General features: G+C 64.9%; 2 protein-coding genes across 2 annotated transcripts; one reads left to right on the top strand and one right to left on the bottom strand.

Annotated features, from left to right (window-relative positions):
• The first annotated feature begins 24,831 nt into the window (after window positions 1-24,831).
• On the top strand, window positions 24,832-42,054 carry Rbfox3 (RNA binding fox-1 homolog 3). The gene is given in 12 exon segments (XM_048365664.1): window positions 24,832-24,856; window positions 24,859-25,052; window positions 30,506-30,643; window positions 32,344-32,397; window positions 33,101-33,193; window positions 34,154-34,214; window positions 37,222-37,275; window positions 37,610-37,742; window positions 38,310-38,349; window positions 39,153-39,214; window positions 40,066-40,144; window positions 42,010-42,054. Coding segments are annotated over 12 exon segments (978 nt in total).
• Window positions 42,055-46,071: 4,017 nt separating this feature from the next.
• On the bottom strand, window positions 46,072-55,732 carry Engase (endo-beta-N-acetylglucosaminidase). Its single transcript, XM_048366535.1, is given in 16 exon segments — window positions 46,072-46,360; window positions 46,363-46,630; window positions 46,761-46,881; window positions 47,083-47,191; window positions 47,604-47,749; window positions 48,266-48,456; window positions 48,595-48,703; window positions 48,997-49,100; window positions 49,823-49,988; window positions 50,235-50,383; window positions 51,542-51,699; window positions 52,194-52,342; window positions 53,269-53,470; window positions 53,653-53,732; window positions 55,482-55,579; window positions 55,581-55,732. Coding segments are annotated over 16 exon segments (2,223 nt in total). The 5' UTR covers window positions 55,611-55,732; the 3' UTR covers window positions 46,072-46,217.
• Between the last annotated feature and the right edge of the window lie 12,450 nt (window positions 55,733-68,182).

Genomic DNA, 68,182 nt, shown 5'->3' with positions numbered 1-68,182 from the left:
CCCGGGTCTCCCGGCCCCCGTGCTCCGGCCCTCCTGGTCTCGTCGCCTTTCTTGCACAACATTATCATTTCATAATACTCTGAAATATACATGAAGTTGGCTGAATGCAGACAAAATTGCACCATTTACTGCATGAATATTTCATGCTGGCTTCACTCCGAGGTATCTGTCTGGTGGAGTGGAGCCTGCCGCCCTGGTCCCCCCCCCACCCCCCCACCCCCGCCCAGCAGCAGCCCGGGACCGGCCTTTACGCCGGGCTGGGGCTGCCCCCCCCCCGAGGATGGGGGGAGCAAGCCCTGGGAAGACCAGGTGGCTGTTGGGGGACCTCTGAGGTGTGGAGCCCTCCCTCGCAGCCACGCCCCCTCCTGGAGAGAAGCAGGGGACACCCCACCCCCCCCCCGCCGCCACTGCCTGGCCGCTCTCCCATCAGGCCTGGGCACTGGCTGCTCTAGGACGGTGCACCTGCCCACTGCCACCTGCCCTCCCGATGCGGAGGCCACGCCAGGACCCGCACCAGTGCCGGGGGGTGGGGGAGGGGAGGACGAGGGGGGAAGGCAGGTGCCCACCTGTGCGTGAGCACGCACATACCTGGCGTGGGTGGTGGGGGCGGGGGGGTCCGTGCGTGCGCAGAGGAGGACCTGAACCCCGTGAAGCACAAGGCGAGGACGGGGGAGCATCCTCGGTGTCAGCGCCGAGGCCTGGGGCGCGGCCCTGTCCAGCCTTCCGGCCCCAGGGCGGCGGTGGGAGAGGTCGGGGCCTCCCCGGGCTGGGCTCCGCCTCGTGCGTTCGTCCCCGCGTGTTCTGGGCATCTTCTCTCACGTCTGCCCCAGACCAGACCTGCTCATCCCGGTCCCGAGTGCTTCACCCCCCCCCCCGGTCCCCCACGCAGCCTCCCCCCCCCCCATCCCACGATGTTTCCCTCGTGTATAGAGCACCCGCGAGTGCCAGCCACGGCGATGCGGCAGAGACGGGGTGTGGCCCCTGCCCTTGGGAACGCCCCCCCCCCCCCCCCAGGCACGGGGACAAGCCAGCCGAGAGAATGCTTCCAGGTTGACCTCAATGCAGAGGAAGCAGATGGAGGCAGAGGGCGAGGCCAGCTTTAGACAGGGCGATCGGGGGGGGGGGGAGGGCGTCTCTGAGCAGGTGACTCTCACTTAAGCGGAAGGACTGGGAAGATCTTGGCAAGGAGAGACGGATGGGCACAGCACTATGGGCGCCGGGACAGCGCGCGCCAAGGCCCTGGGGCAGGCGGAGCTGGGTGTGTGCACAGCTGAAACCCGCCCCGGCGTCTGGGGTCGGGGGAGGCGGGCAAACGCTGGAGGAGTCGGGGATGGACTGCATGGAAGGACTGTGGGCTGGGAGGGAAGCTGGGGTCCAGGGGCAAGAGGGGGGCTAGGGGCTGGGAGTGAGGGGACAAGGATAAGAAGGAGCCTTTTCCAAAAAAAAGAGGAGAATCGTGTGGGCTTTCGGTAGCAGAGACCTCCTCCGGTTGTGCAATGGTTTTGCTTTGTTTTGTCTTCTTCCGTGTGGCACTGGGACTTGAACTCGGAGCCTAGGCACTAGCCCTTCGCTCTTTCGCTCAAGGCGGGTGCAGTATTTGAACAACGCCTCCACTGCCTTGTTTTTGGGTGTTTGATTGGAGATCAGAGTCTCGTGGACTTTCCTTCTTGTTCCGGCTTTGAACCTCTCCCCTCGGATCTCAGCCTCCTGAGTAGCTAGGTGCGAGCCCCTGGAATCTGGCTTAATCGTATTAAACGTCCACTCTGCTTGGTGGCGTCCGTGGGACCGGAGCCAGGCAGCCGGGGTCCCCCATTCTGCAGGGTGAGGCTGACGGACGTGCTCAGAGGCCGCAGGGGTGCGGCGGGAGGGGCAGAGTGGCAACAAACCATCCCAGCCACGGTGGGGGGAGGGGAGCCCCGGCCTCTCCCCACACCGCCCTCCCCGGGCGGGGCTCTGGCCTCTCACCGGCTGGGCCAGGGCTCTACCCCTTGAACCGTTCCCTGCGCCCGCTATGAGACCTTATTATTATCGTTAAGGTGTTGTGCGGGGGGCTTACCATTTCCTAAGTCCGGTAATGAGTACGTTTCTTTTTGGACGTCCCCCCTTCCTTCTTTCCCTCAGTTTCCCCTGCCCCCCCGTCGCGTCCCTGCCCAGAAGTTGCTTCGTCTGTTTCCCCACATAGCGCGTACGGATACCATGATTTCATTTGCTCACGCCTTCCTCCCTCCATTTCTTCATTCCCCCTGCCCCCCTCAAGAGACAAAGAGCAACAGCCACAAAAAGCAACGGCACAAGCAAATGACACCTCCACCGCTGTCAGCCATGACAACAGCAACCACCACCACCACCACCGAACGCGTCCCCGTTTCCTAGAACTTGATCCAATAAATAGCACCTTACAAGTTCAGGCAAGTCCCACCTTTGCTTCCCTTCCCCTGAGCGTGCCCTCCTTCAGTCTGACTGTGTGTGACTGCCCGAGTCCTGTGTAGGTTATCATGTCCAGTTGTGTTTTAGATCCGGTTTCCACGCATGAGAGAGAGCAGGCATATTTGGTCTCTCTGGGCTTGGCTTGCCTCACCTAACATGACCTGCTCTAGGTCCATCCATTTCCCTACGAACGGCATCCTATTATTCCTTCTAGTGGGCGAGTAAAATTCCATTGTGTCTATTTGCCACGCTGTCTGGAGCCTCTCATCCGTTGTAGGGCATCTGGGCTTTTTCCATCGCTTGGCTCTTGGGAAGAGTGCGGCAGTGAACATGGACGCGCCAGTGTCTTTCCTGTATCCTGGAGGCTTGGGGTGTTCTGGGTAGATCCTGGGGCCCTTTGTGCGTATGGCTTGTTTGGCAGATAGATTCTTGTGCTAACTTTTCCCAGGCTGGCCTCAAACTCACAGTCCTCCTACCTCCACCTCCTGAATAGCTGGGATTATAGACATGTGTCACCACACCCAGCCCCCACACGCAACTCTTTCTATTCTATTTCTATTCTATTCTTTTCCTGCGTGTATGATGTCTGTGCACCACGTAGGCGTCGAGAGGAAGGAAAAAGACCCAAAGTTGGGTGGGAAACTTGGAGCCTGGCGTTCTTGCTGCCTTGGGATGTGGAGCGAGCCCCTTCGCGCCCCTGTGCTGTTGATGGGGAAGAACCCGTCCGCCATGGTCCTGAAAACCCATCATCAGCTTTAGCCACTGCTGTTCCGGGCGTCCACCCCTCACACACACTCAGCCAGGCTCGCGCCCGCCGCCTCCCCGGCCAGCTCCAGAGACAGGCGAGTCGTGGACGAGACTCTCTGCAGACATGGAGCATCCGAAAACTCCTTCACGTAGGCCTCAGGTTCCCGCCACGTTCTCCACGGCCCTGGCCACGCCCTCCCCGGCGCAAGTCCGGGGAGCATCAGGGCTGGGCCGGCCTCCGGTCCTCGCCTCTCTCTGTACTGGGCGCCGCTGCCTCCCTAGCCTAGGCTCTGCACTCCGAAGGTCTGCACAGCGGGAAGGGATGCCGGCTGGGGCCAGGGCTGTGGAGCCCAGGCCAGCGGGCTCAGGGCGAGGTGAGAGGAGGAGGAGGCTCTTGAGAGTTGGTCTGGGAGAAGCAGGGATGAGGGAGAGCTGCCACACCCTGCCGGGGGACAGTCCCGTGAGGTTGGGATTGACAGAGGGTCACCGTGCCCAAACTCACGCAGGCCTCTTTCTGTTCCACCCCGGGGGGGGGGGGGAAGCGCCTCAGTGGGGTCGCCGGGCCACGGCGGGTCACGGGGCCACAGGTGCGGTGCCGTGGACGGGCGTGGGAGGAGGCAGGGTGCCGTCCTGGCACGGAGGCCGTGGGAGCCCCAGACCTGGTCAGGGACACAGGCCTGCGGTTCCCTGGCCCTGTCTGCACTCCGTCTTGCTCTCTGAACTGGGTGGCTGTTGTTTCAGCTCTGTCCCTGTGACGGGACATTGTCCCTTCTCTTTCTCTGCCCCCCGTCCTCTCAAGTGCAGCCTGCAGACCTGTACAGAAGATCCAGAGCCGTTGTGGGGTATTAGATGGGGTGGGGAGGGAATGAGAGTCCTCTATCCCAAGTTCGGGGTGCCCCCTGGGAAGGCTGCCCTGCTGCCCGCCGCGGCGGGTGGCCAGCCCGGCTCCTGAGCCCTCCCGGCCCCGGCTCCCCTCCACCGCGGCTGGTACAACGCTTTGATTTATCTGGAGGGCCGTGTCCATATTTGCTGAACCGAATCAGCCACTTCTCAGTGCCGCCGTAGCTGAGCTGGACAGCGCTTGAGGCCCTGCAGAGAGAGACGCAGAGCTCTTCCTGCGTCCAGAGGCCCCATGGGGCCGGCTCGATGAGCCAGCAGCTGTCGGGGGCCCTGGATTGGGGCCAGGGTCCTCCAGCCCCCAGGGACCCGTCACCCCGACCCCTACCTCTTTCCGTTCTGCCTAGGGAGTGGGGGCGCGGGAGCCCCCTGGCTCCTTGAGTCCTGCCTCCACCCCAGACTCGTGCGGCCCTGGGCCCGGGCCCTGCCAGGGCGGCGACCCCTGCCCATGTGTCTTGGCCGGGCTTACCGAGAGCTCTCCTGATCCCTGACCCCTTGAGTGGGCCTCAAAGGGAGCTGGGCCCCCTAGAAGCCGGGGCCGAGCGGTGCCGTGGGCAGATGCCAGGCGTGGAGAGGGGTACAAGCCAGAACCGTGCCAAGGAATGTCGTTCTCCTTCCGAGCCTGGGCTCCAGCGGCGCGGAGGACGAGGCCTTGGGAGACGCCACGCCAGGCCCGCCCGGCCCTCGGAGGTGTGCGGAGCCCGCTCCAGGGGGAGGCGCTGGTCATCGCCAAGGTCATCCTGGGGGCGGGCTTCCTCTCCTCTCGGGGTGCCTGCCCCCTCCCCCCTCCCCCCTGCCAGATTGGGGGCAGCCGAGGACGCGGGACAAGTGGGGGGGGGAGTGCTGGGGTGATGGGGACAAGGAGAGGAGGCGACCGGGTGACCCCCCATCTGTGGTTGCGCTAACGGTCCTCATCTTCGGGGGTGGGGGGGCTGGCCTGGCCTCCTCGAGTGGGGCTCAGCTGCCTGCCCGTCTGGAGAAAAGGACTCAAGTACTTCTGAGGCCCCCCAAAGCTGGTCACTCGGGGCTGGGAATATGGCCTAGTGGCAAGAGTGCCTGCCTCGGATACACGAGGCCCTGGGTTCGATTCCCCAGCACCACATATACAGAAAACGGCCAGAAGTGGCGCTGTGGCTCAAGTGGCAGAGTGCTAGCCTTGAGCGGGAAGAAGCCAGGGACAGTGCTCAGGCCCTGAGTCCAAGCCCCAGGACTGGCCAAAAAAAAAAAAAAAATAGGGGGAGCAGGGTTGGCTGCCTGGGGCCCCCCCGTGGGGAAAGCAAGGGGTGCCTGCCCTGGAGGTCCAGGCCCATCCCACCCCCACGCACCCTCCCCCCTCGGCCACCACCAACCTGTCCCCCCCCCCCAGGAGCTGCGTGCTCCACCCCTTCCCTCTGGGCCCCCTCCTCCAGGCTGCGGCCCATGCCCGTCATGGGGGTGCAGCAGCCCCCCGGGGTGACAGGGCCCCTGCCCACGGCAGCTTGGACATCCCAGCCCTGGTGTCCCCAGTGGACACAGAGGCCGGGCGTGGCCGTGGCCCGCTGCCAGCCACCGCGGCTGCTCTGGAGGCACCTCGCTCTCCTCCTGACCGAGGGGTCAGCCCCTCCCCAGGGACACCCCCCCCCGGCAGCCCCCGCCCGACTCCCGTAGGCACTCCCCGCACCGGGCACCTACCCCAAGACTCCAGCCCAGCCCCTACGGCCCGCTTAGGGTGCCTGCCCCTGCGTGGCCCGGCCCCCGGAGACGGGCAGCAGGAGCTCACGGGGACAGATGGGCTCCCCGTCCCCCCTGTTCCTTCGGACGGCGGGGCCCCTCGCCCCACCCCACGCAGCGTCTCAGAGCGGGGACGCGCCCAGCCCTTCGGGGAGGCGAGCGGCGGTCCTCCCGGCGGTCCTCCCGGCTGCCGGGGATGGAGGCCTGCAGCAGGAATTTTCCACGGACGCCCCCAAGTCACGCTTCCCGGTGTCTCACACGCCTCGCTGCCCAGAGCTCCCGCTGCGGCCGGCCCGAGCCCCTCCCACTGCAGACCGAGGCCCCGTCTCCGGCCCGCCCCCCTCCCTCCCCCGAGGCGGGCAGGCCCCCCCCCACGGGGCGTGTGGGACCCGTCCCAAGCCCCCTGCTCCCGGCCCGCCTCCCCCCGCCCCTCCCGCCCCAGCAGCGGTGCAGCCCGGCTCCCCGCAGCCGCACCGAGCCGGGAGGGGCCGGGGAGGCTGCCTCCCACGCTCCACTAATCCCCAGATGGAGGCCCCGCGCCTGCCTTCCGGGGTGCGTGCTAATTTGGAAACTCCATCCATCCCCAGTGGAGCTGCAGCAGTGGTAATGGGGCCAGGCCGCGGGGGGGGGGGGGGGGGGGGAGAGGGGACGGGGAGCCGCCAGCCCCGCCGCCGGCCCCCGACGCGGCCTCTTTGTTGCTGTACCCCTAAGGGTGCCCCGTCGTTGGCTGGGGGCGGCCACCGGGTGAACGCTTGGACCCCACCCCGCCAGGGCCAGGCGTGGCACTGTTAGAGTTTCTGGAAGGAATGTCTTTTCCGGCCATGTGAAGTCCATAGAGAAAGCTCCAGAATGCCCCCCCCCCCACCCACACACCGTCACCCCATGGCCTTACCCACCCAGGAGGTGACTGAACCCACGAGGGTGGTCGCAGCCGTTCCTGTCCTGGGGTGTTTGGCCTGGGGTGGACTCCAGCCAGACCCACGCGGGGAGGCTCTGGGAACCCCGTGGGGGGCGCCTGGGCCCGGGACGCTGCCTCCACGGGGGAATTGTGACGGGCAGCGAGCTGCCTGGCAGGTGGGGCGTCCCACCTCGACATCGGCAACCGGAACGGCGGCTCCCGCCACCAGCCTGGCTGGAGGACGAGGAAGCCTGAGCCCACAGGGGTTTGGATCTGTGGGATTCGGGGGGAGTGATCCAGCCAGGGCAGAGGCAGGATTCGAACTCTAGTCTCAACCATGGGGGGGGGGGCTGTGCTGTCTGAACCGTCCCCTCCCCTGGCCACCTGTGCCACTTCCGGGGACAGGAGAGCAGCACAAGCCCCTAGAATCATCTTGACCTGGCCCCATCAAAGACTAGGGCTCTGCACTGTCAGCTGGAAGTCTCTGGAAGGTGTCCTGGGTGGGAATCTCGGGAGACCATCGGGGGGGTCGCCGGCGTCGGCCATGCCCTAGAGCGTTCCGTGGACGTGCACCTGCCTCTTAGGGGCCTCAGCACCCCCCTGGGCCTCCCCCGGGGGAGGACGACGCGGGGCCGGTGAGAGCAGGGATGTGAAGCACAGAGCACAACGGTTCCCCGTGGAACACCCTGGGCGGCCCGGCGGTGTCCCGTGAGCCCCACGCCTGCCCCACACCTGCGGGCCCCGCACGCCCACCCTCCACCCCGGCCTCCGCCGGAGCTCCCGGGCCGCGCCGCCGCGGTAGCTGCTTTGTATGGATGGTGCAGCATTTTGGGTAATGAAATATTCACAGGTCAGTGATTCCCTGAGAAATGACGGGGATCAGTCAATTCCTTCTCAGGGAGTAATTTTCCTCCCCTTCGCAGCCTCTGTTTCATGTTGACAGCCATTAGCATGAGATGGAGGCTGGATCGAAGGCGCCTGTCAGAGCCGCAGCCGGCTGGGCCGGGTGGCAGGGGGTGGGGCGTGGACACCCGCGTCGATGGCAGGCCCGGAGCCGGGGCGCGGACGGCTGGCCGGTGGCCCCACGCACCCCGCCCTCCCGATTGGCCAGCCAACCCGCGCCGGTGCTTGTCGTCTGAGAAGCGGGGCCCCGCCTCGCCGGCGAGGCTCCTCCGGACCGCGGGACTCGGGGTGGCCCGGAGGGCCGGCGTGGGGACGGGCGCTCCCGACGGGAGGAGCCCGGTGGGCTGGGGGGCCGGGCAGCGCCTGGGCGGCCACACGCTAGGGCGAGGACTGTCACTGGGGCGTTCGCTTTCTGCTCTGCCTCACCTTGAAGCGCAGAAGGGTGTGGCCCTGCTGTGCCCGGGAGTCGGCAGCCGGAAGCCCCTGTGGGTGGTGCTGTGCCCCGCCCGGTAGCTGGCCGCAGGTGTTCCCCGCTCTCCCGGGCCTTCACCCACTTATCTCCTTTCCCAAGGTGGAGCTGAGGCCAAAGTGAGGGGCGGCCACCTCCCCGACACAGCTCCGGCATAAGACCGTGGGCCGGCAGCCCCCAGGGCCCTGTGCAAGGGCAGAGCCTGCGTTGTTGGGCCTCCTGGGACCCACGTCCGCCCTGGAGCTCGGGGGACTGCGGTCTCTGGGGCGGGCGGAGTCAAGGACGACAGCCGCGCGGGGCCCCGTCCGCGTGCCGAGGGCCCCCGAGTCCCACGCAAGCCCCCCGGGAGTCGGCTGGGTGAGTGACTGAAGGCAGGACCCCCTGCCAGGCCTAGGAGCCGGACCCGGAGCCACGAGCGTTCAGAGATGGGAGGAAGGGAGGCTGAGCCCCAGGAGGCCCATGTCCCCGAAGCACCCACCCAGGGTCCCGTCACGCTCCCCACTCGGTGCAGCTGGGAAAGGGGGGCCTGCCCCTGCCCCTCCTGGATGTCTTGCCTCTCTGTGGCTGTCATGGAGTAAACCTAGAAGAAGCCACTGGACAGCCGTGTGGTCCACGGTGAGCATGGACCGCGGGACTCAGCTGCTGGCCGTCCCAGGGGACGCTTGGGGACAGTGCAGGTTGTCACGACGTGGGGGGGGGGGTGATCCGGGCATCTGGCGGCTGCTCAGCCTTCCGCCGGGCTCAGCCCGTCCCCGCCGTAGATGGCCAAAGCCTGTCTGTGAACGGTGCCCCAAACGCAGTGACCAGCGCGGGGGCTGCCCCCAGCAGGCCTGGCCTGGCCTTCCAGAACCGTCCTAAGAGCAGGGGTGGACGGTGCGTGCCGAGCGTGCAGCGCCCGGGGGACCCTCCCAGCCCCTGGGCCGTGGCTCGCGGGGCCGGGCCAGGCAGGGAGGCCCGCGTCCCCTCCGTGGAAGCCACCGCCGTGGTCTCCCACCGCGAGCGTGATTCCCGTCTCCTGGGAGAGTTCCGTGGGTGAGATCTTCCAGGGCCGAGTCCCCGCGGCCCTGTGTGATGATGCGCGGTGCACGTGCTCAGACCGTCCCACGCTGCATGAGGCCCCGGGGGGGGGGGGGCAGGAGGGGCACCGCAGCCCCGTGGGAGGGCACAGCTCTGGGACAGCGTGGGAGGCCCCCTGAGCGGAGTCCTTGGTTGAGATCTGGTCGATATGGTTGGCATCCCGCCTCGGCATGGGCAGCGGCAGGAGACCCCAGACGTTCTTGGGGTTCTCATCACTGGCCTCCGGCAGAGAACGAGGTGGGGGTGGGGCGGGGGTCTGCCTTGGCCGGGGGGGGGGAGGGGGAGGGGACACAGCGGTGCTCCGAGCCGGCTCAGGGCTCTGCCTTCCACCCACCAGGGGAAGGGCACTTGGGAGTCCACAGGGCCTGGAGAGGCCGGGAGATGGGGGGAGGTGGCACCCGCACCTGCCCACCTGCCCAGGCCATCCCAGCATGCCCCGCACACCCAGCGGCTCGAGGCCTCCCCTTGGCCTGCAGGGCCTGCACTTAGATGGCATCTCCTCTGCAGGAGAGAGCTGCCCACCGGGTGCCTACTGACCTTCTAGGCACAGCCGGTCCCGGGGTGTCCCCTGTAGGCTGTCCTGGCATCTGTCTGGGCAGGGACCAGTGAACAGGAGCAGGGCAGCCACCATGTCGCTCCGTGGTTGCGCCAGGGTGAGCGAGGCACTGGGGGCCTCGAGTCTGGGTGGGGGGCGCGGGGCTCTGTGTGAGCGAGGGCTCTCGGTAGGTAGCAGAGCTCCACAGGTGTTTTCCACCACCTTTCCGCCCGCCTGGCTCTCCGGTGCAGGGGCGGGGCTGGGGCGGCGGGGTGGCTCTTCGCGCATCCCCCTTGTTGAGCCTGTCCCGGGGAGAGTGGCTCATTGGCACCGCAGCAGAGGTGTCCTTGCAGAGAAGGACCCCTGGCCCCGCCGCCGGGGCCCAGCCCGCGCCGGGCAGCGGTGCTGCATCCCTGAAGGTCGTACGTAGTGCCGGGCCCTGTACGCAGGTGGAGGACGCAGGGGCTGTGCAGCCCTGGCAAGCGCAGCAGAGAGGCCCGGCACAGAGGCCTCGGGGGAGGCCGGGGAGACGGCCCTGATGGGCAGGGCCTCCCTCTGTGGCTGGATTCCCCAGGATGGGCCCGCTGCTCCCCCAGGCGACCCACGCACAAGGGGGACCTGGGTGGCGGAGAGCAGGTAGAGCTGCCCCCGCTAAGGTCTGGCTCTGGCCCCGATGTGAGGCTGAACCCCCCCCCCCCCCCGCCGCAGCGCCTTCCCAGCGAAGATGGGCAACCAAGGAAGGGCTGGTCCTTGCTGCGGCCAGCCCAGACCGGGCAGGGGGGCTGGGCCCACTCGCTCAACGGGGGGGGGGGGGGGTGAGGGAGCAGGGAGGCCAGGACCGAGTTTCTCCCCGCAGCAGCTCCCCGGCTCCGCGACCACCCTGCGTGGGGAGGAGTCTTCAGTTCTCTGCCCCGTGTGGTCTGGACATTCAGCCCGTGGTGTCCATCGGCCAGCCCCCCTGCTGCCTGCACGCCTTGCTCTGGGAAGCCCCCCGGAGGGTCTGTCCACCGGCCCGGGCCGTCCTGCGTGGGTCAGCCGACGGGGAAGGCTTGCGTGAGGAGCAGGGACGCCGAGAATGGAAATTCCATCCGTGTTCAGCCATGGGCAGCAGGGCCTGTTCAAAGAATACATTCAATTAAAAATTGATTTTTCAGTTTAATCTCAACCATAATGAACCACATTCCTGCCCCGCTGGCCTCTCCGGACAAGGCTGCGCTCCCCAGCCGGGCCGCCCACCCCGGGAGGCATGATGAAGCGCGGAGCCCCTGGCCAGACTGGGCCACGCTGGGCGCCGAGGGGCCCGGGCCCATTCTTTAGCGCGTGTGGGGAGCATTCCAAGCGAGGCGCCCTGGGAGTTGTGTTAAATGAAGGTGTCACAGTGGTAAATCGTATTTTTATTTACTGCGAGGGTGTGTTTGCTGTGTGGCTGCAGTATTTAATTTCCCTTGATCCAGACAGTATTTCAAAAGCATCAGCAAGTGAGAACTGTTCAACTTTTCCCTGTCCCTTCCCGCACGCTCAGAGTGGGGGGTGGGGGGGGAAGCCGCCTAGCGGGGTCCCCCCCCCAGCCTGGGCCCTGGTTCCCAGGGTCTCTGCTGGCCACGCCCTCTCCCCTCCGCCCCGTGAGGCCCCTCTGGTGACCAGGTGGGCAGCCGAGTTGTTACAAATCCATCTTCAGGATCGCTGCCAGGGCTCTTCCGGCGTGGGGTACCAACACGGTGTGATCTGCCCACCCAGCCGTCCTTCTAGGCTTCATTGGGCTGCAGGGGACTTCACTGCGGTCCCTGCTTTCCTTGGTAAGCTCGTACCAAGGGTCCCCCCAACCACCCAGGACACAAGCAGCATTCGGACCACAGGATGCCCGGCCCCCGCCGGGCCACCTGACCCTCAGGCCGACTTGCTGCGGGACCGCAGGGCCACTTCCCGGCCTCTGGGCACTTCTCTACGGTGTACGCTTCTTCTCATGGTGGAGCTGCCATTTCGGCGTCAGCTGCCTGGGCAGGGCTTGCCCAGAGCCCCGGGCAGGTGCCTCGCCTTCCTCCCCGGCCCGCTCTGTGGCCTCCCCTGACCCCCACGTTTCTCTAAGCACCGGACGGGGTCCCCGCCAGCCCCCAGCGGGGCCCCTCACCTCAGTATTCTAGCGCAACACCGGCTCCCCAGATTTGGGTTATCGTTCTCCTTGCTCCTTATGAAAAGGGTGGAGTCCCGACCCGTCCCAGGGCTGCTCCGGCCACAGTGACACCCCCACGCACACTTGGGGTGCTCCCTCCTGGCCTCACACCTCCCTCTGCCTCTGTTCACGGCCAACAGGAGTCACGATCATTAGCAGTCACCCCCCCTGGGGTTCTGGTCCCCCCAACACCTTGCCCAACAGATCTTCAGGGCCTGGTTACTGGGGTCGGTGTCCGGGACCTGCCCTCCAGGAAGCTGGCCATGCACCCCTGCCCGGTCACTGCGCCTGCCCCTCACTGGGCCTCTCGGTCTCGATGGGGGGAGGGGACCTGGGCCCCTGCATCATTGCACATCACCTAAAAGGGTGCCCAGCCTCAGCCCGGCATGGCGACCAGCTGCCTCCCAGAGGCCGTGTTACAAAGGCAGTTCCGGGTGGCGCGGTGTGGGCAGGCCAGCTCGGCGCGGCTCGCCAGGTCCCTGGGTGGCACGGTTCTCGGGCCCTTTCTAGGGACAGCTCGGTGTGTTCCCCTAGGGAGTCGGGCCAGGAGCACTGCGGTCACATTCCGGGCGGCTGGAGTTTGCCGGGGCGGGAGGCCCCGGGCCGCAGGGGAACCGGCGTCTGCCGCGCGCACGGGGCTCCTGTGAGCCGCGGGACCTCCGCGTCAGCCTCTGCCTTTGAGCCTCGGCTTCCCCAGCTTCAACGCCACACTGCCACCGTCCCGGGCCGCCATGCGCCCTGCGGCCGCGGGAGCCACCAGCACGCAGTAGGGGCCCAGTGCTGATTGCGTCTGGTCCACGGGGGGCATCCGGGGACACGGGTGCCGCTGTCACGGGGCGGGGGGCACCCTGGGCCTGAGGCTGTGTCGTGCTCTCTCCTCCATGCGGTTCCATGCGCCACTGTGCAGGATTTGCCAGGCCCAGAGCCTGTGTGGGGCCAACTTGGGCTCAGGGTGGAGGGAGGGCAGTAGGGACAGGTTCTGATCTGTCGTGCCTGAGCCACGCAGCCCGTCTCCTCCCCTGGCAAGTGGAGGAGTAAGCGGGAAGGTTCTGGTAACAATAGATTTCCTGAGGAGCAGCCTAGAAGGGGCACAGAACGAGGGATCACAGTGCTCAGAGCCAAGTCCCCTGCCACTTATGGGCCGAGGGGTCCTTGAGACTAACTTGGCTTCTCTTGCCCTCAGTTTCCCCAGTGCCCTGTGGGGACCGCAAGGTCATCCTGGCCAGGTGCAAGCCGCTGGGGGTGGGGGTCCCGCCTGGCCGCAGCCCCTCGGGACTGGCTCCCGGCGTTGCTTGAGGAGTTCTGCTTTCTCAGTTGTTGCGGGCTGATTCAGCCCCGGAAACCGCCCCAGCCCGTGTCTTCCTGTGTCACCCGTGGGGCAGCCCGTGGCCGCACACACACCCTCTGCTGGGCCTGAACCCGGGGCCCCTGACCGCCCCGCCTCTGGCCAGCCTGGGGAGGCAGGAGGGAGCCCGGCAGCCTAGTCAGCGGGGGAAGATAGATGCCTTCAGTCCAGAGAGTTCTTTGTGACCAGTGAAAAGGCCTCGAGACCAGAGCTGGCGCCCGGTCACAGCAGGGGTCAGCCCGACGGGCAGCCAGGCAGGGCCGTGGGGCAGCAGCGGGGCCCACGGTCGCGGCCCCCTGAGGCTGGGCGGTCCCCGGCGGGTGCCGTCCCCAGTGGGGTGGGCCCGTGGACCCCTCCCGGCCGGGGGGGGGGGGTGGAGATGCAGGTGTGTGTGACTGTCCTGGTGGGGGAGGGGGGATAGGCTGGAGTGTGAACTCTGGCGTGGGCAGGCTGAGCGCGTGTGCTGGGGGGAGGGGGAGGGGACGCACACGCGGCCTGCTGAGGTTGTGCACAGGCTCAGGAGTGTGGACCATGGGGGCCCGTGTGCACCCGTGTGTGTGTGTTCAACACGGTGTGTGTACACGCTGAGGAGTGAGTGCATCGGGCGCGTGTTGAGCCTATCCACCCCGCCTGTGTAAGTGCAGGGGTGTGCGCGAGTGTGCCTGCTTGCACGCGCACGCAAGCAGGAGCCCGTCTTGCACACCGGAGCGCGTCGGTGCCGGGCCGTGTGCCTCTCCGGGGGCCTGGGGGCGGACGTGGATGTCCGCGTGCCCGCCTTGGCGGAGGTGGCGTGCCAGGAGGCCCTCCCGGGCCGGCTCTCGTGTGCGCACACGCACACGCACACGCACACATGCACACGCCTGTGCACTGGGCTGCTGGAAAAGAAAACGTTTAAAAATGGAGTTGTCAGCCCGGAGTTGACAGACGCAATCAGCGAAGTGCCGAGTCGGCAGGAACGGGCGCGGCTCCCTCAATTACCCGGGAGGAAATGGCCCCGCTTTGTGCTGAGGAGGCAGAGTGTGGCTGGAATAAAGCAAGTGGAGCAGACCCAAAAACTTCATTAATTAAAGAAACTCATTAATGAGGGACGTTTAATCAGCTGAAGATTAGATCCACGCTCTCCTCTTCCACGAGCCAGGCGCCTACCGGGAAAAGACCGGTGGAGCCCCCCCCCCCGCCCCCACCCCCACCCCCGACGCCTCCTTTGCGGCCCGGCGCCACCGCCTGGCGTGGGGGGGGGGGGAGCCTGCGTGGCAGGTGTCTGCTGGAGCCGCGCACGCCGGGCAGGTGGCAGTTGTGCGTGCGGGTGGTGGCACCGGAGTGGGCACGGGCAGGGAGGCGTGTGTGTGTGTGCGTGTGCGTGCGTGTGTGTGCGTGTGCGCAGTTCGGGATTGCCCCGCCCCGTGCCTGGGGACCTGTGGTCAAAGCTGCAGACGTCTGGAGTTGTCGTGACGGGGGGGGGGGGGGGGGGGAGGGGGAGGGCGTTTACTCGCATCTAGTGTGTGACCCCGCGACCTGTGGACGCAGGGAGCGCACGCGGGCGTGCCCAGGGAATTGGTGTGGGAGAGGCCTTGCGCGTGTCTCGCCTCTGGCGAGCTGAGGGACGGTGGAGGGTGGGTCGTGGCCTGACCGGTTGGATCTTGGGGGGGGGAGGGGGCGGCCAGGGTCCTAGTGTTGGGGGAGGGGGCCAGGGCGTCCCCAGGAAGGACGTAGGGGGGTGTTGTTGGGAGGGGCGGGGATCTGGATGAGCGAGAGCGGATGTCAGCTCTCCGTCGCTGTGGTAGAACGCCTGCGATGACCGGCCTTAAGGGGGGACTTTGCCTTTCGCCCTGAGACGTCTGCGATCGCGGAGGTTCTGGTCCACGGTGGCCGGCTCTGTGGCTTCTGGGCTGTGGCAAGGCCAGACGTCGTAGTGGTGCGGGGGGTGGGGAGGGGGGCTGCCGCCGGGTGGTAAGGTGGAAGGAGGAGTATGGGTGCTGACAGCTGTTTCAGGGGTGCTCCCCAATATCCTAACTGATCCTGAGCCCCCTCCCCGAAGTATCCACCGCCTCCCGCAGTTGCAGCCTTTAGCGGGCGCTCTAGACCCAGGGGTTCTGGGGGAGGGGGTGGACTCCCCAACTCAGAGCCCCTCCCGTGCTGTGCCAGGCACACCCTCTGCCCTCCCAGGCTCCAGCCGCTCCCGGCACCAGGCTGAGTCGGTGTCAGGACCAATCCAAGCTGGGCTGGGCCCCATGGCTCTCCGCCCACAGGGCCCCGGCTGCCCTCACCTGCTGAGGCCTTGGGCATGGGCCAGGCCAGGGAGCCAGCATTGCTGAGTGTCCCTGTGTGTGTGTGTGTGTGTGTGTGTGTGTGCACCGCGGGGACTGTCAGGTCCCCTCGTCCCCTGGGTCCCGCGGAAGCCCTCAGCGGGCTGGGTCCCTGGGAGCTGCCTGTCGTCAGCTCTGGGCCTGGCTGGATTTGCACGCGAGTGGCTCACAGTCCACCTGGGCTGGAAGGAAGCAAAGCCTAACAGGGGGGACCCGGCTCTGGCTTGGGACGGGGGTGTGGAGGGGCCGCCAGCCGGGGCTGGTCCTCTCCCCCCCGCAGGGGGAGCGCCCTGCATGGCCGGCCCACAGCGCCGGGGCAGAGGTGCAGCTGTCCGGAGGCAGAGGTGACTCCAGCCGTGGCTGGGCCCCACGCTTGGGGAGGCCTGAGCTCCTTCCCCTTGGGCCCTACCACCCCCCTCCCGCTCTCCCAGCTCCCGCTCTGTGGCTGGCCAGTGGGTAGAGCAGGTACAGAGGTGAAGGAACGAGGCCCTGCTGCCCCCTGCTGGGAGCCGGGTTCTAATCCAGGTGGCACCAGTAACCCCGTGGTGGGCGGGGCCAGGTGGAGCCCCCTCATTGCGTTTCTCAGGGCGCTCGGGACCCCTGGCTCCGCAGGCAGACTGCCCACGGACAGCGACGCGGCCCCTGCGCGCTGCCTCGACCTCCCCTCCGTTCTGGCTCTGCTGTGGCGTGCCCTTGCCCACCACGGCTTCCGTCTCCTGGTCCTCCCGGGCGAGTGCGCACCAGGTCGGGGGCAACGGCCTCCTCTCCACTTCTCCCGTGAAGAAGACCCTCCCTGCTCCGACCCCAGGGAGGCCCAGGTCACGGGCGGGGACCGTGTCCGCCAGTCGGGGTGTGGCCTGAGAACCTGCATTTCTGGGGGCTCCCCGGTGGCTGGGGCCCAGAATCCGTGCTCCCCGGAGCCCAGGTGATGATGATGGGGAACTTCCTGCGCTCCCACCACAGGACTGAGTAGCACAAAATCAACACTTACCGTGTTGCAGACACACGTGGCCAAGCACAAGCACCCCGGGGCTCTGCCCCCCGAAAGTCTCCCCTCCCAGAGACACCCTCAGACCACCAGTTCCCCCACGTCGAACACCAGAGGCCGGCAAATAGCCCACGGTCCTCCAACCCGATGCGGCAGGTGGGGGTTGGCTGTGGGGCGCGTTAAGTAATCGCCGTGGCTGGGAAATGTACCCTTTAAATTACCTTCTGCAAATTCCCGTCTGACGGAGCCCCCCGCGTCCGGCCCCCCCCCCCCCGGCTCACTGTCCCCCAGGAGGTGGTTTCTAGGAGCCCCGGGGCACCGCGGGAGGGAGAAGGGAATGTCTGGGGTGCGGGGCTGCTGGGCACGGGCCCATGGGTGGCACCCGAGGTGGACCCTGCCTGCCCAGCCTCCCACCGCCCCCCCCACCCATTCACCAGCCCTACCCCGCCGGCCCACGTCACGTCCTGGAGACTGTGCTTAATATCCTGTTCCACTTGCTAAGTGAAGACCACGGGCCATTAATAATGCTAATATTCCTTAATGAATGTGCAGGAAACAGCTGTGGGGACGCCACGGTGGCTAGCAGAACCCTCGCCCCGGGGTGCAGAGCGAGCTGCCGGGGACCCTGGGGAGCGGCCGGGGGGCGAGGCGGGTTCTCTGCGGCCCTGGGCCGTGAGCCAGCCCCCTCCGCGGCCGACCCTGGCCAGGCCACCCTGGGGGGGGGAGGGGGGAGGGCGCTGGCGCTGAGCCGGGTCTCCAGTCTCCAGGGTGCGCACGGGAAGGCTCTGTGTGCTCCCTACTGGCCGGTCATGGCGGCAGCCCGGAGGAGGCGGCTGGCGTGGTCTCTCCACGCGTGGGGCAGGGGAAGGAGGAGGCCCGGGATCTGTGCACAGAGACTGCAATTGCTCCGTGGAGCCCCGAGCCCGGTGCTCAGCAAACGGAGTAGGTGCCCAGCACACAGTTCTTGGCTGAAGGGGTGGAAAGGTTCAGGCACGGTGCAGGATGAGCGGCAGGAACGGGGTTGGTGATTCCCCCCTCTGGTATCCCGTTCCTCTCCTTCTGCCTGACTCCTGCCAGCCCTGCCTTAGCAGCCCACGGTGTCTCGCGACCTTGGCCCTCACCCCCACCCCCACCACCAGCTCAGGGACTCGGCCTCCATGGCGGCTGGTGAGACCTGGGCCACGGGCTGACCACAGGCCCTGCCTAGCCCTCCTCATCCTGGAGGCAGAAAGGCTGCGCTGGGGGCACGAGGCCTTCGGTAGCCCACATTTTGGGGGCCAAGGCTCCCCTTCTGCCTGCCTGCCTGCCTGGCCCAGGCCAGATGTCCCACGCCTCAGTTTCTGGGCCACTTTGGGAGACGGGGATGGTGGAGGCATGCGGTGAGCAGAGCAGCGCTCCGCGCCTTCCGGGGCGAGCCAGTGCCCACCCCAGCAAAGGCTTCGCGTTCTGAAGGACCTCCCTCCTTACTTACCGGAGTTGGGGTGCTCTTTCCCCAGTGCTCTGCCCTCCCTCGTGTTCCCACAAGCCGCCTCCTCTATCTCTTCTTCCTCCTTCTCTTCCTCTGTTGTCCCTTTCCTGAGTGAGTTGATCACCTGGCAGGCCAGGGGGGCAGTGATGGCAGGGCACCCCCTGGGGACAGGCTCTCCAGCCCCACCCTCAATTCTCCCCCGCAGCTGTGCTGTCCTGCAAGGGCGGTCTCCCCAGTCTGACCAGCCACAGGCACCATGTCTTTGCTGCTGAACCCCAGTTCCTAGAGAGGAGCTGTCCCATGTCCAGTGCTGATTCTGGAGGGCCCTACCCAGGTCAGATCACGGCAGAGCTGATGCACCCCGCTGTCTGGGCTAGGTGCCTACAGCAGCCCCTTCCTGGCTGTCTCAGCTGGGAGACCCTCCCAGCCTCAGGGTCCTGGAGGTGAGACCTGTCACGGTGTCCCCAGGGGAGGCCGCGTCCCCAGCTCCTTGCTGACTTCCCTGGGCACCAAGGCTGGTGAGAGAAGAGGATTTGTGAAGCCGGGTAATTTATCATTGGTATGCAGTGCGCTCGGAGGGAATTACCGCCTAATCGTGTGAAAATCCATCCCCTCGCCTGGGGCTTTACAGCTGCCATCCGAGCCCACCCTCTCAGGAAGGGGCAGAGCCGGGCCCGGGCTGCTGGAGCCGAGGGGGCAGGCTGTGTTCCCGCCGGTCTCTGTGGTTCCGTCGGGGAGACCCCTGGGACCCACTAGGCCCAGGGCTGCTACTGCGTCTCACGCCTTAAACCTCCCTTGGTCTGCGGCGAATGAAGCACAGGGACCCACAGTCCAAATAATGGTGGAAATGCCTAGAATAAGAGGCCCAGAATAGGAAGGAAGCCACCCCTCTCCAAATACAGTTATCCGAGGAGTGGGGTGGGGGTGGGGTCTGCCCTGCCGGCGTGAGGCAGCAGGTGCGGTGCTGCTGTGGGATCACCCCAGGTTTGCAGCTGGGGAGCGCAGTGCCGGGGTAACCCCAACACGGATGGCCACTTGCGAGTGGTGCTCATGCCCAGGGCTTGTGGGCAGATAGGTGGGCGGAGAGCTGCCAGGCCATGCTGGGGCATGGAGAGCACGGATGTCCCGAGTCCCCTTCCCCCACAATGCATCGCCACACATCAGCACACGTGAGGGCGCGGCGCCGAGAAGGCCCCTCCTGCAGGGAGGGGGGCCGCGGGGCAGGGCCGAGGGGCGGGGCACGGGGCAGGAGTGGACTTAGGACGGCCAGGCCGGTCCCCAGAGGCCGGCCACCATCCCCCACTGGCCTCGTGTGACCCTGGCAGCCGCCACACCGGGCCGCTGACCCTCAACGCCTCCGAGGACCTCCAGGAAATGGGGCCAAGAGCGGGGACGGGACCCCGAAAGGTCGTAGCAGGGGCTGAAGGCCGCAGCCTGTGCCTGCCAGGGCTCCGTGGATTGCAAAGCCCAGGGGCCCTGGGCTCCGTGGCCCGGCTCACACGCGCGGGGCTCCGCCCTGACCAGCCCTGAAGAGTTCCCAGAGGGGAGCGGTGCCCATCGGACGCAGGCCCGGGAGCCCGGGTCACGCGGACAGCAGAGCTTCCGTGGGGACGGCGGGAGGGAAGGAGAGAGGCCGCAGAGCCCGGCCCCCGGCACGGGGACCTAATGGCCCCCGAATGAAGTCATGTGCGGCGTGACGGGCCGTCCCACGGCCCTGATGAATGGAGGATGTTGGACTGGCTGTCGGGTGGAGTGGACGGGAGGGACGGGAGGAGCAGGGCTCTCCGGTGGATCTGCCCCACCCCTCCAGCGGGCAGCTCTCCCCTCCCCGCCCCTACCCTGCCCCTATGGCTCCCCCCTCCCCTCCCTCTTCTCCAGGCCTTTCCGTCGAGTGCCCCCCACTTCAACCAAGCGCAAGTGCCCCCTGGCTCCGACGGCCTGGCCTGCAGCACCCGTGGCAGGTGGGGGCTGAGGTTTCCCTGGTGGGGCGCTCTGTCCCTGCGCGGGGTGTGGCCCTGGCCGGCGTCCTGGGGCGGCTGCCGGGACGGGGGGAGGGAGGGGCTCCCGGTGCCCTCGGCGCGGCCCTGCCCGCCGGCCCCCACCTGCGTGGAGGGGGCCCAGACTCTGCCCTCGCCCGGCAGGGCCGCGGGCGCTCCCGACGCCACCGGGAGCGGCCCGTTTCTGAGCTGAGGGAGCCCTCGAGCCAGAAGGCAAGAATGTGGGGAGAGTGGGGCTGGGGCTATGGCCTAGTGGCAAGAGCGCTTGCCTCGTATACTTGAAGCCCTGGGTTCGATTCCCCAGCACCACATATACAGAAAATGGCCAGAAGGGGCGCTGTGGCTCAAGTGGCAGAGTGCTAGCCTTGAGCAAAAAGAAGCCAGGGACAGTGCTCAGGCCCTGAGTGCAAGGCCCAGGACTGGCAAAAAAAAAAAAAAAAAAGAATGTGGGGAGAGAGTGCGCTGTGGCCCAAAGGGCCCCCCCCCCGTCTTCCCTCCGGGGACCCCTCCGCCCTGGCGATCCGTGCTGAGGCAGGCGGGCGTCTCCCGCACTTTCCTCCGGTGGCTTTGCCCCGCCTGTGGCCGTGGCCGGGGCAAACAGAGCTCCTGTCCTTCGCACAGAGTCCCCCGGGGCTTCGTGCTGGCGTGAGAGCCCCTACGGGCAGCCGGCACCCAGGAAGCCCGGCCCAGAGCCCTTGTCTTTGCGATGGGACCCCACACCTCCAGTCCTGATCGTGCTCAGGGGCTCTCTGCCAGGGTGACCGCGGCCGAGGACGGGCCCCCGAGGCCTGGGCCCGGCCCCGTGTGGGCACCGGCTGTGTGTACGGTGCGCGGTCTGCGGCCTGGCTCACTTGCCAGGGCCGTCCTCGTCTTCCCCGAGCGCTGGGGGGCAGCGTGACCTGTCGGCTCTGGACTCGGGGAGTGGGGGGGATTTGCTCAGGAAGGCAAAGCCGTCACAGATGCCGCGAGCCCTCGGAGGGCTGGCTGCCACGGGCCGGCCGTGGAGTCCAAGCAGCCCCCCGTGTCCCGTGGAGCTTCATGAGGACGGGTGTGAGGACCGCAAGTGGCAAAGGAGCCACCACACTGGCAGTGACCGGGGGGGGGGGGGCACCTGGCAGCCTGCTGTCACCTTCGAGGCTACGTTTAGGGGATTGGAGGGGTTGGAGGCAGAGCCCCCCCCCCCGCGTCCAGAGACAGGCCCAGTCCTGCATGTGCAGACCCTCGGGTGGGGGCGGGGACAGGGTCACCCCCCCCCCCAAGCTCCCCAGCCAGGGGGATCAGAGCCGTGAAGTCACCTGACCGAGCCAGCAGGGCCTGGGGGCTGGAGCCCGGAACGCCGGCCCGCCCGAGGCTAGCCTCCAGGACAGCCAGCCTCCCCTGTGGACACCGAATGCCACAGAGGTCCAGGTAGGGTCTGCCCTGGACTAGGGGTGCTGAGAACAGCGCCTCCCACCCCCGGCCCGGCACTGCCGCGTGGCAGACGGCAGCTGCCTCTGCCCCGGACTAAGGCGCGCACGGACGCCTGCCTGTGCTTCCTGCTCCCACGCCAGCCCCCTCCTCCGGGTCGCCTCCTCGCGTTCACACAGGCGTGAGGCGGGGTGAGGCCTGCCTTCCTGCCCCGCCCAGCACCCTCCTGGCGGGAGGCTGTCATGGGTGGTGGCTGGGGGAGAGGCCTCCCCTGGGCAAACACGGACGCGCCGTGGATAGACCACCTCCGGCCGTGGAGGTGGCGGACGTGGCCGTGTGTTGACAGGGCTGCCCTTCCGCTCGGCTCTCCTTTCCCTCTCCCCGCTGGAAGCTCTGCCCAGAGCGGAGGGAGATGGCCCAGTGCCCGGCTTCCCGCTGCAGCTTGCCCTCGGGCCCTGGGCACGCAGCGCCCTCCCTCCAGGGGTGAGGAGTCGGAGAGCAATTAGCTTAATTGTCCTGGAGGGCCTGGGAGCGGAGGGAGCCACGGAGACGGTGCGGAGGGGAAGCGGCTCCGGCTGCCCCCACGCCCCGCTCTCCTGTCACGGGCACCCACCTGCTCTCCGAGCGCCCTGCCCTGCCCAGCACCACCTGCACACACAGCAAGGGGCACTGGCTGGGAGCCGGGACTGGGGTGCGGGCAGAGACCCTGGATGCTCCCACGAGGCTCTGCCAATCACTTCCCCCTCCACCGCCTGCGTGGGCTGAGCTGAGGAACGGCTGCCCACGGCCTCTCCTGGAGCCAGCCCCGCCCCTGCACGGGGCCGCTTCGGGACTGGCCTGGGGCCTCGTGTGAGGCAGACCGACGGTACCGGCCAGGGTGGCTTGCAGTGGGTGAGCTCAGCTTTGGAAACTTGGGCTGCATTCCAGGTTAGGTGGGCTGTGCTGGTGAACGGCTGCCCACGGCCTCTCCTGGGTCAAGCCCAGCCCCAAGCGTGACTTTTGCCACTTCCTGTGCCGTCAACACTGGGGGTGGGGGGAGGGAGGGTCTAGCTAGCAGGTCACTCTCCTATTCGGTTGGAATGTGTAGCCTGGGCTCACCACCACAGGCCACTGGGCTCCACCTACTGATGCTTTGCTTCCGGGGGTCTCGAGGGCCCCTGTAAAGATGGTGTTTCTCAGGTCTTCCACAGGGAAGAAAGGCAGTAAGTTTGCACAGGTAGCTGTGTGGACGGATCTGGTGAACACCCTGGGGGCGCAGGCTGCCAGGAACCTGGCTGTGCGCATGCGCTCAGCTCCCTTGCCTGAACAGGGAGGGATGCCTGAGCCTGCCTTCCAGGCCGGGTGGGATACCGGGAGCTCAGCCGGTGACCCCGCCCACAAGGGCCTGTCCATTCCCTCATTAACAGCAGGAGCTACTCTGGGTGCCAGGGATTCTGTGTACCAGAAGGGCAACGTTACAGGTGACCCTCGGGTGGACTGAGCGCTAGCCTGCCGGGGACAGGAGGGGCCTCATGCATGCTAGCATGGAGAAGGTCTCAAGAGAGGATCGTCTGGCGAGGTGATGGGAGGAAGGCAGGGGTCCCTTTAGGGCATCATCTAGCTTGAGAGGGTAGTAGATATCCAAGCAGAGCCTGCAGAAGGGAGGGCGGGATTCCGGGCAGAAGGGTGAAGATGTAATTCAGGGGTACCTCAAACACCATCTGCAGAGGAGGGAAGGTGAGGGGCAGAGGCCAGGGTCCACTGATGTGCAGAGGGGGTGAAGAGGTGGGCCAGGAACAAAAGCTCGGAAGAAATTTCCAGTAAAACAAGGAAAACAACCAAGAGTGAGCCCCACACCAAGGGATAAAAATGTTTCTAGAGAGAGGAGCCATCGGTCGCCGCATCCCTGGGCCTGACACTGGTCCAGGTCAGAGCTAGATGACAAACTGGCCATTGGATTTTCAATATGGTGGACGTGAGAACCAAGCTTTTAGGGAACCGTACTGAGAAAAGCTGGCTTGCAGGGATGCCCAGAATGGGAACAGAATACCTGAGGGCTGCAAGAATAGGGAGGTTCTGCTCAGAAAGGGGGCTGGGGATTGGGTTTGGAGGGCAAAGGCGCTGTGGGCCCCCTGTGTGGCGCCTGTCTGTGTGATGACCCTGGAGCCCAAGGTGAAGGGTCCCAGCTGGGAGCAGGCTTTGTGAGGAGGGCTTGGCTGTGCGTGGGAGCATGGACTGCCGTCCTTGGGGACGGGCGGGGGCGGGGACCGTGTAGGAGGTGGGCTGGTGAGTGAGAGTGTTCTCTGCTATTTTCTGCAAAATCATCCCTGGGAGTAAGAATGAGGACGTTGGGGAGGCTGAGGGGGAAGCGGGAGATGGCCGCTCCGAGTGTGGGTGCTGACTGGGTCCACGCGGGGTGAACCTGTGGTTTACACCGTGGACCAGGCAGAACTGGGTCCCACCAAGTGCTCCAGGCAAATGGAAGATGGGAGAGAGGGGCAGTTAGAGGAAGAGCCGTGATCTTGTGGCTCAGCCGTCTCTCCACCCTCCATCTGTTCATCTACCTACCCATGCTTCCATCCGTCCTTCCACCGGCCCACTCACACCCCATCCATCCACTCGTGTGCGTCGAGACTCCAGTGTGTACACAAGGATGTGGGAAGTCACCGACCGGATGCTTCCGGAAGCTGTCATCCGAAGCCCCTTCACATGGCAGCGACTGTTCAGCTCAAAGCCCAGTGGCCCAAGCCCCTGGCTGGCATTGGTGGCAGCGGTGGCCCAGACCTGGGAAGAAGGAGGGAAGCAGGGACAAACACTGGCTGCTCGCTCCGTGTGCGGGGACACACGCACGTGTCTGGGAGGGCTGGACACGCCCTGCTTCCCCCTCAGGTCTGGGTCTCCCGGGAAGAGCTCAAGTTGTAAGCCAATCTCAAATCTCAGTAGCTCCAGGGTGCAGTTGGACCGGGAGGGGGGGGTTCAGTGTGCAGCAGAGTCTGGGGGTGGGGCACAGGGAAAGGGAGCTGAGATGTCACCAGTCACCTCAGGACCCGCTAAGACACCAGGCCAGGTGTATTCTGTGCCCTCTCAGCCAGGGGAACAGGCGTGTGAGGAGGATAGCTGGGGAGCAGGGCCACGTGGCAGCCCGGGCGTGGTGCTCAGCTCTGTGTGCCCCTGAACCTGAGTCCCCAACTGTGAAAAGTACAAGTGGGTTCACACACACGCACGTGAGCGCGCACACACACACACACACCCGCGCGCGCCCGACTCCAGCTCTGAGCTGATTGATGCCCCCCGCGGAAAGAGCTCTATCCAGGGACTGGAAAATGCCAGTGCACGTCCTGAGTGGTGACCAAAGAAGCTTCCGGAAAAGCTCTGTGGCACCGAAAGGCACTCGGGATGCCTCCATGCATGTGTGTGGGCTCTGGGGAGGGACGGCACGGTCACCAGGCCTTGTTCTCTCCCTCTCCCTCCGCAGGGCAATCAGGACGCCACGGCTCCGCCTGAAGCGATGGCCCAGCCCTACCCCCCTGCCCAGTACCCCCGCCGCCTCAGAACGGCATCCCTGCCGAGTACGCCCCACCCCCGCCGCACCCCACGCAGGACTACGCGGGCCAGACCCCCGTGCCCGCCGAGCACGGCATGACCCTGTACACACCAGCACAGACGCACCCCGAGCAGCCGGGCACCGAGGCCAGCACGCAGCCCATCGCCGCCACCCAGACGGTGCCGGTAAGGAGCACCCCCCCCCCGCCCCGCTCCCCGGGAGCTGCAGAGGCCCCCACACTAGAACCTGGTCGGGGGTCCTCGGGCTGAGGAAGATGTGCCCCGCCCGGATTCGATGCCTCGGTGTCAGCTGACACCGCGGCCCCCTGGGTGGGCAGGTGGACCACACAGGACTGTGCGTCCTCCGCCACCAGCGACCTGTTCATGGAGAGGGAGGGAGGGAGGGAGGGAGGCAGGCAGCCCGGGGTCTGGGGCGGGAGGAGTGGGGGGGGCAAGCCGAGGTGGGTGGCCAGAAGGCATCGGTGCTGTCTCGGATTGCAGGCCCTCCTATCATTTCTAATCACTTGTAATCTACCTGCTTGGCTGCCCTCCAATCAGATAGCTTCAATTATGTGGTTGTAATGCAGCTCCGAGGCGAAAGTGCTGAGCCCTGCACTTCTCGGATTTCCTGGTGGAGAGGGGAGCAGCCGCCCGGGGTGGGGGGGTGGGCAGCCCCCTCCCAGGACCCGGCCCCTGCCCAGGCCCTGCCTCTGGCCTCCTCTTCCTCCCCCGCCCTCCCCTTGCCCGCTCCCCAGGCCTCCCCCTGACCTCTGCTCTGGGATGTCCCCGCTGACTGTGTCTCACAGCCGGCTGATGGGAGCTGGGCGGGAGGCCGGAACTCTGCACTCCCCGGGAGCGCCCGGCACCCACCGCCCTGCACCCACCGCCCTGGAGCCCCGAGCTGCTTCAGCCCCACACGCGGAAGATCCAGACTTAGCTCCTGGCATGGGCAGGGCCCCCCCCAGATGCTGCAGATCCAGCTGGCTGTGGGGGGGGCCCAGCCGGTTCTCCCCGGGCCTGGCTCTGACTTCTGCCTTCTTGCTTGAAGGCGGCCAGCCCTGGTCTCCTGCAATGCCATCAGACCCCCCCCACCCCACCCCCTACCCCCCGCGAATCCTGGCACGAAAGGCCTGACCGCGGGGATCGTAAAACCGGGAACCACGCCACACTTCCAGGCTGCCTACCGGTGCCTCGCAAAACCCCTGACCTCAGGGTGCTCAGGAAGGACAGAGGTGACCCCAGCCATACACAAGTCCTGGCCGGCGACCCAAACCTCTGACAATGGGCGACAGCAGACAGACTCAACGTGGCCCAAATCTGCACAACAACCTCGAGCGAACGAGGGTCTGTAGGGGTGAGCCGGGGGGCTGTGCTGATACAAGACAAGATGTCACCCAGTGGGAATCGGTGGATCCATAACTGGTCAGCAAAAACGAGCCCAAGGCCTCCTCTGGACACCCGGGAGCCACCAGACGGACGCAGCCAGCAGGACCTCCATGAGCGCCTCCTGTCATTCCCCCCTGTACTTGGACATCGTTGAGTGCCACAGCGTCCTAGACACCAAGGGAGCCCAGGGGACAGCAGAGAAGAAATGGCCAGCCTCGTCCAGCCAGGAAATACCGACGTCGGCGTGACCCTGTCCTCCCGCTGGGAATCTCCAGGTCCTGCAAGATGGTTAGGGTTTGGGTGCCCTGGAGATACAGAAGAGGTGATGATTCTCGGTGACGCGGGCTGAGCGTGGAAGGTGCTCCAGGTCCAGCAAGATGGACGGACGCCCTTGAAGACACGCAGACCTGTCGGGCCAAGTCCTTACACTCCCAGGGAGGCTGAACTGGGTGACTTTGGAGCACTTCCTTGAGCAGAGCTACGCATCTGGAGATGAAGCGGGGAAGGCAGATCCGAAGGTCACCAAAGCCGCCTCCCCCCCGCCCCCCCCCCCCCCGAGACACCGACATGCTGGCGGCAGAGCCAGCACCTGCAGCCCCGGTCAGGCGTCAGCAGCCCGTCCTTGAGGACTCCTCCGGCTCCTTGCAGTGTAGGCGCGCGGTGCAGGTGGGGTGGGCTCCCAACACTGTTCTAGACCGGGCTTCTCCCAGCCCCGTCTCTTCTTCCCCCGGCTTGGGGGTATCCCCGCTCCAGGTCCCCTTGGCTGCCCGCCGTCAGCCCAGGTCCAGCCCGCGGCCCTGGCCTGCCACCGCCCAGGGGACTACGTGTGCTCCCCTGCCCGGAGAGGAGGTGGACCAGGGGCAGAAGGGATGCCCCAGGCCCCAGCAGCCTCCACTGCCAGCCGACTCTGGAAGGCTGGTCCGGCCGAGACCCAGGGCTGGCCCAGGCCGCCGAGGCTGGAGGCTGAGAGGGAGGCTGGGCTCCTGGAGCTCCTACCCCTGCTCCTCGCCCCCGACCCTCCCAACCACAGTCATCCTGCCTCGAGCAAACGGTCCTGGATAATCGCGCCCCCCCCCCCCCCACCGCAGGCCCCTCCTCCTCCCTCAGGACAGTGTCTAGCCAGGAATTGAGAGGATTCCTCTTCCCACTCGTTCAGGGCCCCTCCCTGACGCCCCCACCACCAACACGAGGTGCTCTAACACCCCAAGGGGCTGAGGCCCGGCTTACCCTGGGAGGCGGGACCCCCCCCACCCGCTGTGACCCGCCGAGGCTGCGCTGTTGATCTCCACCGCTCCAGGGTGGCTCCCAGCCGCTGTCCTTGCTGCTGGGCGGTCTCTCCCCGTGTCTGTGCGCGTCGGGGCCTCCCCTGGTGCGGCTGGTCTTGGCCTGGACCCAGAGCTCCTGCTGTGGGTCTCAAGTGTGCTCTGCAGACCATCACCGACACCGGTGCGGGGCAGGGTCAGCGCCGAGGGTGCCCCGTGCCCTGACACCCCAGCCTCAGGGCCCGGCCTCCTCGGCTCTCAAGGCCCGGCTGCACCCGGGTGGGCAGGAGGAGGCAGAAGGGAGGCGTCCTCAGCCCCCACACCGGGCCACAGTCACGTGACGGCCGGCCATCTGCAGACCCCGTCAGGGCTGTGACCAACTGAGGGCCTTCGTCCAGCCCAGCCACCCCCGGTGGACAGCGCAGGGCCCCACGCAGAGCCTCCCTCTTCTGAAGCCCCCACCCCCCGCGCCCCAGGGATGACAGCCGGGCCACTGTCTTCGGAGGACCGGAGGTGGGGTTGCAGAGGAAGATTCCTACAGACACTTCAGCGTGGGCCACGTCTGCCCAGCTCGGCGCTGGCCCCGCGGTGGGAAGGCCAGGACCCGCCGGCCGCCTGGGACCCCCCCGGCCTGCTCAGGACACTTGTTGTCTGTCTGCACTAAACCGGACGCGTCCAGACACTCCATGGGGAGTGAGGAATGAGCTGGGAGGCTCCCCGGCCCCCCCCCCCTCGGGGGCAGAGGCAGGCAGGGAAGAGGGCCGTCTATCCAGGCTGGGACAGGTTACAGCAATGGAGAGACACTGACACCAAGCCACCGGGACCGGCAGGGACGGGGGGGGGGGGGAGGGGAGGAGAGGGGAGGGAGGCTGCCGCTGCTGTTTCCTTTATTCCCTGCGTCCACGCAATGGAAGCAATGATTGCTTTAAGGGGGGAAAAAAAAAGAAAGAAAGCCCCTCGGAAGAATGGCGAGGCCACCTGGACCACTGTGATAAATGGCAGGCGGGCTCGTCCCCACGCGGGGCCGGCAGCGTACAGTTACGCTCGGGGGTTTCTCAGCACATCTTACAATTTTACAGTCACTGAACCCATTTATCTGCCTGTCCGCAGCCCGGCTGGGTGGGGGGAAGCGCGGGGCAGGGGGGGGGGTGACATCCTTTCTGTGCCCCCCTCCCTCACCCCCCTTTCCCTCGCCACGTTCTCCGCTGCACCCTCTTTAGGGTGTTTGGGCTGATATGTCGGTGTGGGGGTCTGAGCTCCGTCAGGCCCCTCCCCTCCCTGCCCCGTGGTTACTATGGGTTCCCCTGGGCCCGCTGACCAGCGCCCTCTGCTGCTCAGACGCCAGTACTGCATGGCATCCCTAACCCAGGAGGACTGGATTTAGAGGCCCGGTACCCAGAGGCGGCGCAGACACCAGAAAGGGCATCTCCAGGCCCCGGGACTGGAATGGAGGAGCCCCGGGGCCGTTTGTGCTTGCTTGACCGAGGTCAGAGTCGGATACAGGGCAGGACCGGCGGCTCCGGAGCCTGTCGCCTGCCCTCCGGTCCCCTGATGATGTTCCTGCCGCGGGTGCTTTCCTTTCTCAAGCCCAACTCCCATCCGTGGGTTCCCGGGGTGACATCTGGTGGGCCCCAGAAATGGATGAAGCCTAAGGCTCTTGGCGGGGTGAGAGGGCCGACCGCGCCTCCCGTTCAGAGGGCTCGGGGGACGGGGGCCTGCCTGTCAGGGTTGGCTACACTAAGCCGGGTGCCAGCTCTTGCTGAGACGGGCCAGGTGCCCTCCAGAGACAGGACCGTGGCTTCCCACACCTCCCTGCTCAGCTAGGCGCCGTGAACAGCAGGCCACACACCCCGGGGGCTTCCGCCCCCCTCTAGCCGTCCAAGACAGCCTCCGAGAGCCGTCCCGGGCCCTCCACGGCCCAGAAATGGCCGCTTCTCCTCTTGTCACCTGCAAAAGCTGCCGCCCCGAAACCTCGCCACGGCCTCTGGCTGAGCACGGGGGGCGTGCGCCCACGCCCAGCCTTCCAGAAGGAAGGAGAAAGCTCGCGGGCCTGGCGGGGCCGGCTGGGCCTCCCGCTGGGGCTGAGGGGCGGCTGGGCCTCCCGCTGGGGCTGAGGGGCGTGCGCTGCAGGCCAGCGGCTCGGTTGCCTGAAGTCCATGTCCTTCAGAGCCGCCAGCTGGATCTAAACAAGGACGGGCTCTGCAGGACGAACCCCGGCCACCGGCTGCGGACAGGCACCGGGGGGTGTCCCCTCAAGATCCCGAGCGGCAAACGCAGCACTGGAATACGAATAACAAGCAGCCTCCGACCCGGGCGCTGGTGGCCTAGCACTCAGGAGGCTGAGGTCTGAGGGTCGTGGTTCAAGGCCAACTCAGGCAGGAAAGCCCAAGAGTCTCTTATCTCTAATTAACCACCCGAAAACCAGAAGTGCAGCTGTGACTCAACACGATAGAGAGATAGCCTTGAGCAAAAGGACACCACTCAGGCCCCGAGTTCAAGCCCCAGTACTGAAAAGAAGAAGAAGAAAAGTGGTGGCTCACGCCCGTCATCCCAGCCACTCAGGAGGCTGAGATCTGAGGATCGCAGTTCAAAGCCAGCCCGGGCAGGAAAGTCCGTGAGACTCTTATCTCCAGTGAACCACCAGAAAATCAGAATTGGTGCTATGGCTTAGGGGGCAGAGCGCCAGCCTTGAGCTGAAGAGCCCAGGGACAGCACCCAGGCCCTGAGTTCAAACCCCACAACCAACAACAACAACAAAAAAACCCTTTATGAATAAGTTGAGGTGGGGGGAGCCCTGTGAACAGTGAGGGTGGGGAGTGTGAACTCAGATCGCACTCGGCGGGAGGCTCCCCCTTGTCCAGGGCTCCGTGGTGGGGCTCTGAGCCGTGACCATGGCGTGGTCTGCTGGGTTCTCGGGGGGCCTGTGGGGGGGTGAGGGGAGGGTGGCCCCCCAAGCCTGAGGGCAGAGCTCCAGCCCGTCCTTGCCCACAGCAGACAGACGAGGCGGCACAGACGGACAGCCAGCCGCTCCACCCCTCCGACCCCACAGAGAAGCAGCAGCCCAAGCGGCTACACGTCTCCAACATCCCCTTCCGGTTCAGGGACCCCGACCTGCGGCAAATGTTCGGGGTGAGTGTGTGCGGCCAGCCCTCCTGTCCCTCCCCACACGGCCCTGGTGGCTCCCCTCGGGTGTGGGGCCCCAGATTCCTTCCCGTTGGGGGTCTAGCCACCCCCCCTACCTTAATGTGGAGGAGGGAGAGGCAGGGGGCACCCTGGGGCCCCAGAGCCGCCCGGACCCCGCAGCCAGTTGGGGGTGAGCTTCCCACTTCTGCAGAAGCTCCTGGAGCAGCAGCCGGACCTCCAGCCTTGCCTGAGGCGGCACCCCCCGCCCCCCGCCCCAGGCCCGTGTCCTCCCGCATCCCCAGAGGCAGGGAAGGGGAGATGCGTTGAGGGGCACCCAGCCAGCAAGGATCCCCTTCCTTCATTGTGCACTCCGGGGGTTCAGCGAGGCACTGTGGGTTTCCCTCAGCCCTCACCTTGGACTTGAACCCCCATGGGGACTGACACCATAGGTGCAGCCTCCCTCTCCTGGGCCTGTCCTGGCCACAGGACCGTTTGACCTGGCCGGGGCGCTTCTTCCCATCCATTCCCGCCCCCCAGTTCCCGCCTGCAGCCACGCCTGCTCCTCCCCAGCCCCGCCCGCCCTCTCTCCCTCAGCTGGGAGGTGTCAGGCAATCCAGAGGCCCTGCAGAGCAGCCCCCCCCGGGGGGGCGGGTAGCCCACTCCCCATCGCCGGGCAGGCCTCCTTGGATGCCATGCTCAGACTCACGGGGCGGTGCCGGGTTAGGACCATCAGAAGACCAAGATGCTGGAGTCCCTCAGTCCTGAGGCCTCGGGAGGCTGCCAGGGCCTGGCCGGGGCGCTCGCCCCTCACTGACACCTGCTCCTTGCTGGGCACCGGCCTGTGTCAGGACCCCGGGGCCCCGTACAATGGCGAGCCCCTGCTCCCCTCAGAACCGGCAGACCGGGCGTCTTGCTGCGTGGCTCCTGGCTCGCCAGGCCCCCTTCCCCAGCCTCTGGGGAGGCCCAGGTGTGGGGAGCGCCCTGCGGTTGCCAGCACAGGAGACCGCAGGAGAGCCAGGCCCGGGGAAGGGGCTCAGGGGCTGACGCCCGGGTTTGTGGCCTCATGAGTCAGTGAAGGGCCCCGGGCGGCAAAGGAGCAGCCAGAGAGCCGTGGCCAGGCTGTCTGAATGGGCTACACCCGAAAGAGGCCCGGCCTGCAGCTCCTCGGCCCGGCCCGGCCCCATCCAGCGCAGGTGGCGGGGTCCTCTCCCAGAGCAGGTCCTCTCTCGTAGTCCCAGCCCTCCCCCTCCCCCTCCCTGCCCCCCCCAGGAGGCCTGGGAGGCCCGGGTCCACACCCTCTGTAGAAAGACTTCCTTCCCGGGGACCTTGACCCTCGGTGTGGATGGGGGGGGGGGGTTGGGGCCAAGTCCCTGAGGACCTGGTGCCCCCTTGCCCCCCCACTGCCTGCCAGCCAGCTTGCGGGCAGGAAACGCCCCTTACGGAGGGAGGCACGGGCCTTCAGGAGAAGCTGAGGGGTCCCCCGCCTCTAGCACCCCGGGACCACCAGGGCGTCCCTGGCCCAGATGGGCTCCGGAGTGGAATGGACAGACCACTGTCTTAACCCCCTCTCTCCTCCCACCCTCCCTCCCTCCTTCCGCCCTCCGTCCTCCCCCCCCTCCCATCCGTCTCCCTTCACCTCCCCCCCCCCCCGCCCCTTCTCCCTCCTCTCCTCTCTCTCCTTTCTCTCCCCCTCGGTCTCTCTGCAGCAATTCGGGAAAATTTTAGACGTGGAGATCATTTTTAACGAGCGAGGCTCCAAGGTGGGTGCCGCGCAGACGCCGCCACCCTTACAGCGCCGGCTCTAGGTCCCGCCAGGCTAACGCGTGACACGAGCATTTCCTTCCTGGAGAGCTGCGCGCCCGCCCGCCCGCCCGAGGACCCCTGAGCGACACGGGTGCTTGTACTCCCCGCTCTTCCGCCCCCGCCCCCCAGCTGTCTGTGTGTTGCCGCCGAGCCGCCTTCTCTCTCTGAGCCGTCAGGCCCCCCCCCCCCCGGCCTGCGCCCCGCCCCCACCCAGCCACTCACCCCCGGGCCTGGAGGCCTGGGGGAGGGGCGCGGGGGGAGGGGGGCAGGCCAGAGGGTCCCGGCAGGTGCCAGCCCCGCCCCGCCCCCTCCAGGAAGGCTCCTAGGGCGAAGGTGGGTGAGGCTGCGGCCCCAAGTCCATGTGGAAGCCCAGCCTCGGCCCCCCGACCTGAGGCGGGGTCAGCCGGCGCCTCTCTGTAGCTTTGGCTTGCGCCCTGGACGGCCCGGGCCAGCCGGTCGGGCCGGGCTTGGACTGGGCCAGCAGCTGCCCCCGCCGGGGGGCCCCCTCCCCGGGCACCCCCTCTGGCTTCCTGGAGCTCTCCTCCACTCACCTGACTCCACCCCTTCTCTCTCTTCCTCCCCGACCCCGCCCTGCTCCCCCTCTCCCCCCGTGTGTCCTCCTCCTCATCCTGTCTTCTCCTGTCTGTCCTCTGCTCACAGGGCTTTGGGTTTGTAACTTTTGAAACTAGCTCAGATGCTGACCGAGCCCGGGAGAAGCTGAATGGCACCATCGTAGAGGGACGGAAAATTGAGGTGCTCAGATAAGTGTGTGGCGGCAGGGGGTTCCCGGGCGGCACCTGTCTGTCACCCCGGGTCCCCCATCGGCCCACCAGGGTCCTCCACAGCGGGAGGACGGGTCACCCGCAGACGGAGGCGTGGCGGAGTCAAAGGCCACGGCCGCGCCTGCCTGCCCGCCCCGGGGAGGGGCTGGCCCCCGTCTCTGGGGTACCCAGGCTGCCCCGCCACCTCCCACACTGCCCGGTGCCCCCTCGCCTCCCACTCCCGGCCTCCGCTCGGTAGGAGCCAGGGGGCAGAGGGCAGCAGGAAGACGGGTGAGGCCGGCCCCGCCTTCCCGCCCCTCTCCCGGTCGCCCTGTGTGGCGGGGTGTGGCTCTGGCGGCCACAGCGGGGGCGGGGGGGTCCCCACCCGGCACAGGCTCCCGGGGGCAGTGGAGGAGCGCCTGCCATGCCGGGAGCTTTCAGAAGCCGAAGGCACTCCAGAGTCCACCGACCCAGCCCCGTGCCCGGCGGGCCCCCAGGACCCCAGCCCGGACCCCTGTGTCTGGAGCTCCCTGCCCTCCTCTGCCCGCCCCCCCCCATGTCCTCTATGTCCCGTGGGCATCCTGACTTACAAGTCTGGAAAAGAGGACCCCAGTCCGTCTTGACCCTACAAGCACCCTCCTGGGTGGAGACACTGCAGACCCCAACCCCGGGGGAGAGCGGTGCTCTTGGGGGGCGGTCTGGGAGGGTCTCAGCAGCGTTACTGGCGGGCCCAGACACACTTGGTGAATACCGCTCAGCCAAAGGGTTACAGGAGGGGCTGGGACTCGGTTGTAACCGCCTGCTGTGAAGCCCACGGCGGAAGGACTGGGGCAGGCTGGGGGCGTCCCTCCCCAGGGGCACCGGAAGGCTGGAAGCGTGGGCAGGAGTGGGGTGTCCCCGTGGCCCACGAGGAACAAGCACTCCCTCCCTTTCTCTCTCCCTCTCTGGACAGGTCAACAATGCCACAGCCAGAGTCATGACCAACAAGAAGACCGGGAACCCCTACACCAATGGTAAGGGGCCCGGGACCCCTGGTGGGCCACGGCCCCTCCGCCCCGCTTGGCGTCCCGGCTCTCCTGTTCCCGTCCACGCAGAAGGAGGCGGCCAGCCGAGGCGGGAGAGCTGAGGTCCACCCTCAGCAGCTAGCACCTCTCACAGGCTCCCGCTGGGCCTTTTCCAGCACCCACAGACCACAGAAGCCCCGTATGCGCAGGTGTGGGTTGAGGGGGAGTCTCCAGGACTCTGGCCACGCCTCCGTCGGAAGGGCGCCGCAGTGCGGCACGCTGCCCACGCTCAGTACGCACGCCGGAAGAACACAGCGCGGTGCTGGGCCCTCACTTGGCCTCCTCGCCCTTTCTGGGCTCCATCCTCTTCCCTGCTAGCTGCATAGGCTGACCCAAATCCACCGACCCAGCCCGGTGCCCCGTGGGACTTTGGGGGGGACCCATTTTCTAGGAGATCCATGTTCTTGGTTCTCCTGCTGCCTCAGCCCAAGCTTCAGACAGTTACTTGGGACGCACATCCCCGCAGCCCAGGACCCGTGGGGTGACAACTAACGCCTCTCGGTGCCGGGTGCTTGGCATTGAGTGCACACCCCAGTGTGGGTGCACTGCGGGGGAGGGGCCTGGTTCCCCCGGGGGGAGACCCCACTGTCGCCTGGCACCAGCTGTGGACAACGGTGGGGGCGGGACCTGACTCTAACGCAGCCGGCCGCCTGCGAGGCCCCCCCCCCCGCCCCTGTAAGGAGCTGTGGCTGTCGGCAGAGTCCACCTCCCTCGCAGGGCAGATGCTGCTGCAGGCGGCCTGTCCCCACGCGGGCATGGGGTCCACCTCTCCGCTCCCCGTACCACCCCAGAAGCCTGCAGCAGGGCCTGGGGGCGACTGGCCGTGCGGCCTGGGCTCGCTCAGACGCCCCGACCGGGATCTTGTGCGCGCACACCCCACTTCCGTGAGGACTCGGGTTCCTATAACCTTTCTAAAAACGCCTGGCTGCCCGGCTCGGCCCGCACCCCGGGCACATTCTCCTCGTGCCACACCTGCTGCGTTCAGACCCCGCACCGGAAGGGGAAGAGGATGCGGGGCTTGTGGGTGGGCGGCCGTGTTTCACCTGTGGACAGCATGGCGGGGGCCCTCGCCAGGCCAGGGCCCACGTGTCCCAGAGCCCAGCAGGCCGTGGGCCCCAATGGTGTGAGTGACCCCACCCCCACCCCAGACCAGTAGCTCCTCAGTCACCACGTCCTCACCTGCTGCGTCGACCTTGGGCAAAGCCCCGCCTCCTTGGGGGGGGCGGTGGACTGAACCCCTAGAGAAGCTGAACGTGGCCCTGCAGGGCCCCTTGGTGGGCAGCCTGATGTGGATGGCACAATGCTGGCTCCTGTGTCCCGGGTGTCCCCAGTAGCTGCCTGAAACCTAGGCTAGGACAGCAGGGGAGCGAAGAACGTGAGCCTCCTAGGAAATGGGTCCCCCAAAGCCCCTCAGGTCGGCACATCCAAGCGTCCCCCCCGCCCCGGCGCCTTGCTTGTGCCGGCGCTTTCTGGGCAGCCCTGGAGAAGGAGGGGTGCGTTGTACAGAAGGGGGCCCTGCGCTGGCCGGAGGCAGGGGTGTGCTTCCAGCGCAGCGTCGCTTGAAGGCCTCCACCGGCCTGGGCAAGAGAGGCAAAGCTGCCGGCGCCTGTGGCTCCCGCCTGTCCCCCCGGCCTCTCCAGACAGAGATCTGAGGGTGGAGGTCTGAAGCCAGCCGGGGCAGAAAGTCCGAGAGACTTTCCGATGAACCCCCAACAAGTAGGAAGGATAGCTGTGGCTTGAGTGGCAGAGCCCCATCCGTGAGCCGAACGTCCGGGGACCGCGTCCAGGGTGACCCTGAGTTCAAGCCCCAGTACAGAGAGAGAGAGGGACAGAGAGAACCGCGAAGCTGCGCAGGGACAGCCGGGCTCTGTGCGGGCGGGCTGACCCACCGCGGCCCCGGGGCGCGCTCATCACGAGGGGTGAGCGCTTCCTCCGCAGGCAGCCAGCCCACCGCGTTTGACTGCAGTGTCCCCAGTTAGAGGAGACACAAAGGACCCCCCCCCAGGCGGTGGCCGACAGGTGCCCCCCCCCCCCCGAGCAGGGCCAGCGGACAGGGCAGGCACCCGGAGAGCCAGAGACACCGGGAGGGAGCGCCGATCCAGGAGGCAGACTTCCCGCCTCCAGGGCCCCTTCGTCCAGGACGGGTGGGGGCGTGGGCGGGGCTGCCGGGGTGGGGCCCCTGGACGGCGCGTCCGGGTCAGCCGCAAGCCCCTGCTGCTCCACGGGGAGCAGTTTGCTAAGAAATGTCAGGGGGGGGGGGGGCTGGAGGTTTCCCCAGATAAAGCACTACTGGCATGCAGGGCACGTGGGGGCTCGGGGAGTGGCCAGGTCCTTCCGTCCCAGAGTTCCAGCCTCTGCCTGCGAAGCGGGGGGGGGGGGGGGGGGGGGTGCCGTCCGTCCGTTTCTGGGTGGGGAGGACTCCAGGGGTTTGAAACCGACTTGTGGCAGGCAGGAAGGGCACAGGCACTGTGAACTGTCATGACTCCTATCCCCGGTCCAGCGGGCCTTCCCCCTCCTCCGGCAGACAGACCACCAGTGGGACCATAGGGAGGGGAGAGTAAAACTCAGTACTAGAAGAGCCCCCCCCCCCCCGCCCCGGGAGCCTGGAGCAGGAGGAAGACTGAGACAGGAGGTGGGGAGAGACCTTCGAGACGGAACCCCTTGTCCCAGCCGGGACGGGGTGTCTGGAGACCGGTTCTTCCCCTTGGTGTTCTGGGTGGGTAGAAGGCGGTGGAGTAGGCGGGTGGGGAGTGGATGGCCCTGCTGCTCCGGCTGGGAGGGGCTGCCGAGTCCAAAGCGGGGTGGGCGCCTGGCCTCCCGCACCCCCCTCGGTCCTACACAAAGGCCTTGGGGTGTCCCGGTGGGCACGGCCCTGCCCGGGAGGGAGGGTGTCCAGGCCCAAGATGAAGTAGGGCAAGGCTTGAGAAAGCCCGTGACTGCGCTGTTTCTGTCCCAGGTTGGAAGCTAAACCCCGTGGTCGGTGCCGTCTATGGGCCTGAATTCTATGCAGGTAAAGACGGGGTGTGGGGGCGGGGAAGGTGGCCTAGGGGCAGAGCGCTCGCCTCGCGGGCATGAAGTCCTGGGTTCGATTCCTCAGCAACACAGACACAGAAAAAGCCACACGCGAGTGGCAGAGTGCTCGCCTTGAGCAAGAGAAGCTCAGGGACAGTGCTCAGGCCCTAAGTTCAAGGCCCAGGACTGGGGGAAAAACAAAAAAGATGGGGGTGTGGAGCAGGTGGAATAGGGAAGTAGCTCCGGTGGGGCCAGGTGAGGCCTGCTGTCCGCCCTCCCCCTCCCCTCCCCTCCCCCTCAGCTCCTCCCTCTCTCCCTCCCCTTCCCCGCAGTGACCGGCTTCCCCTACCCAGCCACGGGCACGGCGGTCGCCTACCGGGGCGCGCACCTCCGGGGCCGGGGCCGGGCCGTGTATAATACGTTTCGGGCTGCACCACCTCCGCCTCCCATCCCAACTTACGGAGCGTGAGTACCGGGGTTGGGGGGGCCGGGGGGGGGCTGGATAGGGGCCCCAGGGGTGGGGGTGGGGTGGCAGGGGAGAGGGGGTGTCTCCGCAGAAACTGGGGGCAGGGAGGGAACCCCAGAACTCACGACTGCAGTCGCCTGCACCATCGTGCGGGGGGGGGGTCACACCCCCGGGGGTCATTGGCATGTGGGGGACGTCTCAGCCCCGGCGTCTGGTCCGGATGCTGAGCGGGGGGCCTTGTCCTCCCTGGGTCCCGTGCGGGGCTTCCGGGAGCCCTCTCCGGGCCTTTGCCCGCCCACCTCAGGGGCTCAGCTGCCTGGGAGGGCGGGGGGCTGGAGAGGGCTTCCGTGCTGGACCGAGGGGCCCCCTGGGTTTGGGCAGAAAGGAACTGACCAGCAAGGGTGTTACTCTATTGTTATACCAAACAGGGCACTGGAGCAAACGCTTGTTAAAATGCCAGTCCCGTGGTCGGGGCTGGCGCCGTGCCCCCTCCCTCCGCAGACTCCGGAGCCGGCCTACCCCGCCTCTCCAGCGTGCCCACCACTCTCTTGTCCGTTTGCTTCCAGGGTCGTGTATCAGGATGGATTTTATGGTGCTGAGATTTATGTAAGTGGAGCCCCGGAGGCGGGGAGGGAGTCAGGAGTCGCGTCTCCGTGGGAAGGCAGGGTGCGCCCTCGAGGCCCAGCTCCTCCCGCCCCGGGGACCGGGCATCCGGGGCGGCAGGCTGCGCGGACGGAGCTCGGCCCCACAGGGCGCCCCGGCACAGCCCCGTCGGGGTGACCTGTGCTAGGTCCATCTCCCAGGAGGTCCCCCGTCGGCACGGTTCTGGATGGTGCGGGCAGTGGGAAGCTCCCCACATCCCTAACCACGCCAGGACGGGGTGCGTGAACCCCTCAACGCAGCCCTGTCCAAGGTAGAGGCCCTGAGAGCACCCACGTACCGTCCTCCTGGGGCTCTGCCCGCCTGTCTGGGTCAACAAGCCCACTGGCCAGACCTGGGTCAATCGAGCCACGCCTCTAATGGAAGGCCAAGCCACCTCGAGGGCCTCGGCGTCCAGCCGCCCGAGGGCTCTCCTTGCCCGTCGGGAGTTGCCGGCCTGTGGCAGGTCTTGGGGCATCGACTGCGTGCCAAGGACCGGCACGCAGAGGTGGAGGCGGTACCCACTAGTGTGTGCCAAGTGCGCACGCGGTGGTGAGAACCCGTGAAGGAAGAAGGGGCGAAGCGCAGCCCCTCCTCTCTCGAGCCGCCCCGTTAGGCAGTCCTCAGACCTTCCGAGCACAGCCGGGCGCCCCGCCTAGGCGCCGCCCCGGCCTCCCCCGCGTCTGCCCCGGTCCTCCCGGCCCCGCCTCCCCCGGGCGAGCCCCACTGAGTCCGTCTGCCGTCTGTCTCTCCTCCCGCCCGTCCTGCAGGGAGGCTACGCAGCCTACAGATACGCTCAGCCCACGGCAGCCGCCGCCGCTTACAGCGACAGGTGAGGCTGGGGCGTCGGCGGGGAGCTGGACGGGGTCCCCCCGGAGGGCTGGGCTTCCCGAGCCGGGCGTGTGCGGGTCCAAGTGCTGCTCAGACCCGGGCCCCGTGGTCCCCGCGTCAGTCCCTTCCTTCCGGGCACGGCAGAGGCCGGGGTGGGGGCCCGACGCCCCTCCTAGGAGAAAGATAGGAGCCTCCGCTTGACCCCCAGAAACAGCACGCACGGAGGCGGGAAGGCCGCCCCTCCTCCCGTAGGGTGGGCTGCACCGGGACCGGCAGAGGGTGCCATCCGGGGCCTGCCTGCCCTCCCTCCGGGGGCTGGCTTTGTCCCCCACCCCCACCCCGGCCTGGGGAGTCATCTCCCAGGGGTGTGTGGGAGAGAGGGAACCGGGGCTTGAACTCAGGGCCTCGCGCTCCCGCTTGGCGTTATCAACCAAGGCTCGTCCTCTGCCACTGGAGCCACACCTCCGCTCCGACAGCCCCGTCCCCTCGGGAGGCTGAGGTGTCCCCGCACAGTCAACGGAGCGGACCCAGAGCCCCCTCCTCGGTAGCACCCCCCCAAGGCCCTGTGGACGGGGTCTGACCCCTCTTTTCCCCCGAGTTGCTCTAAAGACCCCCCCACGCAGCACTGAGCAGGACACGCGGCCCCCAGCCCCGGGTGTGCTGAACGCGTGACCTGTGGGGTTCCAGAAGCTTCCTTCCGGATGGGAAGGAAGGACGGCCTGGGAGTGAGGGAAGGAGGCGCCCCGCGGCCGGGCCCCCCAGGAGAGACGCCCGCGCAGGGTGACCCGGGAGGAGCGGGAGGCCGGGGCCCCTCACCCGCCTGTGCCCTGTCCCCCCACGCTCCCCCCGCAGTTACGGCAGAGTGTACACGGCCGCCGACCCCTACCACCACACCCTCGGCCCCGCGGCGACCTACAGCATCGGAACCATGGTAAGGACGCCGGCTCCGCCCGGCCTGGGCGCCGCGACGCGGACGAGGGCGCAGGGCCGCGGCCCGGGCGGCCACGGGCTCCCGGAGGGGCCTGGGCAGGGTCGTGGATGGAGGGGGGTGGCCGCCGAGGCGTTGGCCCCTCGCTCGGAGAAAGGAGGGAGGCAGGTCTGACCAGACGCCCCGCTGAGAAGCCCTCCCACGCGGGCCCGTGGTCACAGGCCCCTCCAGACCCCCCTCCCACGCGGGCGGTGACCACAGGCCCCTCCAGACCCCCCTCCCACGCGGGCGGTGACCACAGGCCCCTCCAGACGCCCCTCCCACGCGGGCGGTGACCACAGGCCCCTCCAGACCCCCCTCCCACGCGGGCGGTGACCACAGGCCCCTCCAGACCCCCTCCCACGGGGCGATGACCACAGGCCCCTCCAGACCCCCCTCCCACGCGGGCGGTGACCACAGGCCCCTCCAGACCCCCCTCCCACGCGGGCGGTGACCACAGGCCCCTCCAGACCCCCCTCCCGCCCCAGAGGCCCCGGGCCACAGGCTGCCCTAGGTCCCAGGCTCAGCAGCTCTGCAGACTCACGGGGGCGGCCCAGTGCCCCCCCCATGTTGTGTCTGAGCCCAGACTCCCACCCTGTGTGTCTCACGCGGGGAGCGGGCCAGGGGTCCCCACGGCTTCTCTCCACACCCATCACCCGGGCAGCCTCTGGGGCTCCGGGGCCACGGGGGCCCCGCCCTTTAGGACAGAGTGGGGGTGCCGTGGGGGGGAGGTACCTCTCTGCTGTGGAGTGTGTGTGTCTATGTGTGTGTGTGTGTGTGCGCACACGCGCGTGTTCACCACCGGCTTTGCACACACGCAGCCCAGCCCCCCTGTCCCCCGGATCTGCGTGCGGTGCACACCCGCTTCCGGTGCCCGCCGCTCCGCGTGGGGTGTCAGTGTCTGTGTGTAGCTAGCTTGGCATCCAGCATCAAAGATGAAAACCTTTTGGGGGGCAGTAAGGAGGCCGTGGGAGCGTCTTCTCCTTCTTTTTCCCCCCGCCTCCTTTGGTTTTGATTATTCCCTCTTTTTTTATTTTTAATTTTTGAATTTTTAACAAGCCTCAGCAGTCCCCAGCAGACTTGGGGGGCCGTGGCTCAAGAGGGGGTGCACCCTGGGGCCGGGCTCGAGGCCAAGGCCCCCCCCCCGCCCCCGGTATCCCAGCGCTCCTCCGGAGCTAACGGCACTCAGTGCTCCCCACCGGGGCTTGTCTTCCCCTGCGTTCGCCATCGTTGCCCCTTTCCCGGCATCGCTGGCGGGGGGGCGGGGGGGGTGGGAGGCTGCAGCCGCCCCTCATTGCCCCCCGCGGGGGAGCACCCGCCACGCCCCCAGCGGGCACAGCACACAGCCCGGCCCAGGAGGCCTCCCGAGCCCAGGGTGGGCTACAGAAAATGCCCCCCCCCAGGGAGTGGCCCCAGAACACCCTGCCGGCACCCCAGCCTGAGGAGAAGGGGGCTCCGCGGGGACACCCCCCGATGAGGTGCCCGCCGGGTCCCGAGAAGCGGCCCGGAGGTGCCCGGATGCCGACATTACCAGGAGCACTGTTGGCTGATGGCCCCTGGGCTCCCTCCCCCTCCCCCCCCCCGCCTCGGCGCCCCTCCTCCCAGACCCCCCCCACTGCTACACGCTGCCCCCCCACCCCCCGCCATGACAACCACGGCCCATTCTTCCCAAAGGAAACTTCTAGAAGGGGAAAAGAAAGCGGGATTTAGCCATTTCTTTTCTTTCTGTTTTTCCTTCTTGTTTTTTTTTTTTTTCTTTTCCTTTTTTGCTTTTTTCCCCCCACCCGAAGGCGGTACTGATTGGCTGTTTTTCATCTTTGATGTTGCAGGCTAGCCTCTGCCGAGGAGGGTACAGCCGGTTCACCCCCTACTAGCAAGAGACCCGCCCCTAACAGCATTCACACCACTGCCTAGTCCAAACCACACCCTACAGCCCCAACACAGGAGGACAGTGCGCCCCTGACCCCCCCCCCCCCCCCCGGCAACTCACAGCCGTAGATTTATTTGTCCCCTCCGCCCGCCCCCGGCGCTCTGTGTGTCTTTGGCCCTGGTTTTCCTGTCTGTCTGAACCTTGGTTTCCTATCTTGATTTGTTGGTGTGCTTCCTGAGCCTCTTCAGGTATGGTATACACACACACAGCGGGGCGGGCTCCGGCCCGGCCGGACACCTCAGTGCCCAGCGATCGATCGATGGGGCGGGCGGGGGCGGCGAGGGGCTCTGCCCGGGGCGGTAGCCACCTCGACCCTCCCCCCAGCCCCCCCTCGGCCAAAGCTCATATCGCTGATTAAATTTTATTGACGATGTTTCCTGCCCTGGTTGTCACAAATGTGCTGTTGATGTGCAAACTGCTGGTGGGGGGGGGGGGAGAGGGGGGGAGTCATTGTGAGAATTGGGAGTGTGGGAAGAGACGGCCCCCCCCCGCCCCAGGTGCCTTTATACCAATGTCCATTCCAGCAAATGGGAGGGGGGTGGGGTGGGGGGTGGCCCTCTCCGCCCCCCCCAGAGCTGCAGCAGCCCAAGCTAGAGGGGAGCGGAGCTCTGCGGCCTGTGGGAGCCCGTCCGGCCCGGCCCTGCTTCACAGAGCCCCAGAGGGCAGGAGGAGGGGGCCTGAACAGCTGCCCCCCCCATGCGGGGCCCCAGGCACACATGGGGGAGGGGCAGCCCACTCCCGAGGGGTCCGCGGGGCGGGGCGTTCACACAGGGTGTGGCCCCCTCTCCGCTCAGCCCGAGCTGGCCCTGGCCCCTCTTGACCAGGCCCTGCCCACTGCCCGGTCCCGTCATCTGGCTAGCCCCCCCCCACCCCCACCCCGCATCCAGACTGGCTATGGCTCTCCCCCCCAGAGCCAGTCGCGCCCCGCCCCGCCCAGAGGAGGGCCTGGCTGCAGGCCTAGCTCGCTCGCACCAGCCGGCGGGGTGGCAGAAGCCTGGCGCGGGGGACGGTGGGACTCCAGGCCAGGCTGTGGCCGGCCACCCGCCCCTCCCGCCCCTGCGGCGGCTCCGGAGAGACGCTGCAAGTCCTGCCTTTCTGTTTCTGTTGTAGTGAAACCTTCCACCGTTTCCTTCCCGGACCGTGAAGGGCAAACACAAAACAAAAAACAAAAAAAAAAACAAAAAAAATCACAAAACAAAAAAACAAAACAACAACAAAAAAAAAGATGTTCTAAAGATCCAAGCAACAACAACAAAACTAACCAAACCAAGAGGCATCCCACCGCGTCCAGGTCCTCGCCGGGCACCCGCTGCACCGAGGGAGCGCGCGCCGCAGGGCGCGGGGAAGAGACGGAGGGGCCGGGCCGGGCCGCGTGGCCGGCGGGGGGCTTCGTATCCAGTCTTCCTCTCCCACCCCCACTCCCAGGACTCAGGGTCAGCAGCCCCGCTGGGCAGGAGGGGAAGGGGCGTGGCCCGGCGGCCGCGCCCCGGAGGGGGTGGGGCGGGGAGGGGCCTTGTCCCCGGGGCTGCGGCGTGGGCCACCCGGGCCCGGGCCCTCGGCCATCCAACCAGCAGCCCTGGGGTCCTCCTCCAACGCAAAGGGCTGACGAGGCTCCGGAACTCCAGGGCCCCCGCACCCTGCTCACCCCCTCCCCCCGAGTGAGCGAAGGAAGCCCGTCGGCAGAGGACGCGCCCTTAGCCACCGTCTCCCTTCCCGGAGGAGGCCCTGCGGACCTGTGGGGGGCCGGGGAGCGGTGGACAGGCCAGCAGCACCTCACGGGTGGACGTGGCGGTGCTCTGGCTGAGGGTGAGGGGGCCTGGGTGGGCCCCGCTCCTCTGGGAGGCCGCTGTTCCCGCACCGGGCAGCAGCCGGCCCCCGGGGAGTGGGGGGAGCAGGTGCCGGGAGGCAGGCGGGGGCCCCCGGCAAGGCGGGGGGGGGGGGCTGCAGCAGAAACTTCACGACATCATGGGCTCCCGACACGGCTCCGCTGTCTCATGAACCTTACAACTAAATACAGAAACAAAACCCCACACCTCACTTTATATTCCGCATCAGCTACCGAAGCTATGGAAATGGAAACCTCCTTTTCTACTCGCGTTGTACACAGCCCCGCGCCTGCCTCCGGCTCTGTCCTCTGTACAGAGCCCCTCGCCTTCTGCTGTCTCGGACCCTTTTCCTGCAGCAGCTCAGCCCCCCCCCCCCGGCCCATCCCCACCCCAGGACTGCAGCCGAGCCCCAGGCTTCCTTTCTTACCATTCTGTATGCTTCCAAGGTGTGATCATTCAAACCAACAGTATTATTATTATTAAGATTATTAATAAAGATTTCTTTCTTCAAGCCAGGAATGCTCTTTCTGACTTGGCAGCTCCAGGCACGGGGTTGGGGGCACCAAAGCCTGGGGGGGGGGGGATGTGGAACACCCTCTGGTAAGAACGTAACCCCAGACGGTAGGCTCTTGTGGCCGTGGTCTCTCCTGGGCCTCCGCGGGACAGGGCACGGGGTCATACCACAGTGCCAGGTTGCACTGCTTCGAGGTACATGCTCTTCTCCACCCCCGGGCAGCCTGAGCCTCCCCCCCTTCCCTCCCCCGGGGAGGTGGGGGTGGCTGGATGGGGGCAGGCTGAGCCCCCAGGAGAGCGGCAGGACCCACACCAAGCACCTAAGGACGGGGTGGGGGGAGGGGGGCAGGGGTAAGGCCGTGAGCCACATGTCACCAGACTCAGGTTCTCGTTTCTCCCCGCGTCGGGTAATTTATTTCAGAGTAATCACACCCACCAGAGGGCGCGGGCTTAAACGCTGGCAGATTAATTTCCCCGCACTGGAGCCCGCCCCGCCGGGACGGGGGGCCCCGCTCTCGGCCGCACGCCACGCTCCGCTAGGCCCCTTGCCTTCTAATTGCTTGATCACCAGACTGTGAGGAAATAATTGCCACTATAAATTTCCCCTCCTCTGCAGAAAGCATTTGGAGGCGCTGGCACTGGGACACAGGCATCCTGAGACAAAGGAAGCGGGCACTCACGCGGGGCCCGCCCTGCCCTTGGGGCTCGGGGGGGGGGCAGGTTTGAGCAGAAGAGCCGAAGCTCTGAGACGGCGGCGGAGACGGTGGCTGGTGCGGTGACACCTGCCGGCCACCGCAGGGCTGAAGGAGCCGGGGCCTCCCCCCCCCACCCCCGGGCTCAGCAGCCCCTGTGTCCCCCCCCCCCCCGGGGGCGGCGCCATGCTGGAGGGGAGCGGGGCTGTTTCCAGGGAACGCGGGGACGGTGGGCGGGGCAGAGCCTGGCGGAGGCTCCGGGCTCCGGGCTGGGCGCAAAGCCCTCTCTGGCAAACCCAGTGCGCCCTCCCCTGCACACGGCCGCCTTAGCACCTGGCCGCCGGAGCCCGCGCTGCGGGGTGTCCCGCGGCCTGGCCCGCAAGGGCGGCCTCCGGGTGGGGTCAGCACACCTGGGGGCATGGGGCGTAGACGGGAGGGCTGAGCCCGTGTGACCCTGCCCACGATCACCTCACCCCACACGACACTGGGGGGAGGGGGGTGCCGGAGGCCCCGTGCCACCAGGACTCAGCAGGGCCTCCACAGAGGCCATGGGGGGCAGGAGGGGGGACGGGAAGGGGGGCAGGGGAAGGCAGTGGGCGGGGGCGCCCAAGCCGCTGCTGGCCAGGTGTCTGCGGCGGGGGGGGGGGGGGGGGGGGGCGGGGGCTGTGACGCACTGGCCGCCCTGGCCGCCCCGGTGCCGTCCTTGCTGCCGCCCCTGCCCGCCCCGGGGCTGCTGCGTCTCCTCAGGGCTTCCACTGGCCTGATGTCGCTGGAACAGCAGGCCGCCCAGCAGCACAGGCACCTCCGGGCCTATCACAGAGCACCCGTCATGGGATTCTCGGGGAGCCCTGCGGCCCCTCCCCGGGGGCTTCCTCCCGGGGAAGCGGGGGTGGAGAAAGCGTGCAGAACTCCCGCCGCAAGCCCGGCCCTGCGGCCAAGCAGGGAGCCACAGGCAAGGCCTGGAGATGGGTTTTCCGGGCAGCCGGCGTCCCGTGGCGGGGATCTCGCGTGGCTGGGCCCCGAGTCAGGCGGAAAGCGGTCCGAGGTGAGGAGGCGCTGGGCTTTGGGGCCCAGGACTAGGGAGCGGAGTAGATCAGGGCCGCCCGGCCCCACTCGGCCTGAGGCACCACGAAGCCTTCCCTGGGGACGGGCTCCACCAGGAGCTCCACCCGGCCATCCTGCCCCGGCCCCGCGGCCGCCACCAGCAAGTCCGCCACCCGTACTGGTTGGCAAAAGCCAGGCCCAGGAACGTGGGCTTCTCCGGGCCGGGAGGACCCCCGTCGGGAGAAGCCGCCCTGGTCCTCTGCCACCAGTGGATGCGGAAGCCCCGGGCTTGGCGGAGGGGGTAGGACCAGTGCAGGGTGCAGCCGAGCCTGAGCCCGGCCGGGAGGCCCTCGGGGCCGGAGGCGGGCGGCAGCCAGCGGACCTGTGAGACCGTGACGTCCCGCACCCGCGGCAGCGGGGCCAGCAGGCTGTCGGCATCCACCACCTGCCAGGAGGGGGGGGGGCTCAGACGGCGGGACGCGCGCAGGAGGGAGCCAGCCCCGCCCCCTCGCGGCCCGGGCCCCGCCCCCCCACCCCAGCCTCCCCCTCTCCCCTCGGGCAAAGACGCAACGCACCTGGATCTCCCCCAGGCGACAGACGAAGCTCTCCTCCTCCCCGCCACCGCCGCCCCGGGGCCGGGAGAAGTTCACGAAGAGGTCCCGGAGGAGGCACTGGCGCAGGTTCACCTCATAGCAGCTGGGGGAGACACAAAGGTGTGGGGTGCACTCTGGCGGGAGACCCCAGCAGCAGTTCGAGTGCTCGAGGGCCGGGCCTGGGCCTCGGCTCTACACCTGGGGGGGTCAGAGCCTCTAGGCCCTGCCGGCCCCCTGGCACTGGAAGTTCCCCAAGGGGAGCCCACGCCTCCCAGCACTCCCGTGTGGCCGCCCTGGGACTCACCGCTGGATCCAGCCTCCCTGGAGCTGCTGCCCGCAGCGCCCCACCCACCTGGCCAGCTTGGCGGGGGGCACCCGGAGGGGCCGGGGCCGGTGCCTTGAGCCAGTCTCCGCTGCAGAGGAAGCGGGCGTGAGAGGAGACTCCCAGAGGAAAGCACGGGAGGGGAGCGGGGAAGCCCGGGGTCGCAGATGTCTGAGGACCAGGAAGGGCCTCAGCGGGGCACGGACGGCACAAGGGCCTGGGACTGGCCAGCCTCCCTCTCCCACACCGCCCTCCCCTCCCCCAACTTACAGGCCACTGCCGGCCGGAGGCCCACAGCTAGCCAGAGGCCCACACCTAGCCGGAGGCCCACTGCCCGCTCACCCAGGGGCCCGTCCCTGCCTGGCAGGGGCTCGAGGCTGGCTGAGCAGGAAGTCCTCACACTGCCCCGACTCCACTGACCCCGTCCACACCAGCTCCCACCCTCCCCCACCGCCAGGGCCTGCAAGCTTCCCTTCCCCACCTCCCCGGTACCGAGCCCTCACCGCTCAGCACAGAGATGTTGTCAATGGCACACCCGGCGTCCCCCGTGGTCAGTTCCAAAGCCACCTTGACGTCTGAAGACCCCTCGAGCTTGTACACCATGGACAGGAAAGTCTTGGGCGGCACGGGGACCTGCAGGGAAAACAACCTGGAGAAGAAACTCCGTGTGAGCCGAGGAGGAGGAGGGAAGCCGAGAAGCCGAGCTCACTCCAGACTGGGCCCCAAGCCTCCCGGCCGGGTCCCACGCCCAACCCTATGCGGCTGAGGAGCCACGCCCCGGAACGCCACCTGACCCCGCCGGCACGCGCCACTAGGGACAGCCACGCCGATGGCCCGGGCTGCAGCGGGGATGCCTCGGTCTTCAGGGTGACAAAGCCCACGCCACGCGCTGCCCCACGCCGCACGCCACGAGCCGGCACCGCCACGGGACTCCTGGGCGGGGCTGCGGGGGGGTCTGTGCTCCGTGCTTCAGCCACGCTTCCATGAAACTGTCCTTCTGCCTCTGTCCTCTGCCCTGTCTTGTCTTGCCTCTGCCCCTGCCCCATCCTCTGCCCCGTCCCCTGCCCCAACCTCCCTCCTCTGCCCCCGTTATGTACTCTTCTGCCCCACTGCCCACAATAGGGGTGGCCGGAGGCCCACATGCTGCACCCAGTCACTCACCCACCTCACGGCCACGCTGCCGACCTCCGGCGGGATCACCCCCCGGATGAGCAGGGAGCTGCCGCCATGCCAGGCGTCAGCCAGGCAGCAGTGCGTCTTCACCCAGCCCCGGCTGTGCCCGGCCAACTTATGCTCACCGACAAGGGGCTGCATCTCCTGGGCGCTCGGGTGGTACCAGGGCCCCACCACCTGCTCCTGAAGGAAGGGGGGGGGTGATGAGAAGGCGGAGGCCCCAGAGCAGGGGGGCCTGGGGGCTGGGGGCAGGTGAGACCGCCGCCACTCTCCCCACAGCTCCCTCCCACCCATCCCGGCGGAGGCCCGAGACCCACACACCTGGCCGTAGCAGACCCGCCTCGTCCCCATGCCCAGGCAGAAGGAGGTGGCAAGGGGCAGGGAGCAGATGCTGTGGGTGGGCAGGTAGCGCTCCAGCAGGCCCCAGAACCTGCCGGTGACACGGGGGGGGGGGGGCAGTGGAGAGGGGGCCGCAGCTCAGCCTGCGTGACGGGGCCTCTCAGCACCCCTCAGACTTGAGTTCATCACCCCAGGTCCACCTCGCCCCCCAAGAGGCCTTCCAGGAGAACCAGCACTCCCCAGCCACCAAGAGGCCAGACATGCCAGCGGCAGGGGGCGGCTGCAGACCCCCACCCCTGCCCCTCCTGCCCCCGGGCCTCCACCCACCTGCACCCCTCCCCCCCCCCCACGAGCCCAGGGGAAGCCCTAGCCCAGCAGCCTCACTTGTCCTGGTTCTGGAGGAAATCCCTCTTCTCCAGACACTCATACACCCAGCCAGGGGCAAACAGAGCTGCGGAGAAGCCGTGCTTCCGGATCAGCTCCAGCGACTAGGAGACACAAGCCACGGAGGTGCCCGGTCCAAGCCGCCCCGCACCGGCCCGCCTGCCCGCCAGCCAGCTCGCACCCCTCCCTCCTAGCGCGGGGCTCTTCCCGTCCTTCCGCAGGCCGGCCAGGAGAGAGCGCTAGAGAGGCAGGAAGAGGGTGCGGGCAGCTGGGGGGTGGGGGGGTGGTCCAGCTCACCTCCTCCTCAAACACCTCCCACTGCCTCACTAGTCAGCGCATTCATCTACCCAGCGAGTGCATCCGTAAGACGGAAAACCTCCCTGAGCTGGGGCGGGGCAGGGGCAACACAGCACAGGAAAGGGCAAGACCCATGGCTGACACAAGACCCCACTCTTCCCTCACAGGTAGGTGGACTGGCATCGTCCTTCCTCACTGCTGGAGCGGCAGGCGGGGGAGCCCCACGGGCCCCCACTGGCCCCCACAGGCTCACGTGGAGTGGCTTCCCTGAGAGGCAGCGCACCCCTCCCCCCCCCCGCCCCAGCCTTGGCTACGCCGCCCCGCGCTGGAGGGTCAGCAAGGAAGCCGGGGCCCTGCCCTGGACACACACAGACTCGCAGGAAAGGCTGTGTCCCGGGGGGCTGAGTCCCCCACGCTGAGAACAGCCCCACCTTCTTCCCCCTCGGGGCCGTGGAAGGCCCGCAAGGAAAGGAGCCCACGGAGGGCAGGAAGCCACGGGCCCCAGCCCTGGCACGACGGCGACACCCACCTTATCTGTGTCAAAGCGGCCTCCGACCACCTTCCCCCGCGCGAACACATCCACGCCCACGTACACGTCGGCCAGGCGCTCCCCAACCAGCGCCAGCATCCGCACCAGGTGCTCCTCCCGCCAGTTGTAGTTGGTGAAGAAGCCGTCGCAGGCGTCGAAGAAGACCCTGGGGGGGGTGGGGACAGACACCCATGAGGCCCAGGACGGCAGGCCGGGGACCAGGCAGCTCCCGGCTCGGCAGGACAGGCCGGGCCGCCGAGGCTGGCGTGCTCTTCCAAAGGGCGGAGCTACGCCCAGTCCCCACCCACGATGAGGAGTGTGGGGAAGCCGGGGGCCCCCCCCCCCCGCCCCATCCACCCGGCGCAGGCCCGCACAGGACGCCCCTGTGGGACGGACGGGCCGGGAGCCTCACCGGTTGTGCTCGTTGAGCTCATCCTGCCATTTGAGCTGCCCGCTCTGCACCACGCTGTCGTACCACAGCACCAGGCCCCCGGGGACCTGCCGGTGCAGCTGGGAGGTCAGGTAGCGGAGGAAAGCGGGCGCGTTTCCCACCGCGGCCGGCTGGAGGACGGGAGGGAGAGTCAGGCCCTCGGGAGGGCGGGCCCGTGAGCCAGGACAGAGGCGCCGACTCCCCCCGAGCCCCTCAAACCCCACGGCCTCCAGGAGCAGGGCCAGCCGGGAGAGAAAGGACGCGGCCCGCAAGTCAGGAAGAGAGAAAATGTTCTGGAAGGAGAGGGTGGCTGGGGAAAGGCTGCCACATCCGGCCCAAGGCAGAGTCGGAGACGAGGGGAGCGCCGAGCAGGGAGAGGGGCGCAGCCAAGGGAGACGGGGGGGGGGGAGCGCCAAGCAGGCAGAGGGGTGCGGCCGAGGAAGACGGGGGGAGCGCCGAGCAGGGAGTGGAGCACAGCTGAGGGAGACAGGGGGAGCACCGAGCAGGGAGAGGGGCGCAGCCGAGGGAGACGGGGGGAGCACCGAGCAGGGAGAGGGGCGTGGCTGAGGGAGACGGGGGGAGCGCCGAGCAGGGAGAGGGGCGTGGCTGAGGGAGACGGGGGGAGCACCGAGCAGGGAGAGGGGCGTGGCTGAGGGAGACGGGGGGGAGCGCCGAGCAGGGAGAGGGGCACGGCCGAGGAAGACGGGGGGAGCACCGAGCAGGGAGAGGGGCACGGCCGAGGAAGACGGGGGGAGCACCGAGCAGGGAGAGGGGCGCGGCCGAGGAAGACGGGGGGAGCGCCGAGCAGGGAGCGGAGCACAGCTGAGGGAGACGGGGGGAGCGCCGAGCAGGGAGAGGGGCGCGGCCGAGGGAGACGGGGGTGTGCCGAGCAGGGAGAGGGGCGTGGCTGAGGGAGACGGGTGGGAGGGGGGGGAGTGCCAAGCAGGGAGAGGGGCGCGGCTGAGCGAGCTCTGGGGAATCGGGGAGGCTTCCCAGCGCAAGGTGCATGCACAGGCAGCAGAGCTGGAGCCTCACGCTCTTGTGAGCTGAGGCCTGGGGGCGAGGGGGCCGCGCACAGAAAGAGTGAATGGCGGGACAATGGAGGGGGACAGGAGCCGGGCATAGAGGAGGGGGCATGGGAGGTGGGGGAAGGGGGGCCGAGCATGGTGAAAAGGGGGCGGGAGTTAGGGGAGGGGGTCCAAGCGTGGAGGAGGGGGGACGGGGAGTGGGGACAGGAGGTGGGGGGAGGGGGGCGGAGCGTGGAGGAGGGGGACAGAGGCCGTGCTCACACTCAGTGAGTTCTCGATGTTGATCAGCCAGCCATCAAAACGAAAGAACTGAGCGATCTGCACCAGCTGGTCGGCCACGGCCTGGTAGGAGCGCTGGTCCCCGGCCAGGAAGGCTTCGCAGAGCCGCCCACCCTCCTTCCACTCGGTGATGAAAGTCCCTGTGAGGAGGGGAGGCCGAGGTCGGACGGGAGCAGCGCTCCGGCCAGCGAGGGACCCGCTGCAAGCCTCCTGAGTGTTCCGACTCTCGGACCCCACTTGAGTCATGGGGGGGAGGGGGGACACGCTGGGGTGGCCCTGCAGTGGTGTGGGGTCCATCAACCCAGTGACAGTGTGAATTGGGGCGAAGCGATAGAGGCACCGGACTGGCCAGTCACCATCTAAGTGTCCAGGGGACTCGACGGGTACCCAGAGTGGTCGGTTTCTATCCCTGTGTGTGTGTGTGTCACGCTGCTAGGTAAGCACACTGCCGCCGAATCCCATCCCAGCCCGCAGAGCTGCTGTGCTAGTCACCGCCACAGCAAGTGGTCCGTGGCTGCACACAGTTCCTTCTGTTCCTCTCCAGGAAGGGAGGACTCGGGTCCCAAACCCTGGAACCTCCCCCTCCTCCCCATCACTGGGTCCCCGGCAGGAGTGCCGACGGCCGGGCTCTTACCCAGCACGCTGACGCCGTGTTTGTGGGCAGCATTGGTCCAGCCCACCGGGGGGATGGTGACTGTGTGATGGCTGAAGTACACGAAGATGTCCACGTACTGCCAGTGGTAGAAGGAGTAGGGGGTCTGCACCGAGGCGCCCTGGATGAACCTGGGAGAGGTGCGAGGAGGGAGACAGGAGGACTCGGAGACGGCAGGGAACGCGTGTCCCTGACTGGGGTCTCTCTTCAGTTCTGGCCACTGGCGTGGATGGCGAACCTGCCACGGGGCAGGAGGGAGAAGCGGGAGCAGCCGGGGGGAGGGCCTTTCCCCGGGGCGCGTGCAGCTCTCTGAGCAGGTGAAGGAGAAGCAGCGCTTCTGCCTCCACCTTCTGCTCTGGGCAGGGAGGTCAGAGGTGCCCCAGGGTCCGTTCTCCGGCCTGTGAACGTCAGGCTGCCCCCCCGCCCCCCCGGCGTGGACCCTGATGGCCAGCTCCGCCTCGAGCCTCCTCGCCGTTACCACAGCCAATGCTTGATGGACGTTTCTCGTGGCTGGGAGTGGGAAAGGAGCAGAACCACACTGTGGCCCGAAGCCGAAGCCAAGAGGCCGGGCAAGGCAGCCCCGAGGGGAAGAGCTGTGCCGAGCCAGAGGCAGGGACTGCTGGCTGTGTCTCCCCATCCACCAGATCTGAGGAAGGGGCTCCCGGCTGTGTCCCCCCCATCCATCAGATCTGAGGCGGGGGCTCCCGGCTGTGTCCCCCCCATCCATCAGATCTGAGGCAGGGACTGCTGGCTGTGTCCCCCCCCATCCACCAGATCTGAGGGAGGGGCTCCCGGCTGTGTCCCCCCCATCCACCAGATCTGAGGTGGAGGCAGGTGGACCAAGAGAAGACTGTGCAGCTGAACGAGACAGAAGACGCCACCTGATCCCTGCTCCTGGCAGACAAAGCTTAACTAGGCCCGGGTTCTTCTCCTGGGAAGGGCAGAGCCCAGTTGGAACGGGCATGGATCCCCGTCCAGGGGTCTTTCCACCACAGAGCGCCATCCCCCACCGCTCCCTACAACAGGGCCAAGATCTCAAGGTTGGGGGCGTGCTCACCTGTCCTCCAGGTACCCGCCCATCATGTCATGGCACAGCAGGGTGCGGGGCCTGGGGCCACTCAGGGGAGGCTGGCGGCGCTGCAGGGGCTCCAGGGCCACGTTGAAGCTGTCCTCCATGAGGGGCGTCCAGGCCAGGAGCTCCTCCAGGGAGGACAAGTAAAAACTGATGGGCCTGGCGGTGTCCTTGTCATAATATCTAGCTGGTCCGAGGAGGGAAAGGTGAGAAACCACAGAATGAGGGGCTTGGGGAACCACTTTGACAGTGACGCACAGAGAGCTGGAGGGGGGGTGGGGGGTGCTGGAGGCCGCCCCGGACAGAAGCCCGAGAGCAGGCCTAGAGAGGTCACTTGGTACCCCACCTGCTAACACCTGACTATCTCACCTGGCAAAGGATCTGCGGAGAAACTGACCACTTCCCGAAAGACTGCTTCTGCTCCTTCCTCTTCCTGGTCTTCTTTAATTCTAAGCAAAGAATACACGTATTAAATAAAAGGAAGCAAATGGCGAGGGGCCGCCTGGACACGACTTACACCATTTTCAACAAACCAGGTGCTGGAGCCCACGCTGAAGCGGAGGAGGACAGCCGCGGACCCCTCAGGTCCCCTTTGTCAGTCACCAGGGCTCAGCTTCCATCTGGGCACTAATGCCAACCCAAAGAGCCAAATCCCACACCGAAGGCCCAAGAGAGACACTTCACAGGTACGTGAAGTCAAGAGGCAAGGACTACTGAAATACTAACAAGGTGTCAGGTCCTGACAGAGCAGGTCACGTGTTCTTTCCACTAAGGGTATTTCACAGAACAGTGACGAACTACTCACGTTTGTGGATGGATACATAGGAGGAAAGGGTACCTTTGGTACATTAAATCAAACAGGTTTTGATTTGGGGTTGTTTTTCTGGCAGTACTGGAGTTTGAACTCTGCCTCACATTTGTTAGGCAGGGCTCCACTGCTGAGCCATGCTTCCCAGCTGTGTGTGTGTGTGTGTGTGTGTGTGTGTGTGTGTGTGTGTGCTGGTTATTTATTTTATTTTATATTAGTGGAGTTTGAACTCGGGGCCTGTTCAGCTTGCTTGTTCTGGGAGTGCTCTACCACTTGAGTCATGCCTACAGGCAAGCTTTTTGCTGGTTAAGTGGAGACAGAGTATTGCGGATGTTTTCCACCCCGGGTGGTTTTGAACCATGATCCTCCAGATCTCAGCATCTTCAGTAGCTAGAATTATAAGCGTGAGCCCCTTGTACAAGCTAAACAGCATTTTTTTTTTTTTGGTTACTATTTTCCAGGTAGTGAGAAAAAGCTGCAGTAGGGACCAGAGAAATGGAAGCTGACTTCTCTACTTCTCTAAGTCTTCCACTGCCTGGGGCTACTCCTTCCAACACCAGGCCTGCCATGACACCTGTGAGCCCAGTATCTATCTGGGTCAGGACCCAGGACCTCTGGGACGGAGACTGGAAGAACCAGTGGGGTAGGTGGGAGGAGGGGACAAGTCAAAGTTGGGTTCTAAACGATCCTGGTCCCTCCCGGGTCCAGAGCCTGTTTCCTGACGATTTCCTTCCCCTGTGGCTATGTCCCAGTGGGCCTCTCAGAACGACCCTGGCTGGCCACCTTTGTCACCTGTCATTCCTGCCAGCCAAAACTAGCTTTCTCATCAGCCAGATTTCACTGGGGTGCCCTCTGAGTCACCCAGCAGACTGACCACTTTGGGTTCAAAGAGAGCAGGTTGGTGCTCCTAACTTTGTCCCCAGGAGCGACTGGCCAGGGTTACCGGATGGGTAAATGTCCCCTGTTACAGGGGATGTCCGTGGCCGCTCTGTGTCCCGGGCTGGGCATCACACCCTCTGTCTGCGGCCGCCTTGACCCGGGGGCTGGACGCCCTGATCCCCGGGCTGGACGCCACCCCCTCTGTCAGGGCCGCTCCGACCCCCAGGTGGCCGCCCTGACCCCCGGGCTGGACGCCACCCCCCTGTCCGTGGCCGCCCCGCCCCTGCCGGCGTCCGGGGTCCGCCCGCCGGGAAAGGGGGCCGGGGGCGCGGTCAGGCCTGCAGCCCGTCATGGGGTGGAGGGCGACGTCGGTGGCTCCCACGTGGCCGGGCAGGGCGCGGGGACGGCGGGAGCCCACGGCGAGCCGGTCGCGCGGAGGTGGCCGTGCTTCCCGTGCTGCGCCCGGGGGACCCGCCCGCACGGCCGCCGGGACGACCTCCGCCCGACCCACCTGCGTCCCGGCCGCCGCCCCCTTGGTCGCTGCTCCGGCCCGTCCTGCGTCCCGGCCTCCGGGGCCGCGAGTCCCGGCCGCTGCTGCCGCCGCGCGGCCGCCCGGGGTGAGCATTGCCGGGGCCTCCATGACAGTCCTAGCCCGCCCGCTGCTCGGGCGCCGCGTCACCGGCTCCGAGAGCCAATTGCAGGTCAGGGCCCGCCCCCTGCCGCCGTCCTCGGCCAATGAGGAGTGCGCAGCGCAGCGCAGCGGCCCGGGGAAGAAGTCCACTCGGGCTCCCGAGCGAGCAGGACGCGACTTTATAGTCACGCATGGTGGGGGCGGGGCCGGGGGCGGGGCCTGGAGGAGGGGCGGGGCCTGGAGAGGGCGTGGACTCGGTTCTGCAGTGTGGGGAGCGGGAGCGGGGCCCGGGAGAGGGGCGGGGCCTGGTGGGTGTTGAGTCCCAGGGTCCCAGGAGTCTCCAAACGGCCCCTAACTGCTTACTCAAGCTCTGCCCTCAGCCAACTCCTTTCCTAGCAATTGGAAGTTCATTCCTGAGAGCTGAAACCATCTGCTAGAGATTACCAAGTCAGTAAATGGTGAAAGGAGACCAGGACTGCCCAGGTGGGCAAGGAGAATGAATGTCCACCCCTAACGTTCGCGGCACCTTGGCCAGTCTGTTCCTCCCAGGTGGATGCCCACCTCCCATCTCCACCTCCTGAACGCCTCCTGAAGACGCAGTTCAGACGTCCCGCCCGTCCAGAAAGCCATCCCCCAGACTGGCAATGCTGTCCTGCCAGCGCCTAGTAAATGATCATGTTCCGGAAAAGGTGAGATCTGCTTCTTGTTTTGATGTCAATACCCACAAGTGCCAAGGATTGTGTTCTACTAATGAACAGGAGAAGCAAGACGATAGGGACTCAGAAAAGCATCTGATCTTCAGATAGGATATCTAGAAACAGAACTGTCCTTCTGCACGGTGGATGGCCATTGAACCTCTGCTGGACAACACTCTTGGCATCTCTGAGCTCCTTACAACTTAGCGGGCACCACGGAAGACAAAGAAAAGCAGGAAGGGATGGTGGCCAAGATGTTCAGTGTGCGGAGCGTGTGTGGTTTCTCACTGTCGCCCATTTTTCCACATGCCCAACCAAGCCTGTGGTCCACACCAAATACACCCCTGAACGCGCAAGGCCTAAAGGGCCCCCTCTGCACCCCCGCAGCTCTGGGCCCAGATGGAATTCACAGAAAACCTGACAGTCGCTGTCCCGAACGACGAGGAGATGGGACTGGGAGAGGAGATGGCCTTTCCTTCCTAGCCCCAGCGCTCTGCAGCCTGGAATTTCCGGGCTGGGCTGCAGATGCTACCCAAGCCAAGCTAACCGGGCCTATTTATTGTTGTTGCAGACTTTGAGCTTTACGAGGCCCCACGCTTCCATAAATGCCAAGGGCGGGAGTAACGACTAAGGTCTTTGGAACATAGAGTCTGATCGTGTTGCAGGCTGGCCAGCCAGGCAGGAAGGACAAGCCACTTGGGATCAGAAGACAGTGAGCCGCGGGGCAGGACAGAGCTGGCAGGAGATTACCCCTTGGGGAGCTCTTTGCAGGGCCTTTGATGGCAGCCTTGAGAGGGTGGCAAGGTCAGCAAGCTCAGGTCTCTGTGCTCAGAGCACAAAAAGGCAGAATGGTGGTGAGGTCTCATCTGACCAGGGCTTTGTGAGCCCAGGCAAGACCGTCTAACACAAGGCCCCAGGGACAGAAACAAAGCTTTCCGAGGTGTCCCTAATCTTGGTTGCTGAAGAGTAAGTCACAAAGCTGAGCGCCAGTGGTTCATGCCCCTAATCCTATGTACTTTGAAATCTGAGGATCACAAGTTCAAAGCCAGTCTGGGCAGGAACTTCCATGAGACTCTTATCTCAACCAGCAAAAAGCCGGAAGTGGAGGTGTGACTCAAATGGTAGAACACCCACCTTGAGCAAAAAAGCTCAGGGACAGCACCCAAGCCCTGAGTTCAGGCTCCCCTTCAGACTACAAGCTTTGCATGGCCATTCCCGGCGCAGCCCCAAGAGCTGACAGAAGCCGCAAGAACAAGTTCTGATGTGGGAAGCCAGAAGTGGAGTGATGTGTGAAATTCTGGTTATACCTGCACAGCAAAGGGGCATGACTTCCACTTACCCACTTTTCCCTCTCGAGTCTTACTGGCCGCCAGCAGGTGTGTGGCTATGGTGGCGGGAACTATAGCAACCGTCAGAGACTATGAGACAGAGGTGCCGGTAAACAAAGGAGCAAGACAGAAGCAACCGGGGAGGGAGGTGGGGAGTGAAAACTCAGACCAGGCCTTGCCCTGGGCCTGCTTAGTCCAGGCTCCTCCAGGAGAGAAACAGACTGATTTAAGCTAATACTTCTTTATTTCAGTAGGTGAATCTAACAAAGATGCATGTGTGTAGACACGGATACACCTTGCCGTAGAGTGGCATTTGCTTCCGATAAACCCCATTGCAAGTTGAAGATATTCTAAGTTGGGCACTGCTGTGTCCAGCGCCTCAATGAACAGGCACCTAGAAGATGTGGACACGGTGCGAGAAAGACAGACACAGAGGCCCTCTCGGGAATCAGAGCGGGGGGGCCGGGGGGCCGTGACCCTCTCAGGAATCAGAGCGGGGGGCCGGAGCCCCTTGACTCAGAGGACAAAGGCTCATCCCCAGACAGCGTTTATCATGGAGCATGATACAGGAGGAAAGGCAGTGAACTTTGTACATAGCTAGTGATGAGTAAATAGGTTTCTCTAACACAAAGCGGACATCAATCTGGAAGAACATAAGCTTGCTTAAGCTAGCATCCTGGCGAAGACTAGCTGTCTTCTTATCTTGGTCTGAGAGAAGGGCTCGAAGGCCAAGCAGAGCACACACTCTTCAGCTAACTTTCTCCAGTAAACTAGCTCTCTTCTTATCTTGGTTTGGCAGAAGACTTGGGGGTGGGGCCGGGGCCACCGTTCTCCGCTGCCTGCCTCACTCTGCCCAAGGGGCCCTGGCCTCCTGGGCACACCCCCCACACACACGGTGCCTTCAGCCTCACCTAGGGAGAGCAGCAGTCCCCCACGGGGTGTTGGCATGGACACCTGTAATCCCGGATACATAGAAGGCTGAGACCCAAGGATTGTGATTCAAAGTGAGCCTGGGCAGAAAGGTAAAAACAAAAACAAAAACCATTAACCAGAAAAAAAAAGTCAGCCAGGAGGAGGCATGGTTCAAATGGGAGCTCATCTCACCCACTGTGATTGCTTACAGAAGCAAGTCTGGGGTAATCAAAGATTCAGGACTCTCCTGCCCTCCGCAGAAGCGTCTTGGGAGCGGGCACCAGAACAGCTGTGTGGGCACACCCTGGTGCAAATCCAGTGCAAAGGTGCTGAAGTCCAAGCACCACCCCGGGGGGCCGCGGCACAGGAAGCAGGAACGCGCCGGGAGCAGCAGCCTGCCTCGGGAGCAGCAGCCTGCCTCGCAAGGCGTATTTTGGCTGGCTTGCTGTGGGGCTTTGTTTCCCACCTGCAGATCCTGTCTTGTCTTTTCTCACTGTGCTCCTGCTACAGGACCTCTTTCCATTCCTTCAGGTGGAGCCACATATAGACCTTTCCAACTCTCACTTCCACCCACCGAGCTTCCCGAGCTGCTCAGCAAAGGCATCTTTGTTTGTCTATAGTAGTTGTGCCAGTACAGGGGCTTGAACTCAGAGCCTGGGCACTGTTGGCGAGCTTTTTCACCCAAGGTTGGCACGCTACCACTTGAGCCACACCTCCACTTCCAGCTTTTAGAAAATAAGAATCTCACAGACTTTTCTTCCTGGGCTGGCTTTACATCTTGAGCCTCAAACCTTGGCCTCCGGAGTAGCTGGGATTACAGGCGTGAGCACCGGCCCTCAGCTCTGATAGCCCTTCTTCCTGGCAGATACGGCCTGTTACACCCATTCAGGATGGGGCAGGTTCCCGGGTGTCTGTGGCGTGGTGTTCCGATGGTGCAGAGTGGACACGTGTACTCATGTTTGCCCGCCACGTCCCCTGCCTGTCACAGCTCGGCCCACGCCAAGGTCGTGAACCGGAAGTCCTCTGCGTTTAGCCCATAACTGTCAGGTTTGTCTGTCTTCAGATGCCTTCTGGGAGGAAGCACTTTGAATATGCATCTTGCTTTTGGGTTACTGATCGGGTCGGATTTCTCTTTCTTTCTGGGCCAACTTTGCTAATAAATGTTTCCCTTGAAAAGTATCTGCTCCATCAAGGTTTCAGACTTAGGGGTATTCAGTGGCTCCTAATTCTATTTCTCAAGGTCTTGATTTGAAACACAGCCCTGTCTCCTCTGTGTCCCCTCTGGAGCTGACACCGTTTGTTTGTGTCCCCTTCTTCTTTCTTGTGTTTTTTTTTCTTTTGATGAAGGACTATCAATGTCACAAGCTGTTTCAAGACACAACTGTTTTTTTGTTAGTTTGCTCTTCACTAACTCGTTTTTGTTTTCTGCTGTTTTCTTTGGATTTGCCTTGTTGCCCTTTCTGGGTCACATGGGGGTCTTCTGGCTGATCAGCTTGTTCTGTTGTTTGGCTGTTGTTGTTGATTCTATGCCCGCACTAGGACTTGAACTCAGGGCCCCACGAGGTCTACTGCTAGATTGTTGCCGGGGTAAGGAGGATAGTGAAGAATGACTTGTTAGGAAAGGGAATTGCACCTCCAGAAGGAGGTGGGCGGTTCCGATGCAGGTTGACTCCGGCTGGGGAAGGCGGGGTGGGGGGTGGGGGCCTGTCCCCAGCGGGTCCCGTCCATCCGGGGCTGAGGCGGCTCTGCTGGGTGTGGGCAGGGGAAGGCGGTGCCTTGTGCGTGGGTCCTCCACACCCTTCCTCATTAGCCTGAGCGGGAATGGGTGGGCTCCGGAGGAGGGCACAAGGCCAGCACCTGGCAAACCCGAGGTTCTAGAACAAGGCTGGCAACCCCAGAGCCATTTCCTGGCCCTGCCCAGCCCAGCGGCCCACATCCCGGGTTTGCGTGGCTAAGGTGTTCACGGAGCTCCGAACACGGTCATTTCCACTTTAGCGCCTCCCCAACCCCGCCCCGAGGCTTTCCCTTCCCGTTTCTATCCACTCCCCTGCCCTTTTTGTCTCTAGTTATTTTTTCTTTTGTTGGGAGGGGGCGATGGGGGTTTCGTTGTTACTATAAAGGTGCTATGCGGAGAGGTGACAGATACGTCTAGAAGCCAGGTAAAGGGTGCCTTTCTTCGGGGGCAATGTCGCCCCTCCCTCCCCGCCCCCCCCCCCGCGTTGTATAGTTCATTCCCACATAGTGTCCAGTGAGCACCACGGATGCCTTTGCTCACCTTTGTCCCTAGCTAGTTTTCTGGTAGGATCACTCCTTTATTCTCTGGCCGGCCTGGGCTTTGAGCCTCCCGTCTATGCTTCCTACCTAGCTGGGATGACCAGTGAATGCCACCAGGACTTGTTTACCAGCTGGTAAGGTGTCTCCAGAGCTCCTGGGCCCAGTTGGCCTAGAACTACTGTCCTCCCAATCTCTACCTCCTGAGTAGCTGGTATGACGGGTGTGAGCTACTGCACCGCGCCTCCTCTAGGCTTTCCTGTTTCGCCTTTAAGATTGAAACCCACAACTCACCTGGAATAGTTAAATCACCGTCCTAGGGCTGGGTGCCAGTGGCTCACACCTGTAATCCTAGCTACTCAGTAGCAACCTGAGGATTGAAGTTCAAAGCCAGCTCAGGCAGAATAATCTGTGGGATTCTTTTTTTTTTTTTTAACTGGTCCTGGGGCTTGAACTCAGGGCCTGGGCGCTGTTCCTGAGCTTCTTTTTGCTCAAGGCCAGCACTCTACCACTTGAGCCACAGCGCCACTTCCAGCTTTTTTCTGCTTATGTGGTACTGAGGAATTGAACCCAGGCTTCATGTATGCTAGGCAAGCACTCTGCCACTGAGCCATATTCCCAATCCAAATGTGAGATTCTTATCTCCAGTTAACCAACAAAAATCTGGAAGTGGAGATGTGGCTCAAGTGATAGAGCACCAGCCTTGAGCAAAAAGGGGGGGAAAAAAGCTAAGGGAAAGTGCCCAGGCCCTGAATTCAAGCCCCAGTACAGAAGAAGAAAGAGGAGGAGGGGGAGGGGGAGAGAGGAGGAGGGGGAGGGGGAGGGGGAGGAGGAGGGGAAAAGAGGAAGGAGAAGGAGAAGAGGAGGAAGAGAAGAAGAGGAGGAGGAAGAAAGGGAGGGAAAGGAGAAGAGGAAGAGAAAGAGAAGAGGAGGAAGAGGAGGACAGGAGGAAGAGGAGGACAGGAGGAAGAGGAGGACAGGGGAAGGGGAGGAGGAGGAAGGGGAGGAGGACAGGAGGAGAAGTGGAGGAGGAGGAGGCAGAGATGGCTAGCTCTTCTCCTGGCTGGCCCTGTGACTTGCTTCGACAAGAGGACATGGCTGAGCACTGCCAGACGCAATTTCTCAACCTGGGTGCCAAGCGCTTCTGCTACGTCTGCTCTCGTCCTCCTGGGCCACTGAGCACAGACGAGATGAGCAGGGGCCCTATCTCCCGACCGCTCAGCTGCTGCCCTCAGGCCCTGGCCGTGGCCTGGGAGGGGCCAGCACCCGGCTGCCCGCAGGCCCGGACACGAGCAGTCATCCACCGGTGTTTGCCTGTGAGCTACCGAGGGCTGGAAGTGGTTTGTGACACAACATGTGCACGTCATTGGTGTCTCTTCCTGCTTAACAGGGGTACACTGGTGGGGGGGGTCCTCTTTGGATGGTACTGTGAGTTGAACTCAGGGCCTTGTAGTTGCCAGAGCTCTTGCCCGCCTCCTGCTCTTTCCCCCTCGTTAGTGGTGCCTTTGTTCAGGCAGCCTCTGAGCACAGTCCTCCACCCAGCCTCTCCCAGAGCGAGGATGACAAGCCAGCGCCGCCATGACAGCTGTTGGATGAGATGGGAGTTTCTGGAACTTTTTGCCCAGGTTGGCCTTGAATCGTGATCCTACGAATCTCCGCCTCCCAAGCAGCTGGGGTTACGGGTCTGAGCCACGACGCCCGGCACCTTAACCTTGTATTCACTAACTGCAATTCATCTGTACAGTCCTACGGGTTTCCCCATTGAGGGCAGCTATAAATAAACCGCAGTTTGATTTCTTCCTTCCCAATCTTTGTATTGTTTTAAGAGGTAATACAACTTGCCTTTCCTTCCTGAGCTGGCTGGGGCGTTGAAGTCCGTGTATGATTAACACCCCCGTGCGAGTGTCCCCTTGTCTCTGGGGGAGCGCCATCGACATCTCGCCAGGAGCTACTACCAAGCTCGTGGCGGGGCCTTCTCGTCTCCACGCATGCGCCATGCCACGAAGGCGCTCTTCCCTGTGCTGATTTCACTCTGTGTCCTTAATCCCAGCGATGAGCAGAGCAGCTAGCTTTGTTTCTGGGATGCTGTGTGTGTTCACACACACACACACTCACGCACACACACACGCCACACACCGACAGGCCTGAGGCTTACGATGGCTTTCTCAGTCACATCCCCTTATTCTCCTTTCAGCTTCTCTACAGTTTTGCTTCAGATAATAGTCTCGAGTAGGCAGTGCACCATTGGGGTTTGCTTTGTATGTGGTATGACCATCTTTACCTTTTAATTGGAGTAATTTATCCATACTGTTAATGCAGCCACAGACACAGGTTTGTGTGGCTTCTCTTCCTTCCTTCCTTCCTTCCTTCCTCTCCTCTTCTCTCTCTCTCTCTCTCTCTCTCTCTCTCTCTCTCTCTCTCTCTCTCTCTCTCTCTCTCTCTCTTTCTCTCTCTCTCTCTTCTTTTCGCCAGTCCTGGGGCTTGAACTCAAGGCCTGAGCACTGTCCCCGGCTTCTTTTGCTCAAGGCTAGCACTCTGCCACTTGAGCCACAGCGCCCCTTCTGGCTTTTCCTGTGGTATTGAGGAATCGAACCCAGGGCTTCACGCATGCTAGGCAAGTACTCTACCACTAAGCCACACTAGCGGGCTCTGTGGTTTCTCTTTCTTTGCTTCCTTCCTTCTTTTCCATTCTTTATTTCTTTATTTCCTTTCTTTTTTTTCTTTCTCCTTCTTTCTCTGCCTTCCTTCCTCCCTCCCTTTCCTTTTCTTTCTCTCTCTCTCTCTATTTTTTTCTTCCTAATCCGTGTGTCTGCTTTTCTCCATTCTTGTCTGTTTCTTGGCTGATGGAATGCCTTTAATACTCCATCCCTCTCTCCCATTGCCTTGGAAGGAATGAGCTCCTTTAATGTTGCTTCGTGTTATTTATGTGATGTTATTTAAGAGATTACAACGTGTGTTTCAAAGTCAAGTGTTACTTGGTATTTTTACTTATTTCTAAGATAATGCAGGGCTCTTAGAACCCTTAAACCCCACATGCCCTCTGCCTGTTATTTTTGCATCATAAAGCATTCTCCCTAATGATATGACCCAGTAACCCTTCACTGTGGGTCAGGAACTTGGCACAGCCGAGACCTCCCGGCTCTCTACGCATCTGAGGCATCAGCCAGGAAGAGCCCGAGGCTGGGCGGCACCACTTCAGGGGCCGTGCCGGAGTTTGAGCTCAGAGCTACTCCACCAGCCCCTCCCTCTGTGCGGGCTGTTTCTGAGATCAGGTCACGTTTTAATCCAGGGCCTGCTGCTATTCTGTCTGTACTGCTCCTTGTTGCTGGAATGACACGCATGTACCTTTGCACCCAGACGTTGGTTGAGATGGAGTCTCGTGAACTTGGGTGCCCGAGCGGCCTGGTACCACGATGCCCCGCTCGGGGGCTTCTGAGTGTAGCCGGGGCGGCGGCTGCAGCCACGGTGCCCAGCTCCATCGTCTGGCAGTGGTGGAATTTGCTTCCAGGTTGGTGTCTCTCTGGACGGGAGCGAAAGCTCGATGCTGGCCCCGATGGGGCTCTTGGGGAGTTGGTGGGCGGCCACCGTGGGCCCGGCAGGAAGTGTTCGTCCTGACAGGGGGCCTGACGCTCAAGCAACGGACCTGTGGTCAAGGGTCCCCAAAAGGAATGTACTCATTACCTAACTAACGGAACTGCAGTCCCTCTGTACATCACCTATATAATACCTACAAAATTATATTTATATGTAATTCCACTGATTTCTGATCTCCAAATCCCTGATGGGAAATCTACTGATGATATTATTGAAGATCTGTTGTGTGGGACAAGTTGCTTCTCTCTTGCATCTCCCAACATTCACCCTGTAGTTTTTGCGTTTGTTTATTTATTTATTTTTGCCAGTCCTGGGGCTTAAACTCAAGGCCTGAGCACTGTCCCTGGCTTCCTTTTGCTCAAGGCTAGCACTCTGCCACTTGAGCCACAGCGCCACTTCTGGCCGTTTTCTGTATATGTGGTGCTGGGGAATCGAACCTAGGGCTTCATGCATACAAGGCAAGCACTGTACCACTAGGCCGTATTCCCAGCCCTGCTTTTATTTTTATTTTAATCAGACTGGTGAATTTGATGACCATATGTCTTAGTAAGTCGGGTTTTAGCTTGTCCCACTTGAGAATTCAAGTTTCTTGGAGGCTGTACTCCGGTTTTAGTCTAGGTCGGAGAATTCCTGTCCGTTTCTTCTTCTTCCAGAACGCTCCTCCCTTCTGTCTCTCTTCTCCTGCTGCGATGCCTCAGCCTGTGTGCTGGTTGGCGGGGTCCGCGGGGCCTCTGCACCCCGCTTATTTCCCTTGAGTCTTCTTTCTTTCTGTGACTTGAACGTGACGGCTCCCATCCTGCGGTCTTCCGCTTTCTTTTCCCTGCTCACATCCGCTCTTGAATACCTCTAGGGATTTTTTTTTGGTTTAATTTCAGTTCTTGTGCTTTTCAGCTCCAGAATCTTTCTTTTTATTTTTCTCTGTTTTCTCTCCCCTTATCACCACTTCCCTTTGGTCCTACAGCGCTTTCTTGACGTTCTCCACATCGGTGGAGACAGCGGGCTTTCTCCACATCCACATGGGAGCTTTGAGCATCTGTGAGACCGTTGCTGTTATGTCTTGTCTAGCAGAGCTGACGTCCGATGCCGTGAAGGGATCGTTTCTGTTCACTTCCCCCTTTGGAGCGTGCCGCCTTTCCCCGTTCACCGGTGCGTGGAGGGGGCCGCCGCTTACCCCAAGCAAGGATGCACCGTGCCGAGAACCCCTAGGAGACGAGTCACGTGAGGCCGCGGGGTGCCGGGCTCGCGCGGGAAGACAGTGAGTGGCCCTCATCCCCGACCCATCTCCACGATCAGAATTAAGACGACGGTTACTCAGGAACGTCGGCGGAAGAGCGCGGTGCCCGGCCTGGGGTTGTTCTACGCGAATGACACGTGCCTCGAGACTCACAGAGACGCTCACAGCACTTTACACTTGTGCACCAAGTGCACGCCACTCCTCCGCCACGCTGGGGTGACAGGAGCTCGGGCCGGGGCCTCAGGTGGGGGCTCGGCTTGTTCTCGTTTCTTACGCTTGGTTCTGGTCTTTTGTGGCCCCGGGGACGGAGCCGGGACGCTGCCGAGCCCCGTCCCACCCCTCCGTTCATTTCTAAACCCAGATGTGCGGGGGTGGGGGGGTTGGTGCGTCCCGCGGGGACGGCTGGGAGAGAGCGCGACGGGACGCGTGTCAGCAGTCGAGCAGGGCCAGGTTCCACCTCGTGGATGCTGTGCTTCTTTCTCTTTGCTATTAAATTAAAAACACCTGCCTGGGAGACGAACTCGGGGCCTTGGTCCCTGTGCGGCGGAGCAGGCGGACTTCCCAGCTTTGGTTCCTTCCTTCCTTCCTTCCTTCCTTCCTTCCTTCCTTCCTTCCTTCCTTCCTTCCTTCCTTCCTCTCTCCTTCCTTCCTTCCTCTCTCCCTTCCTTCCTTCCTCTCTCCCTTCCTTCCTTCCTCCCCTCTCCTTCTCCTCCTTTTCCCTCTCCCTCTCCCTCTCCCCCTCTCTCCCCTTCCCTCTTCCCCCTCCTCCCCTCCCTCTCTCCCCTCCCCCTCTCTCTACCTCCCTCCCTCTCCCTCCCTCCTCCCTTTCTCCCCCTCTCTCCTTCTCCTTTTCCCTCTCCTTCTCTCCCTCCCCCTCCCCCTCCTTCTACCTCTCTCCCTCTCTCCCTCCTTCCCCCTTCTCTCCCTCTCTCCCTCTCTCTCTCCCTCCCTCCCCCTCCCGCCGTCATAGCAGGCACCCCCTCCCAAGTACCCGATCACCCTGCAGTGCTGGAGGGGGCTGTACGCCTTGCGATTCTTTGCTGTTGTTGTTTTTGATAAAAACCAGATGCGGCGACTGGGTGGAGACTCTACCTGCACGAGAGAGGCTCGCCCGCGGTCCCAGATCCCAGCTGTAATGGGAGCCCGAGTAAGTAGGCGGATCTCAGCCCAGGTGCATGGCGGGGAAGGCGCAAGACCCTGTCCTGAAAATAACCCGTGGGAAGCAGGGCTGGCGGCGTGAATCCGCGCATGAGACGCTCAAGACCCCCGAGTTCAAACCCTCCAGTTCCGAAAAGTCAGTGACAGAAGCAAACACGTGCCGCCGTGTGGCCACCCCGCGTTGGGCTCCTCGTTGACTCCTCGATGGACCTGTGTGTGGTCTCTGCTATTCTTTTACTACCGTAGATAACGCCACGGGGCACGCTGGCGTGCGAGTTTCTGCGTGGGGGTGTGGTTTTCTATTCCTCGTGGGAATCCACGGGCGTGGGATCTCTGAGTCACAGAAACGCTATAGTGAACACCCCGGGAGCTCCCGGGCAGCTTTCCGAGGCCGTGGTTTCTTCCAGGCCGCTTGGAGGAGCCGGGAGCTGGGGTCTCGGGGTCTGCCGTCTGTCCCCGCCCCCCGTCCTGCAGTCTCCGCCCCCTGCCCGCTCACCTTCCGGAGGGCACGGAAGCCACTTCCTGAAGGATGCTCCCAATGAGCGCTCCTCCTTGGCTGTTTGTGTTTTCATCGGAAACAGGGCTTCAGGCACTCATCACCACCGGAGGCCTTTCCGCGGAACGTGCCGTGAGCTCTCGCATCTGCCCCTTTGGTGGGGGGGGGGTCAAATGTACTCATTTTTGTTCCTCTGGAAGAAAGAATCCCCCTCCTTGCATTTTTCCTGGGCTCTGGTTATTGATGCGGCTCAGCGGATAAACTCCGCACCTCTAGCCGCGAGGCAGGCGCTCCAGCGCTCGAGCCACGAGTCTCCTGCACAGTGAGTATTTTAGGGTGTTTTGTGTTTTTTTTCCCCAGTCCTGGGTCTTGGACTCAGGGCCTGAGCACTGTCCCTGGCTTCCTTTTGCTCAAGGCTAGCACTCCGCCACTTGAGCCACAGCACCACATCTGGCCACTTTCTATATTTGTGGTACTGGGGAATTGAACCCAGGGCCTCATGTATACGAGGCAAGCACTCTTGCCACTAGGCCATATTCCCAGCCCCAGTGAATATTCTAGTTGAGTTTAGCTCTTTGGAAATGGTGTTTACTTTTACAGCTCTGGACTTTAATGCAGCCCTTATGGTGGCTAGGAAGTACTTGACCGCTAAAGCCCTAGTCCCCGCTCATCATGCGTCTCTGTACCGGGGCTTGAACTCCGCCTCACACTTTCCTTCAAGCTTTGTATTGCATCTGGTACTCTACCACCGGAGCCTTTTGCTGCTTCTGGCCTTGTGCTGGTTCTTTGGAACTCTCTGGAATGTGCCTGCCTGGGCTCACTCTGAACCACAATCCCCAGATCTCAGCCCCGTGACTGCCGGAGTTGCAGGCGCGGGCTGCCCCGCCTGGCTG

The sequence above is a fragment of the Perognathus longimembris genome, chromosome 17 (assembly GCF_023159225.1).
Source record: "Perognathus longimembris pacificus isolate PPM17 chromosome 17, ASM2315922v1, whole genome shotgun sequence".
Classification (NCBI taxonomy): Eukaryota; Metazoa; Chordata; class Mammalia; order Rodentia; family Heteromyidae; genus Perognathus; species Perognathus longimembris.
This window is presented reverse-complemented; position numbering and strand designations above follow the sequence as displayed.